Below are 64,336 nucleotides of genomic sequence, written 5' to 3' on the forward strand. Positions count from 1 at the left end.
GTCTCAAAATTGATAAGAAGGCTATACAATTTATAATATGCCGAAAATGCCCTTTGTTGGGTAATGTAAAAAAAAAAAACAAAATCCACGTTGGATTTGCAATTCGTTTTCCCCAAAATTGAGAGGCGTTTTCACATTCCTGAGTGTTTCCCTCGTTTCCGCCCAAAGAATGCCCTAATCCTCTCTTCATTTGGAGTTTTCCGACCATCCGATTAAAAACAAAATCGACGTTGGATTTCCATTTCGTTTTCCCCAAAATTGAGAGGCGTTTTCACATTCCTGAGTGCTCCCTCGTTTCCGCCCAAAGAATGCCCTAATCCTATCTTCATCTAGAGTTTCCCAACCATCCGATTTTAGGTGTAGACGGTGGAGTTTTTCATCTCTGTCAATCCATTGGTGTCGACGATCACCACCGGATTTGGGTTCCGTGGCGAAGTAGTTGATAGTTGAGGTTAGTAGGTTCAGCAATTTCAGTTTATGCTTCATTTCGGCTATCCCGACCATTTCATTTCAGCCCAAATACATTGCCCTAATTTATCTGGCGATTTCAGTGTGCCATTAATCCCCACCGTGGGTGTCGTCTCGTGCTGAGCATTGAGGAGGGAGCTTTTCTGACCATCAGGTAAAGTAGTATTTTTTTTTAAGCTTAAAGCTTAAACCCCGTAACTGGCTCTAAGACATGGCGTGGGTTATGGTGTTTTTAAGACATGGCTCACAGTTTGAAATAGTGAGGATCCTCATGGGCTAATTGCATCTGCATGTCGTGGTATCAAAAAAGTTTTTGTTTAGATAATTATGTTTGTGTTCGATTTACATGATTGATAGCCTTGACATGGAAAAATCACTTCTTTTTATTAAACTGTGATATCACCATGATTCACTTGTTTCTCCATCAATATGAGAACCCTCGATTGCCATTCATGATAATTGTGATGATGAAGACGACATAAAAATATATTTTGATTTTCCTTGCATTTTACTTGGTTCACTTATGTTTGTTTGGTTTAGCATTGCATATTGAATTGAAAAGTTAGTTTTATAGGTGCAATTTTATTCTAATATATGATAAGTAAATGTAAATAGATTTTCTTGTTGCAAACATATTTTTCGTCTTTTCGTTCAAATTATATCATTGAGCATTATATTTACTTCCTCGTGTGGCAGTCTAGTTTAGTACGCTAGTTCGCCTGTTACCTATTTTCGAAAAAAAAACCCAAGTTCTTTGAACCCTATAGTATGAGATATTGTAGGATACCTAGTATGTGTAGATAGATTATCATTTCGAACTTCATGAAATCTGTAGCTAACATGAATATAAATGCAAAATAAAGAAACAGATCAGTTCAAAGGCAGTTTAACGAGCCTTAATTCTATTTTTGAAATCCAAAATTAAGGGAGTCAATACATAAGAAACCAATTAAGGGATTTCTCGTTGAAATCCAGAATGGTTTCCAACAATCATTGTAGTGGCCAAATACCTATTTCCATGTTTACTATTCACAATTGCTAAATATCAAACGCATGCAACTTAATATTATTTTCAGCATACAATTGAACCAAATTGAAATTAAGTTAAATTTGAAGTTGTCTATTGAGTATGAGCCAAAACACTAATGACATTGGCATGATCTATCCATTTATAAGTCTGAAAAGTAATTGTGATGTTCCTATTGGGATCTAGAGGGTCATAGCAATCTGCAAAAATAGAGAAAGAGTCGACCAATCAGTTAAAAATAGAATAAGTGAAGTAACAGAAGGAAAATTTCCTCATTTTATATCATTCCATACATTTTGTTGTATGGTATATGGTATGAGGTTGTTGATTCTCGTTTTTATGTATTGCCCTATTTATAGGCACGATGCACTATTTTGGAATTTTTCTTATTTAGAGTTGCTTTCAGTAACCAACTTAATTGAAAATGCACTTTGAATGTGGTTTCTTTTTAGTTGTTATTTAATTCCATCTCTGTGTCTACATTATCGAGCATTTCTTATTTGGAGCCTCATTAAGGATGACAATTTCTGTTACATTATTTTACGTATTGGGGTGACAAATTTTTTTTTTCAATAAAGCGAGACTTCCCCTATATTTATTTCCAAGTTGTGAATTAGTCCTCTTATCACATTATCTTCTGGTTGCACCTATTTCAATGTGCCATCAATTTCTAAGACGTTATAAAAATTGTCTTTCAATTTGTCCTCAATTAGATATACTTGTTACACACGTTGTCCATATGGTTATTATCTAGTAATTTATCTGGTTGCCGGTTGGATAATCGATCATACACGTGTTTGCTTCCAAACTATAAGCGTTTTCCTAAAATGCCATATTGTTATGTATTTCATTTATTTTTTACTTACAACTATGATTATGGAACACCATTACCAAATTAATCAAACAGATTAATTGTCGAAATAGTCAATTGACCTTTCCCTTTATTATTAGTTTCTCCAGGTCATCAATAACTGTTATAACACCCATTTCTAGGTGCCCGTTCTTCCAAGGTTGAAGCTTACAACAATCATTTCATTCTATGGCCACTACGGAGGTGATGCATTCTTTCTTGTTTTTAAATATTGATAACTTATTTCGGATACTTCATATTTTTACCAACTTACGACCTATAGTTGTTTTTTATGTTAAAGATTGAATTACATAAACATCCAATTGTAAATTATGAATCCACATGAATATGTTTGTTTGTTCATTCAATTTTATTGCTTTATTCACAACGTTTACGTATTCCTATTGATGTTAATTTTTTCATATATAAAATTCATGTGTAAACTACTACTGACCTCCAACCATTTCAATGCAGTCCACCAGATTGTACACACATTGTTCATCTTCAAGGTTTCTAAAACTATGCAACAGGCTCCCAGCTGAGAAATTGGACGTGGTTCGAGACCTTCAGTTTGGAGGTCTTCTTCACTTAAATTGCAAGGAGATACGACATAATATCTGCATATGGCTGATTGCCCATTTTAACGTTGGCTTCAGACGCATTGACATTACATCCCACAAAAGGTATGATCTGACAACTGCTGATGTCGGCCTTGTCTTTAGCCTCCCGACGACTGGACGGATTTTACATATTGCTACTACCCCATCTGATCATCCGTTCGATACCCTCAACACATGTGAGGAGAGACTCCTCAACTTACCTATTGGGGAGGAGTTTCGTAGATGCTTCATTTACTACACTTGTGCGACGCTATTAGCTCCCACCTCAAGGATTGATGGATGCCGAAACTTGTGGCATACCATCCATGAAGATGGTTTCAGAAATGATGTTAATTGGGGCCAATTTGTTGTTGACCAGCTTGTGGAGGGTATAAGACGATTTAAGCAAGGGAACAACGTCTGGGTTCATGGTTGCATTCTTTTCCTCCAGGTATTGGCCTTCTTTAACACTCATTAATTGGTAAATTTGAATTTGTTAACATTAATACCAACAAGTAAGAATTATACATATGTTTATTTCCATTGTGCAGCTCCATTACGTAATTAAATTCAAAATTCCTTCCGTTCATGTTCCTATGACAGCGCCCCTACTCTTAGCATGGTCAGATGAGTTGATAAAGGAGCGCTTATCTGCTGAGATAAGTGAGTTTGGGAGTTTTGGACATGGCGAGGTAGTCATTTATTCGGCATGAAGTTTGTTATATATTGATTTACATGCATTTTGAATACCTCCAATGTTTCTATGTTCTTAACATGCGTGATGTTCTCATAATGTAGGCGTTTGATGAATCGTCACCACCCCATACACATGTCGAGGATGACAGTGGACGGACAAGTAGTCATGTACGCTAAAACTACTTGTTACTTTACGCATTCAATCCATCTGAATCACATTACAATTTGGTTATCATTGCTATATTGTTAATAACTTCTAATCAATTTTCTTTTAACTAGTTTGAAATTAAATTTGCCTATGCCAATTTGTTAACATGTGACAGGAAATCTTGGAGAAGTACTATGCAGCAGAACGCGCAATAAATTCATATCAAAAGGGCATTCAGCAGCAACTTGGCATCATGCGTGGTCTGATCCATGCGTGGATCATTATTAGACAGGCTTCACATATTAGTTCGAGGGTCTGCAGCAGAGATTTCAGAGTATTGAGGAGCGCATGGATCAGCAGCAGGCTACGCATGAGCATATCCTATAGAAGCTTGATCGCCAGGAGCGTCAGCATGAGGAGATGATGGAGTACCTCCGCGCCGTGTTCCCACCGCCACCCCATGCACCTTGATTGCATTGAGACCACGTTGTTATTTTGTTTGTGTTGCAAAACTGGGACATATATATTTTGTATTAGCACACGTATATTCAGAGTAGTGTCATATTGCTTGCAAATGTTTTTGATTTCGTTTTAATTTGGGCTCAACATATATAAATATATATATATATATATATATATATATATATATATATATATATATATATATATATATATATATATATTATGCTATTTAGTTTATTATATGTTGTTTAGTAATATTTACAAGATGGCCAAGTCATCTCATCCATATTAAGAGGTACTGAACTTTAACCTTAGGCAAATTACCTAAGTCCATGATTTAGCAATGAACAACTCATCAACTTGGAAGGACTTAGACCTTTTATGCAATTTATCATGCACCCAAATGTGCAATGTAAGTGAAGTAGACTTGAATGTTCAAAATAATTAAGACACATAAGTATAATAGTAAAGGGTTACCAAAATCATAAATATAAATGAAATAATATATTGTTTCATAATGTCATGTTTTTCAAGGCTCCATTGTAATGATGTATTAGATTATGACAGAAAATGTTTTTTTGGTCATTTACAATGCCACCCTCATTCTTCTATACAAGATTGGTTCACGATTTTTATCAAACTATAATAAGCAAGGACTCTTGTTTACTATCATGCATTCATCTTGAGATTGAAGGATAGGCAAGGATGTTAAATGTTGGTATAGTTACTAGAGCCCTTTAGATATCAATAGTACAAGAATGAAAGAAAAATGGTAAGAAAAATGATTTTCCCATGTTTAATTATATGATAGAAAATAGAAAAAAAAAATTATATTTCTCACTAGTAAAAAATTTATGCATTTCAATTTATTTAATCTTAATGTAGAAAAGTTAAAATAAGTTAAATAAGTTTGAAGTAATATATAAAAATAATTTAGTGACTTTAAATCCATTTTTTATTTTTCTTCACTTTTTTATTATCTTCTACTTTTCCTCTCTTTTTATTTTCTTTCCTCAACTTTTTTACTCAAATTTTTTAGAACAAAACATAGCCTAAGAAAATGGAATGAATTGATCACTTGGTTAGAACTAGGATGATGACTCATAACCAAAAATTCTAATCCCACATTACCAATATTAGTCATTTCATTGCATTGTTTAACAAGTTGATTTTCTTAGAACATCCAATATAAGAAAAAATGTTTCATTCTCTCATGAAATGTGAGTTCTCAAAATAGTTTTAGAACTGATAAAATTTTTGAATTAATAACTATTAAAAAAATTAACAAATTTGCATATTTTGGAACTCTTTTATTAGTGAGTTGGCATACTTGGATTAAATTCATAAATGTGTACCATTGGTTGAAGTAGTTGCTGACTTCCTAAAAACAAGTTTTGATATATTTCCTAATAAAAGGAAAAATCAAATGAAAGCTTAAAGAGGAAAAATATAATCAAATTAATTAAATTGACAAGGGAATTAAATTAATTATGAGCTACCCGTAGATGGTCAACCGGGGATGGATCCGGTCAACCGGTTACCATCGACTGGTCGACATCCGGTCAACGATATTCACAGCAAGCAGAAAGGGCAACAACCGGTTGACCGGTTATCATAGACCGGTCTATGACTGGTCAATGGCCGGACGATGATCGGTCGACTACTAGTCAAGGCTAAGTATGTGCTGCCAGGTCTCTGTCCATGAAATAAATACCGGGCGACTGGATATCGGTTTGCAGTCGTGAACTGCTCGCCGATTCTGGCAGAAACCAATATAACGCATCCATAAGCATCCTCTTCCCGGTTGAAGTGAATTGTTGGACTCTCAGAAGCCGAACGTGCTCCGATCGGGTACGGGTGAACTAAAATAGTTAGTTAACAAATAATGTTGGTAAAACAGGTATGAAACCGGTCGACCTTTCTATGATACCAGCTGAGTTTGACATTTATCTTTATTACTCTTTAATTAATAACTGCTTTATTACATATTCATAATTAAAGTTTTGCAAACATATAGTACTACACAATATTGACTATAAAAATTATGTAATAAATATGAAGGTGTACATATAAAATGATCTAGAGATATAAATAGTAAATAATTAATGAAATGAATTTAATATTAAAAATATGGGCTATAAAATTATCTTAACAAACATGATTAATGTATTTAATGACTTAATAAAATTATCAAGTAAAGAAATTCTTCAGCAAACTTGGAGAACGACATGAAATGAGAATGAGCCATTCTTTGTCCAACAACCAATATAAACGGAGAAAAAACAAAATTTAAAAACAAGAAACATGTGCTGATAAACTGCAAAATAGCCAAAATTTAAGTTCAATACATTGGAATTTTAATTGGAATGAAATGCATAATTACATGTCCCAAAACGTATATGATACTATTTGATGAAAATAGTTACAATGTAAAAACTTAAAAGAAAGTTGGTATCTTATTATCCAACTCTTAACATAGATTGGCTTCCTATAAAATAAACTATCTTGATCATCTAGACTTCTCTGTTTTTCTCTTCTCATCTTTCATCTGATGTTAAGCCTCTTATTTTGAAGTATTTGTATTAATCGTGACAAAGCTCCCACTTCAAGAATCAACCCACCTGCACACATAAAGGGAAAAACAATTAGTTCAAGGATAAAAGATCATTTATTTGCTTCATCTAAAAACGAAAAGGAAAATGTGCAATTCGACACCCTCATGTACTCGTTTAAGTTCTCCTATTATCCGTCACTCCATACTGTGCACATAATTTTCCATTGATGCAAAGTCATAAATCAGTCTTACAAACAAAAGAAGTGAACATACTCATAATTTAAGAATATTGGAAGGATGAAAATTAAGAGAAAATAAACCTCTAAAGCCATAGAATGTGAATTAACTATCTGATTTTGCATGAAGCTGTTGAATTAGATACCTCAAAGATATTTGTCCTCACATCAACATCAAATGAGAGTTTTTCATAAAGGCAACAAATTGGCCTATTGAAATTATGTATTGTTACCCAAGATAACAAGGCGAATAGAGGGAGACAGAAATTGTTTGTCATAACACTTACCAACAATAAGTAAACACCACCATCAACGAATTTTTTTCAAAAAAAGTTGAAATCCTTCAATGTAGGTAAGGTTGTACACACTTGTACAGTTAGCACTTTTGGATTGTACAGTTAATGTAAATGGCTTGTACAGTTATGCAATCCACCAAAGGGACGACCGAACAAGTGCATATGGGTGGGGCAACAATGTTTCCATTATCGTAGATAAGGGAAAATGAGGAAAAACTTAACCCTCATTTTGGTTCCTACGCCTAAGTAATGTGGGGGAGCTAAAACAATGAACTAACATTGTACAAATAAAATAATATACGTGGAAGGAGTGTGTTGTCAACCGATATGTGTGAGGAATGTTCACGACGAGTGGAAAATGTTGATGACTAAGTTCTTCAAAATCACTTGAAATACCTTAAGATACACACCCTTGTACACCCTTGTACATTTAGTACATTGCCATTGTACACTTGGTGTAAAGGCCTTGTACAGTTGGAGCAATTCCACTTAAATACAACTGAAGGAGTGCATATAGGCGGGTTAACCACATTCCAAAGAAATGGTTGAGTGAAAAAGGGAAAAATGAAACCCAATTTAGGTTCTTATGCAACATAAGTGTGCTACCACAAGGCATTTGAATGTGTACGAAGGGAAATGAGAAATGACTGTGAGGGATGCCCCCCTAGCAAAAAATAAGGAAATGAGCAGCGAATTTTTTTCAAAAAAAGTTGAAATCCTTCAATATAGGTAGGATTGTACACACTTGTACAGTTAGCACTTTTGGATTGTACAGTTAGTGTAAATGGCTTGTACAGTTATGAAATCCACCAAAGGGATGACCGAACAAGTGCATATGGGTGGGGCAACAATGTTTCCATTCTCGTGGATAAGGGAAAATGAGGAAAAACTTAACCCTCATTTCGGTTCTTACGCATAAGTAATGTAGGGGAGCTAAAACAATGAACTAACATTATACAAATAAAATAATATACGTAGGAGTGTGTTGTCAACCGATATGTGTGAGGAATGTTCACGACGAGTGGAAAATGTTGATGACTAAGTTCTTCAAAATCACTTGAAATACCTTAAGATACACACCCTTGTACACCCTTGTACATTTAGTACATTGGTCTTGTACACTTGGTGTAAAGGCCTTGTACACTTGGAACAATTCCACATAAATACAACTAAAGGAGTGCATATGGGCGGGTTAACCACATTCCAAAGATATGGCTAAGTGAAAAGGGGGAAAATGAAACCCAATTTAGGTTCCTATGCAACATAAGTGGGCTACCACAAGGCATTTGAATGTGTACGAAGGGAAATGAGGAATGACTGTGAGGGATGTCCCCCTAGTAAAAAAAAGAAGGAAACGAGCAACGATTGTTTTCAAAAAAAGTTGAAATCCTTCAATATAGGTAGGATTGTACACACTTGTACAGTTAGCACATTTGGATTGTACAGTTAGTGTAAATGGCTTGTACAGTTATGCAATCCATCAAAGGGACAATCGAACAAGTGCATATGGGTGGGGCAACAATGTTTCCATTCTCGTGGATAAGGGAAAAGGAGGAAAAAATGAACCCTCATTTCCGTTCATACGCATAAGTAATGTAGGGGAGATAAAACAATGAATTAACATGGTAGATATCAAATAAAATGCATGCAATGAGTATGTTGTCAACCAATAAGTGTGAGAAATGTCCCCCACGATTGGAAAAAGTAAATGAGCAAGTTCTTAAAAATCACTCGAAATCCCTTAAGATACACACCCTTGTACACCCTTATACAGTTGGTGTACATGCCTTGTACAGTTGGTGTAAATGTCTTGTACAGTTGCAAAAATTCGACCTACCTACAACTTAAAGAGTGCATATGGCCGGGTTAACCACATCCCAATGTTATGGCTGACTGAAAAGGGGGAAAATGAAACCCAATTTACTTTCCTATTCATCATAAGTGCGCTAACTAATCCCCACAGCTCATCGTCTCCACCATACCCATTTATTGCCTACACTATAAAGCCAACAACCAGATTATAAAGTGAAGAATTTTCAAACAGGTGAAATGCCATTTAATAGGAGATCTTTTCGAAAATATTCACTATAAGTTTCTTCAATTTACTTACCTCATGCTTCATTCCTATGACCCAAGATGGATATGATCAAATCAAAATGTGAGAGAAAATAATTTACACCCACCGTCATTTGGATTTTGAAATGATGATGATGATAAAATAGATGCAAGGCTTTTCTAATTTCTGACTTGCTTACAACCCGCTCCCGCCGAAGAAATCGGTTGGGGGACATTCATAGTGGCCATCCTCTTTGATCATGGTGTTTACGGAGAGAGATAAAAGGGTAGGAGGATGGTGACCCTTTTTGCAGTCAGGTGACATGGCATTTCACATTTAACACAATTCTCCCTTTTAATTTACAGCAATCTGACTTGGAAATTTGAAGGGTATATAGGTCACTCAATATCTCATAGTCTTTCTATTAATTCTGTAACATATATGGACCATTTGTTAATTTTTAGGTCTAGCTGGGCCCAAAACACAATTCTCCCTATAAATAATTGTTGAATTGGTTTGATTTATTTTAAATTTTTGGAATATTGAACATATATTTATATATATATAACTCAATCTCTAATTTAAGAAGTTCTTTGAGGATAGTGAGTTTTTTATATATCTATTACTTGTTTGTTGACATTACACAAATTCTATGATGTTTGTCTAATTTAAATTTAATTTAGTTATATTGATTAATATTAATAAATTACTTTGAATTGAATAAAATAAAATGAAATATTTTAACGTTTTCTATTCAACAAAAAAAAAACGCAAATTTAAGGTTTGAAGAGGTTGAGAGAAAGAGCAGAATAGTGTGGATGGCAAGGAGAAGTTCAGAGTTTTAAGGGGAAAGTGGAAGAGAGTGAAAAGTGAGAGAGAGGCACCTCCTTGATACCCATCAAAAGATGTTCTGGCAGATAAATAGCATCCAGAGTCCAAATGTAGCACTGTGATAGAAGTAGAATGGGCATGTGAAAGGGTCTAAACTTACTTATGCATTATACCCTGGAGTTTGAGACGATGTATCGGTATCATATTAGTCTATAAATATCTTGAACATGTGACAGCCGGACACTAAACGGAGATGTAGCACTCAATAATTGGTTTGTATCAATTGAGCTCACACATTCAACCTATGACATGCAATGACTGATGCACGTGGACTCTTGTAAATAAGACAGCTACTAATGCTCTGGACATATTCGAATTATTTCCACCATTTACAATGTGGGTCATACAAACACATCCAGAAGTCTCATACAGAATCTCAAATAAGAAAACATCTGTGGCTACTACAATCACATCAAAGTCATTCAACTCCTGTCATGATGCCAATCTCTATCTTTAGGAAGAATTTTCATAACTGCCTGAGCCATAGTTATGTGGTTTAGACTGGCTGTGTGGGCATGAGTACGGTAAAGAACTATATGAACCGTGACCTAATGAAACTTCTTGCACTAAAGGACTCCACCTATCCCTACCATATAAATCTTCTACTACAGACAGACTTTCCATGGCTGGGGATCCTCTGTCTCAGGGTATATTCTGTCAGAAGAGTAACTAGAATAACGACCACGACATCTTGGAAGGTAACAGCACATCAAGGGGCCAACTTCCAGGTCACTCATGGAAATGCCTTTGGTTGCAGGGTTCAGATGAATGGTTCAATCTGGCTCAGCTGCCTAGATTCTTTATCTGCAAATTTTGGGATCCTGGGCTCAGCATAGTCTGTTTCATGAATTTCTTCATCTTCTTGTTCCTTCTTAGCATCTTTATTGGCATACATCATAATCCCTGATGTAGGTCTCTTTCTGATCTGAGAAAATATCCAACAAAGTGATTAGAATATAAATAAAATTTGCACTGAACCAAGCAGAGCTGCTGATACAACAACAATCAAATCCCCTGCCTGTCAGAATTTGAGAAAAGGTTCAGGGTCCCCTCTCTCTGACCACTATTAGACAACCCCGGACATTCATGAACATCAGCACTTAACTGCCAATATCATGAAAATTTATGCATTGCCCCAAACTTTATGTGAAAATTAGCTGCAGATTATGTCACAAAAATTCAAACCCACAGCCCATATGCTATGACCCTCATCTTTGCCAAAGAAATAGGTGTTATTTTCCAATGGTGTTAATCCCCATAATTGAAATGCAAATTAGATTCTACTTGTTTGTTCCGAAGGTATAAACTAACACACCTCAGGCAAACTGACCTTGTAGCTAAGCAACTTTTTCTGTGGGTATCCAGAAAATGCAACTTGAACAATGATGCAGGTGTGATCAATTTACATTTACATATTTGAATCGTCAAAAAATGAAGCTAAGCAGCACATTGGAAGTAATTCATATACAACCAAGTCTCTAGCTCATAGCATTAGCTGTCTGCTTCACAAGAAAGAAACATGAAGTTAGTTTCTTTCCAAAATAAAATATAACATATAGTTCTAATGTAGAGCATTTCTTAAAAAAAAGGCTCAAAGTATAGAGTTGAACTTAATCTATAAAATCACTTTTGTTTGTGACTTAGAGTGTGTTTGACAGTGATTCTAAAAAGTGTTTCTAGTCTTTCTAATACTTAAAAAATAAAAATTTTCAAGCGTCAAAAAGATTAGAAACACTTTTCAGAATTACTACCAAATGCAGTCTTAGAGTGCATTTGGTAGTGATTTTAGGAAGTGTTTTTAGTTTTTATAACAATTGGAAATTTTCATCATTCTAGTATTAAAAATACTAGAAACACTTTCTACAATTACTGCCATACGCACTCTTAAGATTTAACATACTTTGCAGTAACTAGCAATCAAGGAATAATAGAGCAGTACCTCAATTTTACTAGTTGAACATTGCAGCTCATCCATAGAATCATGCAAAAACTCTTCCTTCGCACTTTCTAGGGGAAGCTTTTCAGTAACTGTGTGAAGCCTAAGCTTCTTCTCCCTGCATCAGAGCAAAAATTGTTCTGAAAGTGTCAAGCATATCAACAACCAAGTAAACATGAAAGTTGAAACCATAGGTCATAAATAAAACAAGAATCAGTTCAGGAACTTCCTTCCTGTAAAAAAGTAAAATGATTCTCATGTAATAGTAAAATATAAGACGCTTTTCATTTCTCATTAGCACATGAGTTTGTATATTAAGCTAGACTGTAAGTTTAGAAATGAGAATCAACACAATAGAATATTTATGATTTGAAAGTGTACTCCTCGATTTGCTCTCTTGAGGAATGGAACTGCATCAGCACAAAGCGCTTTCTTTGCTTTAGTTGTTTCATACTTTTACTTATCTCAAATAATTGGTACAACGACAAAGAGATCAAATTACAGCTAGACAGGTGGTGGTGTTAAATTCCACATTGACATGCTGATCTATGAGCATCAACCATCTGTTCTTGAGATGGAAAGTTCAATGGCACATCATACATAAACTCAATTCCAGGTGCCAACTCACCAGCAGCTGCACTCCACATAAAACCATTGACAAAAAATCATGCCTAACCCTATTTCCATGCGGATTGTGTAACCATGACCTCCCCCATCTTCCTGCCAGTGCTAAATCAATCCAAAGGCATGGTGGCATCTCAGTGCAGATGCCCATTAGATGAGGCTAGCTACATGTGATGAATATTGAAGAAGGTTCTCCTATGGATCATAAAATCAAAGAAACAACATTGCAAGCACACTCTGTACTAACGTCCCAAACAAGAATCGACTCCAACACTACTTAAGGTAAAATGCCACACCTCCCACATCCAGAAAGAGTTTCCAGAAAAATGTCACATGCACTTCAAACCACTAAAACTGTCAGATTATTAGAAATTTCACTTTTATTGAACTTCCCCTGCATCCTGGTCCAGACTGAAGATGGGCTACAACTGATTGTCATGATGGAATTCCAAGTAGGAAATTCTAAAGTTTTTAGCCGCCTGCCATTTTCCAAGAGTATTAAAATCATGCAATTCCAATCATATTCAATGCTAACCTTGTAAATTTTGAGACAGGTATACATTATTAGACCATCTAGACTGAATGCAATATACTTCTCTTAATGGCTCAGAATATACAGTTAAAATCATAAGACTCACTTTTCATGTATTTCACTTTCACTTCCATTGCTTCAACCTTGGATGCAGGACAGTTAAATTCAGTGAACAAGATAGATGCTTATATTTTGAGTAACAAAATACCAGAAAAGTTATATGATGAAATAATTATGACATCTATTTTTGTAATCTAAAATATTACCTGAGAAATGAAAATGCAAGAATATACCAAAAAGAGGGTGGCACGTGCTACATACGTCATTGATTCTCAAATATGAGAGACAGGAGAGTGGTTTCCATGTCTAATGGTGGTAACAATTGCTAAAGTGAACATTGTACATGTTAGAGTAGGTTTCCTAATTTCATAAATGAAGGCCTATTCAGGACCTTGGTTGGTTAACATAATGCTGAAGATCAAGGAATTCCGAAACAAATCAAAAAGAAAATGTGAAGTCTGAAGTCTGAAGTCCTTAATTAATAAAATTAGATGCAAAGCATGAAAAGCCTCAAATGAAACTAAAATGTAGTAAGAATCATTCATGATACTCTGTAGAAATTGCAACATAAAATAGAGAGGAAACCAATCATTAATCTTACCTAAAAGAAATATACTCTTCAACCGATTTTTTCTGTCCAAGCTCATAGGAAAACCATTTTTCATCATGGATGCCTTCATCCGTTGTTCCCATATCTGAACAATGGAAAAGGAAAATTAATGGCATCCAAACTCATAAAAATTGGACTTCGTTAACAATCAAAATAATGCATGCAAAACTAACCTTGAAGCAAAATATCTGGTTCACCAGAATAGCCATTTAATCTCCAAAATGAATGACCATTAACATCCAAAAGCAGAGGTTCTGTTCTAACAGCATCAGACCTTTGTTTTCCTATGGACATTGTTTGCAGAGGTCAGAATATATCACTGAAAATATGTAACTCTAACCAGACCCATGAAGATACAAAACCTGAATGATAAAAGCAGAAAAACCAAATGGATATTAACTTAAATATTCTAATTGTCACACGTATTCTTCATGGATTCAACTAAATCAAATGGTGCAATCAGTAAAACCTTTTCCTAAAATATGTTGTAAGAGTCAATGAAGAAAAAGATCAGTGCACATGCAACTAAAAAAAATTATTTTGTTAAATTGGTGTAAGATTGAGATAACCTGTACAATGATTATGAGCATATGATTCATTTAGAAGATACAATGTAGTAAATGTTTAACCTACCCATATTTGCCACTTACACATGTATACAATAAATAGCATATTCAATGTTTCTAATAAGGTAAACTGTTTGGGTTGTCCATCTTCAGCATGAAAAGAAATAGAATTTGAGCTTGTGCATCTTCAGAAGATGTTTGAGTCTGTTAATTGAATAAAATATACAATGCTAGGACTTCTTCTAAATTGACTAGCCTTAACATCATTCTCTTTTGAACAATAATTTAAGTGCAGATATCAAACTTTTCCTCTTTCTCAGTTACTGTGGTATTAAATTGGTTGATGCACTTCAGGACTACAATAAGCTTAGTTTCAGGAACATGGTTCAGGACACAACATGGAACTAATCAATCAAAGACAACAATTTGAAAAGGTTTTCAGAGAATGGAATAATAATTTAACTTTAATTTGTGAGTAATAGAAAGTTTTCTGAATGAAAAAGAAAGTAATAAAAAAAAAAATCGATAGATAGACAAAATAAATATAGTTTGGAGAATCCTGATTTTAATTCCATAAAGAGATTCCTGTTATAATTATAATCTATTGGAATATGGAGCACATCTCAACAATGATACAACCATGCAAACCATAAGGCACAAGGAGTCTCCATAAGCAAGCTGCAGAAGAATGTTGTAGCTTCCACACATTTTACCTTTAGAGCAATAGAGACATGAAAACAAAAATCCTTTAATGGTTCAGAAGTCTTCTTCAATGGGTCAATCCATTCATTTAGTTAATATATGCTAAAAGCAGCAAAAGTGCTACATCAATTAAATATATACTTTCTTTTTCTTTCAGAGCAAAAAGCAGTATTTGCATTGCAACATCATTAAGTCAAATATCAAGCTTGGAAGCAGTTTCCAATAATGAAAAAATACCAAGAAAGCAAAAATATGTGTGTGCATGTGCGTGAGAGAGAGAGAGAGAGAGAAAGAAAGTGAGAGCCCTATACATTAGTTCTAAACCATCAGTATAAACATGAAATAACACAGCACAATATAAAGATAAAGCAATATTCTTTTATTCAAGAGGATAACAACTCATTCAACTGAAAATATATAAGCATGCTCTTTCTTGAACCACATGAACTACAGGTAGGAATCTAGAACATACTCTTGGGTACCATGCTTATTGCCTCCAGCATCTCCGCATGGGCTTGTGCAACTTCAGTTTTTATTTTGGAAACAGTAGGTTCATGCTCTGAAATCAAGATAGGAGCACTATTTTGTGCAATGATGGCTTTGGCTGTCTCATCTTGCAACTTCTGCTTCATGAGCTTCTTCTGTGCAAGATATCTACTTTTAAAACAGAAATAATAATAATAATAATAATAATAATAATAATAATAATAATAATTATGATCAATCTAAAAAGGCCATTTCTTCTTGGTTGCATTACCTTGTCCTTTGCAGCAAGAACCTTTTCTTTTGCTTCCTTTACTCTTTCAACAAATTTTGAATTTTGACGGTCAGTCCAACTCCTCAATTTTCTAGAAAAAAGAGTATTGAACTTGTTCATCATTATGTAAAATGTAAGGAAAAAAAAAGGATAAAGTTCAAGAAAATGATGCATTAAACCATAATGACAAAGAAAAGTACCATATTCAACCATAATCACTCACTCAGTGCAAAGAACTTCATCACATAGAAAATTGAGGAGTCTGATCTTTTTTGAAAAGTCCAACTCGTCATATCCATCACTACCCCTATCAAAACAGTCTGAGGGCAGTTCTTTCGAAGCACACTGGGATTTGGAGACACATTGCCCTAGAGCTACCAACCATGAATTTTTCCCATTTGCAGAACTTAAGGGTCGAGAGCTAAATAGAAAATGCATGGAGATAATTAAATGTCCCATTAGAAGGAATAAAATTTAATTTTATATACATAATTGCTAGGGTGAAGATGCATACTCTTGTCCTAAATCTTTTAGTATCAGAGACAGCAATTTGATATGAAATCGAACACCTAACGATTGTTGTCCACGGTGCTTGCTACAGCCACTTATCAATTCTTGCATTATAGATTCTGACTGCCCTTTTCTGAGATCAAAAGCCTAGCAGCAGCAACAAGAAATAAGGGGACGAAAAGAAGAACATGCAATATGATAGGGAACATTTTAGCTATGTAGCATTTGCATAGCATTGGAATATTAAGTAATATACATATTACCAAAATAATCAATTGGAAGAGGGAGGGCAGGGGCAGGGGCAGGAAAGTCGACCCTTACATTCATTATTTATCCTGGATTATCCATGGTAAATAGAATTAAATGTCCACAAAAGTAGTATAGACATTAAACGCCATAAGTCACACTATCCTACCATTTTCAGTTATACATCATTTGTTTCAATTGAACATTTCGGTTTGAGTATACCCATTCTCCTATTAAGAAGAAAAATGTTTCTAACAAGACCATAGTTGCCCAAAACTTAAAATCGCCTATGTGATACATGTAATGTGACACATTTTTCATGTAAAATGCTGTATATCATTGACAGGCATTGCACTACAATTTACTTTACAATATGCAAATATGGGAATTGGAACTCAATTATAATTATTGATGATGAATGCTAATATTTGCATTCCTTTTTTTACTCTTAATACCTTCTCATGAAATTAAACATATTAACATATTGGCATATTGGCTTATAGCAGTTCATATATGTATTGTCACGTTTTGCAGCTATTCCCAATATGTTTAAAACAAACATACACCACACAACTCCGAAAAGACAACAGGCAAAACATAACGTAATTTATATGTTCACACCTATTAACAAGACACCAAATCCACCTATTTTGGTTGTTGCATAAAATCAAGCAGCCTTCTAATGCCCTAAGTTTATTCCTATGTAGCTTTAATATCCATCTCGGTGGTGCTATTACCACTCAACAAAGCAGAAACTATGAAAAAAAATAAAGATTGCATACTATGTTACCTTTCTGTGGACCAATTATATTGGGAAGTTTAAAGTCTTCACTAAATTCAGGGCCTTCACATGACTCATGGCCAATAAAGAGGTTAAAGTAAATGACTTGGAAAATATTAGGATATCCCACAAGTTATCAGTCCTGAGTACATAGTTTTAAAAGGTGTGCTTAAAGCACGCCTAGGCCCAAGGTGCAACTAATCCCTAGCTATAGCGTCTTGTTGAAGAGGCGCGCCTTGTCTACTTTTCTTTTCATTTTTAAACACTTTTATTCTTGAAATTTGTAATTGTATATTAAAATTTATATAATTTTATTACTTTTTTTGTTGAATGCTTCTTTTAAATGTTTGAAATCTTAAATTTTTTAAGGATTTGATTGGATTTTGGATCATATTTTATAAAATTGATATGCACATTAGGTCAGGTTTCACTTCACTCAGATGTGCGCTTTGTGTTGCACCTTGCGCCTAAGCTATAGGATACTTTTGTGCCTTAGGTGCACCTTACGCCTTTTAAAACTATGCCTAAGTAATGTGTTTTTATGTTAGTGAAGAAAATGTGCACCACTTTTTTTTTCTTAGTTGTAATGTTGCCTTGGATTCATGGAAAAGAATACTTGAGTAGGACAATGTCTCTTCAGAAACCAACCCCACTTCCTTCCCCACACACGCACAAGGGTTGTAGACATGATGACTATTACCTTTAAGGCTCTTAGGAGAAATCAAATGAGGAGAATACTTTAGCAAGGGCTTTTTTTAGTCATTCTCTAGGTTATTTAGCTTGAAAAGAATGTTAAGATTTTCTTTTCTAGAAATTGAGGCTTGTTGAGAACTTGTAGGATATCATTCACTATTGTTGCTAAGAATTTTTGGAGGCATTCCATCTAGCATGATTGTGTTGAAAAGTAGAGAATTGTGAGACAAATGCAGTGTTAATAGAAAAGAAGTTGGTTGGAAGGTATACCCTCATCTTAGGCTGTTTTAAACTTTATTTGAATGGTCACTCAATGGACAACAGAGATCAGTTAAGATTGGTGGTCATTAAATAAAGGAAAAAAAAATGATGCCAACGTGGTTAGAGCATTCTCCAATCCAGATGGTTATGCTTAGCTATTAATGTTAAAGTCCTAGCTTTAATAGAAGGCTTGACCAAGGTGACTGATTTGTACTTTAGAGAACTGTAAGTGGAGGGGACTTCAATTGTTATCTCTTGGGTGGCTCAGAGGAAAAGAAAACCTCAGAAATCGGAAGCTTGAATTCATAAGATTTAGCTACCGAAACAAGTTCCCCCTTGGTGATAGTTTCTTGTTGGGGATTTTCCTCCCTCCCAACTTTTGTGTTTCTTAGTGTAAATTATTGGATGCTTCATGTACCTATTTTCTGTTCTTCTCTTTAGATTTAGTGCTCATCCCTTCCTCTTTTGCTCATGGCATGAAAGATAGCTCAACCTTATCTTGTATCTTTTTCAATTTAACAAAATATTGTTTCCCTCCAAAAAATATTTTTTAAAATTAAATTTTAACAAACTAATGCTTTATTTTAAGCGTTCCCTTCTATTTTAAGTGAGGTTACTTATTTCTATATATTTTACCTAATATTTTCTTAGGGTTTGACTGTTTTGATGTTTACTATTGTAATATGATACTATTTATGTCAATTTTCTATTTTATAAAACCTAGCAAACCCCAAATCCTAAACACATTATTAATCCAATTTAAAATTTCAATTGCTTTTATCATGAAGAATTGTTTCAGTGTAATGTAATAGTAAGTATAAAGAAGGATGAAATCCTTCCAACAGTACACAAATACTATAGAAAACCTAATAAAAGAAAAGGAAAGTAGATGCACACTAGTCCAGCAAAGTAATTCTAACTTAATAGCTTAAGATAGTTACTTATTGTCAATACAAGTTAAGAGGAAAAGAATCTCCTAAAATAGAAACCAAATATTTGGCTTATCAAGGGGTCTACACAAGGGACAAACCAAATATGAGGTAATACCAATTGTTTAGTGCAGCCACCTATCAAATTTCCAAGGGCCTCTCTTTCTTAGCCTTCCAAGAAATGCAAACAGCATAATTTCCTTTCAAAGCTTCAGCCTGCAACAGACTGTCCAAAAGAGCTAGAATCTCAGTCTCAACAGCAAAATCCTTCGCCACAAGTTTAGAGAAGGCCCTTACCACTGTACCAATTTGGCCACTGAGAAATCCCTCATTCCCTTGCTGCCCTAGGTTACCCAAAGAACACCAAAAAGGTTTCAAAATACCCATTAGAGGTCATACATGAAGTGTCTCCTTAATCAAGCTAATAGTTTTACAGAATAGGTCTCAATGTAATAGTATGAGACTCAAAAGGGGTGCACACAAAGGCTTTACTAATGGAAGCCCAAATAGAAGAAGATAAGTAAAACAAATCTAAACTGCCTCCATAGTCGTCCACCTATGATTAAAAAATCTCACATTCCTTTCCCACCAAATAGTCCAAATCAAAGTGATCCATAACTTGATTCTAAGTATTTTGGTATGTAGTAAGATTGCAACATAAAAAGGAAAGAAGATGATAAAGTATCAATAATAATCAAAACTCTTGGTGCAAAAGATGATGAAACCTAAATTTCCCTAAAAGACATATTTTAAGCCATATGAACAACGGTCAAGATGTGAGACTCCTATCTAACATTAATATAAAGCGACCTTACTTGGAAGCTCTATGCTAATAAATATCAAACCAATTACCCAAACAAAACCTTATCCACAAATTCAACTAAAATAACTCCAGACAGATTTGATTGAATAATCATTTTCTCCTGGCATGAGCAGTTGTAATTAAAATAAGATATCATATAACACAATAACAAATCACAAATATTTGCTCTGAAATTGTTTAGCTTTCTAATGCAAACCATGAACAGTTTCTGCAAGATGCAGTGAATGATCAATTTCTGTAAGATGCAATCACATTATTGGTCTAATAGTAAATGCATGGAATCAGAATTTAAATTTAACCTTTCCAAAAGCTGCACAGAATTCTAAGAATTGCAGTGCATCCCCAACATCTTCAGGAGGCAACTCAATGCCAGTTACAGTAGTTAACTTGGTGCCCTGAGGCAATGGAACATCAACAACAAATGCTCTGTTCTGAAATTTCAAAGTGTTCTTAACTGTATGCGATTTGACAACTTTATAGCGCTTGGCTCCTGCATTATCTAAACCTCCCATATTTTGGCAAATTGTGCCATCTCCTTCTCTGTTTTCTCCTATTTCAATGGAATCAGAAGACACTTTCTGAGATGATCCTGTCTCAGAACTCTTCTCTTGCAGGATATCACCATCCTCTTGTTCTGGTTTTGCTTCATTATTAGATAATTCGTTGGTGATACACAGCCCTTTTAGGTTACTCTTCTTTAAACAACTACCATTATCGACATTGTGATCATGCTCCTTTAATTCTTCGCTAGTTGTTTTTTTCGGTTTCTTCTCATCAGGGCTTAGTGTTAAATCCTCCAGATGCAAGTTTGGATCATCCTTTCCATCAAATGAGTTTTCCTTCCCTAGCTTTCTAGGGGAAACAACCACAGACTCCTGTCAAAAGTATGAATTAGTGTATATATATAACAGAAAACAAAATTCCACCAACCTAACATTCTAAAACTCAAAATTCTCACATCTCGTCATACATAAGATAAATAAATCAAGAAATAAAACGCCCCTATTACACCTTGCTTGGGGTAGCAGGCTTTCTTGGATAAGCAACCATTTCCTTTACATTCTTAACACTATTGTCAGGATCCATAACTTGCAGCATTTCTGAAACAGAAGAAAATCCGGTTGCCTTGGCTTTGTGCACCAGAATACCAGTAGGTGCACAACCTATTTTCTTCCTGGAAAAAAAGAAAAAAAAAAAAAGAAAAAACAATTTTGTTAGATACACTGAAAAAATTAGCAACATCAAATAGCATGGTTCAATTAGTTGGAAATAAAATTTAGAAAAATAAAGAAGCCCCATTCATGTCTTATATTTTTCATTATTTGGATTTTGGAATCCAAGAAACTCAAACTAATACAAGTACTTCACTTAAATTGGGAAGAGTTTTCATTTCACCGGAACCAAAATAATATTAAACATAAAATTCAAAATTTTTTGTCTGGTCCCCTGTTTTCTGAGGAATTGAACAGACCATACCAAAGTTGTAGACGATAGGGGGAAAAAAAGAAAAAAAGAAAAATCCACTACCTGCAAAAACTGCAATTGCAAATGCCTCTGCACTTAGGGCACTTCCAATCCTCCAACTGTGCCACCTCTTCGGCTTTCTCTCCATATCTAATTCAAGATCAACCAAGTCAATTGGGAAAATATGTAAGTTCCCATCAGACAACAATATATTCAATATATATAAGAAGTATATAACATATACCAGACCTGTTTAAGAGACATCTCTGGCAGTACTTAATAGGACAAGGCTTGTTTTTCTTCAGGTTCCTGCATAGTGTCCCAGAGTCTCTCGTTTTTTGCCGACACTTCAACATTAAATTCAATCCAAAAGATATCACAACAGAATGCCCAAAGAACAACGAAGAGAACAAAAATTAGAATTTTCATTTACTCTGTTTGGTTTCTGATAAAAGATGGAAGGAATTAATAAGGAAAAAAACGCCCAAAATCTTCCGATCTTTTTTACACAATTGTAGATTTGAAACAAATAAAATAGTTAACGATCAAAGACTGATTTAGCCGATATTCCCACATTTTCCCGGAAACCAAACAGAAAAAAAAAAAAGGATATACAATAAATAACAAAAAAAAAAAAGAGAAGAAAAGAACCTGATGACACGTCTTCCGATAAACAGAATCACTTGGATTCTCGACAATTTGAATCCCCGAGGTTTTGTCGGGCTCGGGAGGCGACGAACTAGAAACTGGCACAAATTGTACTTTCCCAGCATCATCAGAGAGCGCCATGGAATCCTCCATCAAGACGTGATTCTTTTGAGCAGAGAGGTTGGCTTCGGGAGCAGGGCCGCAAGGAAGCGACATGTGCTTAGAGATTTTCAGACGCGTCGCCTTTTGTCAGCGTTGAGAGTTGAGAGACTCAGAAGATACCAAAACTGAAAGATTCGTATTTTGTTTCCGTACTTTTCTGCACTATTTCCCCAAAAGTAGTTTTGAATCTCCCTGCCTCGGCGGGACACGACAGGAGTGCAAATTTTCTATCAGAACTGGTTTTCCCCGATTTGGGAAATGGCCCGCCAATAGGAAAATAGACTCTCAAGCTCTGTGCTCAATGCCCTTTCTAGGTTAATGAAAAGAAATTTGTTTTGTCCAGAGATTATAAATTTTCCGGCTGCTCCCAATCAATTTTTTTAATATTTAGTTGGTTGAATCTAGGGCTGCCACTTCCAAGTGGGCAATTGGGCATGGCGATGGTCAACCGGAGCACAACCCAAGTGTATGCTATTAATTTATCAAAGTCCAATCTCATGGGTTGGGCTCCGATTAATGAAAATATGTTGGAATTGATCATGTGATATTAGTACTTAACCCGAGCCTAACCCAAATATGAAATTAATTTATTAAAATTACATCCAACGAATTAAACTTTGATTAATAAATATAACTTTAGATTGATTAGGTTTAGATGCACTAAACCGACCTAAAATCAAGTAATTTGATTTTACGACTATCTAATAAGAAAACAATTATTAATTAAATTTATACAAAATTTATTCACCATTTTCGATTGAATGTAAAAATGGGTAATTAAAATGTATTTTAATAATATAATAATTAATAAATGTGATAATATATTTTTTATTAGTCACGCTTTCTTACTAGTCATGTCATAAAATAATTTGATCAATTGAATGATTGATGTGGTCACAATATGTTCAAATCGTGACAATAAAGATAGGATTTTGCTTGGCAAAAATAGAATATTATATATTATTTTGTATCCATTAAATATATTTTTATATGTTGTTTTATCATTTATATTATATATTACTTAGTATATACTATGTTTCATATTACTATTATATGACATATATAATGTATAGATTTATTATATGTGAGATATTTGATATATTTATATATAGATATAATAATGTAGTCATAATATCTTGATCAAAAGTTTCATTGTTCTAACGGTGAGAAAGATTTTTCAAAATTCGATCAAATCGATCAATAATTTCATCATCTGTTAGGTGGTCAATCGATCAACCAAGTTGGCTTGGGTGTTTATGTCATAGAATCTTTCTCTAGTCAAAAATTTCATTATCAATCGAATCAAGGCAGATCCAATTCATTGGCAAATAAAAAATATATTTTAACTTTATTTTATTTTATTTTTTATTTTACCATTATCAATATAAACTTTCATGTTGATTATTTTATATGTTAAAATGAAAATAATGTATTTTAATAATATAGTGGAATTGCTATCTTAAAAAAAATGTTAAATTATTATTAAACACTTAAGAATGAGAAATGATTCTTTTATTTGAGGTGATTCATGTCCTTTTTATATTATATTGAATTTTATTAACAAAATAGCTATTATTCTATTTTTGTATATTAACATATATAATTTTATTTTCTTATAATATGTATTATATTTTATACTATATAATATTTTATATGGTATTTATATTCTATTTATATATTAAGTAATAAATTTCATATTAAATTAATTATTAAATATTATATGTTATATGATACATGATATTATATGCTACATTATGATATATCATAATGTATTATTATATATTTTATTAAATATTAGTAGTAAAATAATATATTTAGCAATCTATTAATTCTTACAATATATTTCTATATGTTACCATATGTAACTTTATTATCATATGACTTGTATTATAATATAATGGTCACATATTATAAAGAGATATTATAATAATTCATATCATAAACAATAAATTTCATATTATACATAACTATTGTATCAATATAAAAATGGGTAACTCAATTGTATTAAAATAATATTATAACTAACCATTATTATGTGAATCTCATATGCATTTTACTAAAAAATTTATTAATCAATTTGCATTTAATAAAGACAAAAAAAAAATATAAATAACATATCTTTGACTAGAAGTTTACAACCTTGGTTTATATGATAACATGTCAATGTACAATATTCATTTTCTACACCAATCCAATGACTTTAGCCCTATGCCATATTTAATATAACGAAACAAAAATTCTAAAATAAAATGAAAACAAAGCGTTATGTATATTAATTTAAATTTTATATAAATAAATAATCAAGTTCAAGTTGCTTTAAGTTGAACCCAAGTTTAGTTTAGGTTTATATTTTACGCAGGTCTAACCTAAGTTATGAATTATATTGTCATTAGGTTAGACAAAATTCAATTGCTCATGTTGTAATCTTAATTGAATCTTCCATCTATTTTTAATATAAAAATAATAATGATATTACCCATATGATTGGATCTTTTAAATAGTGTATCATTTTATATATGTATATTTGTTAATTATTTTGGTAAATATTAATATTTATATACAAAGTTGCAAAATTTTCATCAAGTTGGAGAGAGATATCATTTTGAACATATTTTGTTTGAATTTATTTATTTTTATGTAAAGTGCATAAAACACATTTTTAGTTTTCATCAAATTGGAGGGAGAACGTCAATTTGAACAAATTTTATTTGAAATTTTTTTCCTTTCTTATGCAAAGTTCATAAAATACATTTTTTTTATTGGTTATACCAACTACTTAATGTTTCTATTGACAAATTAGGAAATGTGTGTCTATTTACATTTATATTGTCGATTATGGTTCATATTAATCCAAATCTAGAAGAAGCTAAAAAATAAAAATAAAAATAAAAAAATAAGGAATAGCATACCAGAAAATAAAGCCACCTTCACTTGCCAATATTAATATTGACTACAAACCTTATATATAGGTTATGAGAAAATAAAGGCTTATCTTAATTAGGAAAATACCCAAGAGGAGGCAGGGCGGAGGGGGGTTGTGAATTGGGTTTTAAGCAAAAGAAGTACAAATATAAACAAATAAAATTAGAGAATTCAAATTCAAATTTTCTAGTGGTTCGACACCCCTTGCATATGTTCACTCTCCTCAAACTCCTAACTGAGTGAGGGTTTCATCACACTTGAAGTTTCAACCAAGCTTCCAACACCTTTACATTTGGATTCCGACTCCAATGGGGTCTTATACAATCCCTTCAAGTCTCTATTCACTTGAAGCTTTTAACACTCACAAAAACACTCAAGTACAAATTTAAACTTTTCAACCTAACTCAATAAAGGATTAAATACAACTCAAATGCTAGGAAGAATCATAAGAGTGCACTAAGGAATATGCACGTGGAGATTTAATGCACCAAGGAAAGAATGAGAACTTTTGAGTCAAGAATAGGTAGGTAAACAAATAAATGCATGTGTACTTATGGTCATAAATGAAGTGGACCTCTCAATTTATAAGTTTCTAGCCTCGAGAGCCAAAATGCCAAAAAGTAGTATCAACCAATTGACTAGTCGATAGACAACAAATATATGACAAGTGACCGTTAGGCTTCGACTGGACCTTGATTGAACCTTGACCAGGGAGGCATATCCATTGACCAGGTATGAAAGGCTACTAGAAGATAGAGAATATTTTTTGCATATCTTGACCGGTCCTCAATCGAGAAAGCGTAATCGGTCATCTGATACCCTAATCGATTAAACCAATTGACTAATACCTCAATCGATTCACCATTTTTGGCCCAAAAACGTATTTTTTCTATTCTTTTCACTTCTAACAGTTATACAAGGTCTTTAGGTCAATGAGTATGTCAAATTTGAAACGATTTGCCTAAGATTCATTTGATAAAACTCGAGTTTTAATGGAAATATAACTTTAATGCATAAGTTGAATTTTTAAAGATGCATGAAAAGATATGAAAATCCTAAGTACATCCATGCATTCAACTTACATATGTTTCCTAAGATTAAAAGGTCTTCCATTTGTCTTGATTTTGTATCCATTGAGTTCTTTGATGAATTTCTCGAATATCATTCTGAATTTCCAAACTAAAACTTAAAATTCTTTATAATTCAAACTAATTAGCAACTTAACCATGATTTGTTATCATCAAAATGTGATTAGGAGAACCCTTAGGCTAACAGATAAGTTCTATTATAAAGGCAAGTCTACCAAAAACTACCAGCCTAACAAAATTATGTACTTAGAAAAAATGACACTTGCTAATTTAATAGAAAAACCATTTATCTATCTATATTTCATTGATTGTAACACTTAATTCAAAAATATTGTTTATTTAAACATGCAAAAAATGCAAGATTCACTATAGACAAACTTTGATAGAATGCATGTGCAAAATGAAATGAGAAAATGTTGTTAAAAGATTAAGGAACAGAGTATACAAAATGTTGTAATTCCAATATGAATTATTGTCTAAGGTAATATTATAAGTATGTTGATTATGGAATAGTATATAATTATACTTGTTAGAATTCTCAACCTCTTTATTAACTTTAATATTAATAATATAAGTATATGCTGAAATTTATAACTATTTGTGGAACTTACGAAGCTACCTTAACTTTGTTTGATCCTAGGGGTGCAACTTGGCAAGTAGGCAAGTTAACTTGTCCCAACTTGACTTTCTAGGCATGTTTAAACAATTATTTTTAAAACTCAAGTAAGGCTTTGATTAAGTCTTTTCAATCTGAACTCAATTTGAATTAAGCTTGGATCAAGGTTTGAAGAATTTGAGCTTAGCCCAAACCTAATTTAATATTTTTGTAGTATTTATAACTTGTGTAATGACAATCATTTTCTTTATCTTCTTTTTAGATTTTTAAGGAAAATATCAAATTTTAATTTTATCATATACTTTTTATTTTTTGAAAGATGTATACATTTATTTTGATTTTTTTGTTATTATTTGAAAATTTTATCTTAGTCACTATTTAAATTTTAATATATATAATGATTAATTGATTAAAAATGATGAAAATATCCCAAATTTGTAAAACTAACCTTCCCTATTTTTGAACTTGAAGAGTAACCCATTTTTGACATAAATACCCTTCAACATTTTCATTATTTATATGTGTATTTTAAAAGAAAGGGTTACTTTTGCAAGACAAAGATGAGGGCATTTTTGTCAAAAATGGGTATTTTTTAGGTTAAAAAAAGGTGAAGGGTTAGTTTTCCAAAGTGGGGAAGATTTCATTCCTTTTAATCAGTTATCTATAAAAAAAAATTGTGAATAGATTTTGAATTATATAACTTGATAAACCTTTCTTACTTGAGTCTAATCCAACTAACTCAAACTCAATTAGAACTTAAAAAACCAAGGTTGAGTTGGGCTTGGATTGAATGCCTTAGTTGAAACTCAAGTTGGATTAGGCTCAAATTTGCCATTAACCTAACCCAAATCACCCAAGTTGCAATCTTACTTAATATTGTTGAAAAAGTCATTGGGTGTCCAATAACCGAGTTTATAGAAATAAGTACAATATTTTAAACTTCTAACAAATTAAGAAGAAAAAAAATGTTCTTATCTAACTTGATCAACTTGGTTGTCTATGAAGGCATGAATAGTATGTTTTGCAAAGGGTTTAATTCGATTCTATAAGAACTTTAAGAAGTCTCATGTTTTCATTATGAAAATTAAAAAAATAAATGACACAACTTAAATGTCAGCAATGTTCATTGCAAAAGAAGTTTAGGCATTTATATCTTTGTGGTTCATACTATGTCCCAGTGGTGTTTTGTTTTGAAGCATAAGGGTTGGAAATCTATTTGCAATAAAGACTGAAGCTTGAGAAGCTTCATCCCATAACTTGGTTGGTATAGAGGCTTGAACAAGCAAAGTTTGGCCATTTTCTACTATATGCATGTGCATTCTTTTAGAAGAAGTGAAAGAAAAAGGTTTAGAGTCCTTTGAATAAGTTGCAGATCTGAAGAAGAACCATGAGAAAAGGTAGACCTGTTGAAAAAATTTGGATACAATGGAGAAAGGAAACACTTCACACACTCACTTTGATACAATAAAACTCTCTTGGATACAAAATAAGAACAAGAAGAAGAAGAACACAAGAAAGGCTCAAATAAGTTCTTGGAACTTTGTCCAAAGACTCTATTTCCTCCCACCTCTAGAAATCTTTTGGGAACTAAATGGAAATAGTCTTGGGATTGATCAAGCCTTTTCACTTTTATGCATGAGATTTCAAAAAGAAGAAAAGTCATATATATAGCACTCTTAGGGTTGAAAAAAGGTTAGAAGGATGAGAAAAAACTCATTGTCTTCCTCAATCTCTTCATCTTTGTAACATTCAAAATTAAATCATATGTTTAATTCACACATTAAACATGATTTAATCTCAAATGTGTAACTCCCTTACACTTAACCTCTTAAGTTTATAAAGTTACAAAGATGAGAAGACTCATTGTCTTCCTCAACCTTTCAAGTTTTGTAACATTTCAAAACTTAGTCATGTGTTTAATTCACACATTAAAAGTGTAACCCTTCTTACACTTTATTTTCCAAAAGTTATTTTCAAAAGTGTAACTCTTCTTACACTTTATTTTTTAACCAACAATATATATATATATATATATATATATATATATATATATATAAATATAACAATCTCCCACTTGGTTAAAAATAAACATAAACCCTTATAACCTTAACAGTGAAAATGCATAAAATAAAATATCTTTCGATTTGAATTTTACCTTAGTGTAATTGTCACAAAGCTCCGTTGAAATCCCAGGTTGCTTGTAGCATTGAACCAGTTATTCCTTGTAACGAAACTGGTAACAACACACACACTTCCACTAACCACACGAGTGCCCATTATTTTCTTGCTTAGCACTTTTATGGTCATGTGCTCAATCCATTCATGAACTTTCTTGAAAGAAACTCCAACTCTCATGAGAGGCGACACCACCCCTAAGTTCACATAGGTGAAATTCTTCCAACATCCTTGTTACCTTTAAGATGTTTGTCACACATAGACTGAATTTCATTAAAAGCTTTAAGCTTAACCCTCCAACGGTAACAACCAACATTAATCATCACAGATGGAACTCACATGTTCTAATGCTGCCACAACCCACTTATCAATGACTTGTTTTTACCCATTGAACTTAAGACTAGTCATTTCGTAGTATTAAGTTGGGTTACCATCATTGGTGAGTTTTATTTAAGGAGTTTTAGTCCCATCCCTCTAGATGTTATCCTTACTAAATCTCTTGTAAGAGGTTTAGTAAAAGGATCCGCCAAGTTTCCACTTAACCTCACAAATGAGATTGAGATGATTCCATTTTGAATCAATTGTCTTACATACTCATGTCTAATGCTTATATGTCTAGACTTCCCATTGTACACTCCACTGTACGCACGAGCTAGAGTGGCTTGACTGTCACAATGTATCGACACTGTTGACACATTATTTGCAGTAAAAGGGATGTCCATCATGAGATCCCTAAGCCACTCAGCTTCTTTTCCAGTTGCAGCTAGAGCTATAAACTCTACCTCCATGGTTGAGTGTGATATACAAGTCTGTTTCTTGGATCCCCAAGAGACAGCCCCACCACCAAGTGTAAACACCCAACCTGTGGTAGATAAATTATCTCCCACACTCGATATCCGGCTTGCATCTGAATACCCTTTAATTATAGCAGGAAACTTTGAATATTGGAGCTTAGTTCTTTGGTATTCTTTAGGTAACCAAGAACTCTACCAATAGCTTTCCAATGTTCCACGCTTGGATTGCTAGTAAACCTACTTAGTTTACTAACTGCAAATGAAATGTCAGCCCTAATACACTGAGCAGCATACATAAGACTTCCAATTGCACTTGCATACTCAAGTTGAGCCACCGATCTACCATCATTCTTTTCAAGTTTTATACTTGAATCAAATGGAGTATTAGCATCTTTAATCTTGAGATGACTAAATTTGCTAACTACTTTCTCAATATAGTGGGTTTGGTTCAAAGCATAACCCCCACTATTTCTTTTCACTTTGATACCTAATATAGTATCAACTTCTCCAAGATCTTTCATCTTGAAGGTTGAGGATAGAAACCTTTTCGTTTCTATTATTCCTCTCATGTCATCACTCAAGATTAACATGTCATCCACATTTAGACACACTATGACCATATAGTCATCACAAGTCTTAGAATATAAGCACTTGTCCACATTGTTGTGTCTAAATCCATCCGAAAGAATAGCATGATCAAATTTTTCGTGCCATTGTTTGGGAGCTTGTTTTAAACCATATAATGATTTGACAAGCTTACACACTTTGTTTTCATTCCCCAGTAGAACAAAACCTTTCGGTTGTTCCATGTAGACCTCCTCATTGAGATCCCCATTCAAGAATGCCATTTTGACATCCATTTGATGAACAAATAGATTATGAATTGATGCCAAAGCAAACAATATCCTAATCGATGTTGTTCTAGCCACCGGCGCATAGGTATCAAAATAATCAATACCTTCTCTTTGTTTAAACCCCTTAACTACTAATCTAGCCTTAAAGGTTTGAATCATGCCATCGGTGTGATATTTCCTTCGAAATACCCACTTGCACCCTATTGGTTTAGATCCTGGTGGAAGGTCTACCAATTCCCATGTTTGGTTGGACATAATTGAATCCATTTCATCATTGATAGCCTCTTTCCAAAAAGCAACATCTCTAGAAGCCATAGCTTCTTTGTATGTTTTGGGATCCTCCTCTATTTGAAGTACTATAGGAATTTTTCTTATAATATCTTCTCTATTTCCTTCTACTAAGTAAAAGGAAATTCTTTGAGAGTCAATCTCATCCGATCCCAACACTTTCTCTTTTCTAGCTCTTTGGCTTTTCCGAGGCACAATGGGTTGCTCAACAACCTTTGAAGGTGTCTCCTCTTGAGACTCTCCAACACTAGTAGGTACTTGAGAATTGCTATCACTCAACAAATTCTCAAAGAACTCTACCTCTCTTGATTCAATTATCACATTAGACTCCAAGTCTAATAGCCTATAAGTTTTGCTATTTGAGGCATATCCTACAAATGCACACTTAATGGCTCTTGGACCCAATTTTGTTTTATTTGGATCCGTTTTCTTGCAATAAGCAAGACACCCCCACACTTTGAAGTAACCTATATTAGGCTTACTTCCTTTCCATAACTCATATGGAGATATCTCATTTTTCTTCATAGGAATTCTATTCAAAATATAGCAAGTAGTCAACAAAGCTTCACCCCACAAATTGAAATTCAATTTAGCATGCAATAACATAGCATTCACCATTTCCAAAAATGTTCTATTCTTTCTCTCCGCTATGCCATTGTGTTGAGGTGTATAGGGTGCGGTGCACTCATGTATTATGCCATATTCTTCACAAAAAGAATTGAATTCACTAGAGAAATATTCACCACCTCTATCACTTCTAAGCACCTTAATATTTTTTCCTAGTTGATTTTCAACTTCGGCTTTGTAAACTTTAAAGGCATTGAAAGTTTCACTTTTGTTTTTCAACAAAAACACATAGGTAAATCTAGAACAATCATCTATGAATGTAAGAAAATACCTATTTCCACCTCTTGTTAACATGCCATTAAGTTCACAAAGATCACTATGTATTAAATCAAGCAAATTAGATGATCTCTCAACACTATGAGAAGGCTTTTTAATCATCTTTGATTTAACACATATTTCACACTTTTCAAATTTCTTGGTATCACAAGCAATCAAACCACATTTCACAATCCTTTTAATAGTGCTTAAACCAACATGTGCAAGCCTATTATGCCACAAAATTAAAGAATTTGAATCACACATATAAGCGGAAGTAGACGTCATTTTATTGATATTGTCATTGGTACTAAGTTTGATCATCCCATCACAAGAATACCCTTTTCCCACAAAGTTCCCCGATTTGGTTAAAATTAGCTTACCGGATTCAAACACCGCTTTGATACCCGGTTTGCCAAGCAAATCCCCACTAACCAAATTTTTATTCATATCGGGGACATACAATACATTTTTAAGGATAACCTTTTTGCCAGAGGTAAAAACAACTTCAATAGTGCCCTTGCCAAGCACCTTGGATTTTCCTTCATTGCCCATTTGAACCTCTTGATCTCCCTTTGCATCTTCAAAGGTCTTGAAAAGAGATTTGTCATAGGTAACATGAACTGTGGCACAAGTATCATACCACCATCCTTGCACCTTTCCTTGGACAACGCACACATCGCTTAGTGTTGCAATGATCTCCTCATCAATTGCATTCACCACAACCCTTTTTTGGTCCTTTCGGAACCTACACTCCCTAGCATAATGCCCGGGTTTTCCACACACAAAACAAGGACCTTTCTTGCCCTTAAATTGCTCTTGATTTTTCTTGGGGCTCATATAATTTCCGGAATTCTTTTTGTTGTTGTTATTTTTACCTCTAGGATGATTGGCCTTTGAAATCGCATTGGCTTTGTTAGTCCCACCATTGGACTCTTCCACCATTTTGTCTCTTGATCTCGATTCTTCCTCAATGCGAAGATGTTTTTGAATCTCTTCCAAGGAGTAATCTTCACTCTTGTGGAGAATCATCTTCCGGTAACCTTTCCAACTTGATGGTAATTTAGCCACAATAGCACCAACTTGGAAGGCCTCCGGAAGTTCAATTTTGAGAACTTTCAACTTATTCACAATTACTTGCAACACATGAATTTGTGGTAAGAGAGGCTTTTCATCAAAAAATTTGAAATCTATGTATTGAGAAATAAGAAACTTTTTGGTACCTTCTTCCTCGGCTTTGTACTTGTTTTGAAGAGCCTCCCAAATCTCTCTCGCGGAATTGGTGTTGGTGTAGAGATCATATAGCCTATCGGATAAGGCGTTCAAAATATGACCCCTACATATGAGCTCATCCTCCTCCCTCTTCTTCCTTGCCGCCACCACTTGAGGTGTGTCATTTTCCTTTGGTTCCGGTAATGGTGCCAAGGTAAGATCAAGGATGTAGAAAATCTTGAGTGCTGTGAGAAGGAATCTCACCTTGTCTTGCCACCTAGTAAAGTTGGAACCATCAAAACGATCCAACCTCACAAGGTCTTGGTTCATAATCTTGATAGTCTCTCCCTCCATTGAAAATAGAGTCTTTGATTGTTGAAAAAATTTGGATACAATGGAGAAAGGAAACACTCTCACACACTCACTTTGATACAATAAAACTCTTTTAGATACAAAACAAAAACAAGAAGAAGAAGAATACAAGAAAGGCTCAAACAAGTTCTTGGAACTTTGTCCAAAGACTCTATTTCCTCCCACCTCTAGAAATTTTTTGGGAACTAAATGGAAATAGTCTTGGGATTGATCAAGCCTTTTCACTTTTATGCATGAGATTTCAAAAAGAAGAAAAGTCATATATATAGCACTCTTAGGGTTGAAAAAAGGTTACAAGGATGAGAAAAAACTCATTGTCTTCCTCAATCTCTTCATCTTTGTAACATTCAAAATTAAATCATATGTTTAATTCACACATTAAACATGATTTAATCTCAAATGTGTAACTCTCTTACACTTAACCTCTTAAGTTTATAAAGTTACAAAAATGAGAAGACTCATTGTCTTCCTCAACCTTTCAAGTTTTGTAACATTTCAAAACTTAATCATGTGTTTAATTCACACATTAAAAGTGTAACCTTTCTTACACTTTATTTTCCAAAAGTTATTTTCAAAAGTGTAACTCTTCTTACACTTTATTTTTTAACCAACAATATATATATATATATATATTTATATAAATATAACAAGACCTTGGAGCTTTAAGCTTTAAGCCTCCCTTCCAGAAGAGTCATTTTTGTAACCTGGTCTTTGACAAAACAAAAACATAGATGAAACTCAAAGTAGACACTGTTATCATTGGCAAACTTAGACACAGATAAGATTTCTGATAAGTTAGGAACATGAAGAAGAAGAAGGTTTAAAGAAAATGATTTTGATGCAAGGAAAGGTGATGAAAGACTTGAGTGACCAACATGTTTGATAAGTGAACCCTCACCATTACTCATAAACTAATTCTTGGCTATCAAATTGTTTGCATCTGCAGTAAGATGATTTGTAGTCCCAGAATTTGGATACCAGTTGGTGCCATAAACTGACTCAGGAGTGGCAAGTATTGCTAACTTCTGAGATCTACCATTGTTGAGTCACTCATATTGAGAGTAATCTTCATGAGAAAAATCTCCTTAAAATTGAGTAAGATTTCCTTGAAACTGTCCTTGGAGCTGTGAAGGATTGGCGAATAATTGATCAAATCAATAATAACACTGCATGACCAAATGACCAAATCAATAATAACACTCTGTAAATTAAGATAGTTTATTAACATTGGGGACATCAGATACAAAGTGTTAAACTACTAAGAATAGGTGATACATCACTGAATTCCTCCCATTTTCCACTTGAAACCTGCCCTACTCTGGCTCTAATTAAATTATAAAGAGCTGCATCCAAGAGGGCTGCCTCACAACCACAGTTATCAAAATTTAATTTTTGAAAACTAAATTCTAATAACATGAACAATTGGAGGGGAAATGATGATAAAGCTAAAGTTTAGATTTAGGGTAATACAAAGGCATTTTTCATTGTTTTCTTAGTTCTTAGAATAATTTATAACGAATTCCAATTACAGAGTCAGCACAAAAACAAAAGAAAAAAGAGAGAAGAAATCCCAACATTTACCTTATCTGTTTTACAAAACATATCCAGAAAAGTGTTTTAAGGTGTTACTACCTCAAATTCAAATGACAGGTGAGACTTGTTCAACAATCAGGGAACTATTGAACTAAAAGGGTACATCTTTCACCAACCAATCTAATCTCATCAATGTACATGTCTAATTTCTGTACATAAACACCCTCTACTTGCTGGTCTTACCAAGAGTATATCCACAGCTTCTTTTACATTCACCTCCTACTATGATATCGATGTTCATCATGTCTATGCCTATCTTTATTACTCCAAGATGATGAACCATTCCACCTGTCATCAATATTATTTTCGTAACTGGCTGAACCATAATTATGCGGTGAAAGTCGACTGCTTGATGATGAATATGATAAAGAACTATATGAATTATAACCTAATGAATCTTCATGGACCAAAGAGCTCCTCCCACCTCTGTCAGATAGAGACCTCCCAAAATTAGGGCTTCTAGGTCTCGGAATGTTACCTCTTGTACTGTAGGAAGTGTAACTAGAGTCAATGCCACCATGCCTTGGTGGGTAACTAGACCTGGGGGGGCTGATTTCCATGTCACTATCACAAGGCCCATCATCTCTGTAATCCCTTGACCACCTTTGCTCATGGGAATTCCTTCTGCTGCTAGGTTCATAGGAATGGTTCAATCTGCGGTGTGGTCGGCTCCCAGCCGCCCAACGTCTTTCATCTGCATTCTTTGGAATTGGTGCATTTATTCCTGGAAATTCAACACTCATTTTCCTCTGGGGCTCAAGATACTCTGTTTCAAGAATTTCTCCATCCTCCTGCTCGTCCTTCACTTCTTCATCTGCATATATTGTGATCCCTGATGGTTGCTCCTCTTCTTCCGGATCTGAAAAAATGTCCACCAACGTTATTAATCACAAATGAAGTTTGAATTTAGATCACATAGACCTTCTGCCAAAGCAACAATCATAAATCATGCCTGTCAGAATTTGAGAACAGGGCACAAGGCCCCTCCTGTCCACTGCATCAGCATGATGACCGTCCGACATCCATGGAGATTAACACATAATTGCAAATTTCATGGAATTTATGCATAGCCCTAACATTATGTGAAATTAGCTCATAACATGTCACAAGAGTTCCAACTCCCATCCCCATATACTTTCATGGGCCCTAAATTTGCAGAGCACCAGCAATAGGAATTTATGTTAATCCCCATATATGGAGCACAAAATAAATTATCCTGGTTTTTTCAAGTCAAAGACTAAATCTCCCAAAGAATCATAGTCCAACCTTGATCAGCCACGTCTCCAAAAGATGATTTGCGGGAGAGAGTGTTGAAGTATAAAGAGAAAATTGTGGATTTGGAGTGCAGATGTAAGAGAATGCAGGAGTGGACAGTTCTTTTGCCAGTATGTGTGCAGTGTGCCTACCATCTAAATGATAAATCATAAAACTGATAATGGAAAACCAACAGCCAAAGAAATGCATCCAGAACAAGAACAAATTAGGTAACTATATTTATGGTAAAGTATCGTCACCTAGATATCCTGGTGGGTAACCCATTTCTCGCATTCGGTTAAGCCAAGGAGGTGGATCAAGCTCCTGCATAACACATGAAAGTGTTTCAACATTAATGAGCCTTGAAACACAAAAGGCCAAATTCCACTGCAAATTGGAAACTTTGGCTACCAGATTTACAGTTACCGTTACAAGCCAACTGACAAATGCAATTCATCCATTGTCACATAATTAAAAATAGAAGTCAATAGTTTCATAAATAACACTTGATAATGGCCATTACGTAACAGAATCAGAGGGAATTGGAACTATCATGATGGCTAAGACAACTCTACCAAAGATTCATTACATTAACAGCCTCTTTGTTACCATTTTTTTTTTTTTGACAGGTAAAGTAAAAGATCTATTAAAAAAGAGACATTAAAAGAGTGACTCAAGGTATACAATACCTATACGCCCACCGCCAAACTTGTCAAAAAAGGAAAAGGAAACAATCACCCAAACAGGTTTAAAACAACCTTAACTAGAGTCCAACCAATCAACAAAACTAACTAAAGTTAGAGGGTGATCAACTATAAACAACTTTGCCTTTGACTAAAGGGAAAAAACAAAAAAATATTTTAGTTTTTGGATCGAAAGCACGTCATCATCGAAAGCCATTTGATTTCTCACCTTCCAAACCGTCCAAAAGATGTGTAGAAGAGCTACTCTCCAAACCTTCTTACGCTTTCTGCCTACAAACAATCCATGACAACTGAGAAGAGTCTCTCTAACTAAAGAAGGAAACACCCATGATACCCCCACTAAAGAAAATACCAACTCCCACAAGACCCTTGTTTTAGTACAATGAAGAAGAAGGTAGTCTATAGTCTCTTCCTTCTCATGGCCAAAAAAACATCTATTTGCCAAGGCCTGCCCTCTTTTTTTAATTAAATCCAATGTTAAAGCTTTACCCCATGTAGCCTCCCAAGCAAAGAAGTTAATCTTGGGCTGCACCCACATGTTCCAAATGCAACTTGAGGGGAACGAAGAAGAGTTGCCCTACTCTAAAACATTGTAGAGAGATTTGACCAAGAATTTCCCACTCTTTATTTCAGTCCAAAGCACCGTGTCTTCCATGTTACGAGACACTCTCTTCCCATGCAACCGCACGAAAAAGCTTTCCACCTCTTTAGCTGAGGAGTCCCAAAAATCCACCAACCACACCTCCTTATCAACAACTAAAGCAAACAAGGACGGAGGACACGCACAAAGGAGAATCCCCACACCACTCATCCCTCCAAAATCTCACCCTTTGCTCATTATCCACTACGAAGGAAATCCTAGTTCTTACAAGATGCTAGTCCATCCTTATCCCTTTCCACAACCCAACACCATACACCTCTTTCATCTCTCGAAAGCACTATCCTCCACTTTCTTCCTCATACTTCCCTCAAATCACTTGATTCCACAAAGCACCTCTCTTATTTGCGAACCGCCAATTCCATTTGCCAAGAAGAGCATTATTTAGGGTGGAAAGGCACTTGACCTCTAAACCCCCTTTCTTCTTACTTAGGCACACCAACTCCCATCTTACTAAATGTGGTTTCCACTCCAAATTCCCACCTCCCCAAAGGAAGTTCATCTGAATATGCTCTAGCCTTTGTCTAACTGAGCTGAGCATGGACAACAAAGACATAAACTTATCAAAAAAATAAAAAAAAGACATAAAATAAATGGGCAAATTTGACAATGTGCTTCAAATTAGGGTCGTTCTCCCTCCTTTGGATATGTATTGTCTCTTCCACTTAACCAACCTTCTATGGAACCGCTTTTTGTTACCATAAAATCACAATGGCCATTACAATCAGTAAATCTATTTGAGGATGCTGCCATCCGAAGGAAGAATAAAATGGTTTTTCAACCTCATTTTCTTCTTTCTATTTTGATGTCAAATTTTTATGCTCCAAAACCTCTCAACCCTTTTTTTATTAGCGTGCATTAAATTAAGGACAAAATAAGCAAAGCCTTCAGTTTTAATCAAGTATCTAACCCTTCAAAGGTCAAAATATTTGAGGTAAGAAACCTAAGTGTTGTATAATCTTTGTTGTCTTTGCTTGATTAGGAGTAATATTTCATGTATAATGTTAGGGCTAGAGCCCAAATTGCTCAATGGTTGTTATTTGGCCCCTGCCACCTCACAGCTTAAACTTATAGATTATTTGGTAGCTTAATATGGTATCGGAACCTTGGTTTACATGAAGTCATGAGTTTGAACCTCACCATTGATGTTTATTTCCCTCATTTATTAAGCCCACATACAAATCTAAAGACAACTGCCATGAGGTAAGGTGTTAAAGCCATAGCCAAAATTAGTTTGATATGCATAGCTGGCCCCTGTTACCTAATAATTTATGTTTTTGGGTTAATTGATAACTTGTAACCAAATTCTAGCTTCCTAGAAGTTTGAAAAATAAGATTTCCAAGGAAAAGCAAAGCTTGTGTCTCTTGGCATTTGGCAAATCAACCTACCAATGCTTCACCTACAGAAAAATACCCAATTAGATTCATGTTTCTTTAAGGATTTTTCTTGTTTTGAGTTTTATAATACTAAGATCAATGATTTGAATGCCTATCAAGAAATATTAAGTTATTAGAACAAAATCTAAGTTTGATTCTTGTACTATGGGATATTATAACATTATTGGTTGACATTATAATAGTCTTGACTAAATTTAATGTTTTTTTGTTGCTTAAATTTTGCAATTTTTTATTTGATGGGTTGTGAATGTTAATGCAAACCCGGTTTGATGATTAGAAAAAAGCTTCAGTCAAATTGATTGCTGTTAATACTTTTCTACGATTTTGGACAGTCATTACCAAACGAAGGATGAAGAAAGGGAAAAAAGAGAACATATCTTTCGGTTAGAAAAAAGTTAAGAGAAAAAACTAATTCATCCAGGAAAACCTCTAACCCACAGAGATGATGGGTATCATTGCATATCAGTTTATCTGCTGAAAAATGTTATGCCCATGTTTTCAGATATAAAAAGATAAAAGTAAAAAGTTCTTTTGGGACAGTTTCTGGGGAAATTTTCCTAAATAAAAGTTGTATTTAAATGTATGTTTGACATAAAGAATGATTCAGCTGTTTGAATAACTTCATAAGTAATGCAATTTAGGGAATACATATCCAGGATTCAAAATTGTAGACATAAGAGTCCATGCACATGCAAAGAGTAAAATCTTGTACTCCACTGTAATTAATGCCCGCATAGAAACATAACTAAAGAAAACAAAGACAGCCTTCTTCTGTAGAAAAGAGTGAGTTACATTACCCCAAGGCCCAAAAGCTCACGTGTTTCAACCCCAAGAGCACCTGGCCTTAAACCATCATACCTTCCACCAGGGGAATTTTGATAATATCGAGTTGGGTTACGAGATCCAGGATTCTGATTACGTCTGGACTTATGTTGTTTGCGAGCATTATTAACAGCAACATTGTCACGGGGCTTTGGGCATTCCTTCATAGAATGATTGTAGGAACCACAATTGAAACAACGGGAAGCATCTATTATTTCCAAGGCTCTACAAATAAGCAAAATATAAATGTAAGGAAACATATCATATGTATGAGACTTCAGCAAGACTAGTATATCATACATACAGAGGAGATTCTCCAGAACAAACATGAAACTGCATGCTCGATAAGATAAATATCCAATCAATGGAATGAAGTACTCCAGTCTGCAAAATAGAGCTTCACAGGTCTGGAATGTGTCTCACTATGATAAGGATCCAAACCATGTTCTGGGAGGTTGGATCAAGGATTTCAATGCAGAATAGGCCCTTGTCTATCAAACAGTAAATTTCCAAAACACTTTTGCCCTCTATTAACCGAAAAATTAGACAATACCTGAGCTCAGTCTTTGTACATTGCATTTCTCCTAAAGCACTTGACAATGTTATCAATCATATTTATGGCATCATTATCACAGACAAGTTTGTCATGCCCCCTAAAGGGTTAAAAGGGCTATGTAGTTTCTGTTTACTAAGCAAACCTGTGGACAAAGTTTTTGAGATAGATGAAGTTCCCAGAATCCTATTTTTTGTTACTTTATCTTCTGGCAAAGTTTAGTTTATTTATTACTTTTTTATTGACTCTATTGATGGTCTGTGGGAGGCTTAAAGCCCATTGCTCCGACTGTTGTTGCTTGGAGATTGCTTGTATAACTCCCATGCAATGTGGGGGTAATGCCTCTTATTGATGTTATCTTACAAGGTATTACTTTATTTAAAAAAAGAAAAATACTTTTCCTTTTGTACTTACATCCACAAAAAGATAATGTGCTGAACATGATGACAGATATCAACAAAGGCAGTAAAATTATCAAACAACAGAGATCATCTCTTAGCACCACACATAAGTGACCAAAGTGTTCAACAGTATCAATGTGCTCCAAAACCAATACCAAAAGACCTAACTGATAATATATATATATACACATACAAATAACAGAGATGGAAATGCATTATATCTAGAGTAAATCACAAGAAAACCTGCAGTTGTGGAATGCAAGATCTGGTCAAAACAATAAAAATTTGAAAATTTGTGAATAAGTCAACAAAAGCGGGTGAATATTTGCACTCATTGCATTAATGAACACAAGAATAACAGCCAGAACAGAAGAAAATCATTAATGTTGTGCTTTTTTATGAGTTTTATCTGCTCATAAAAACAAGGAAGCTGACAATCAACAAACAAAATTTGTTGTAAGCCACATTATGGAACTCCAGGGATGACGATATAACACCAACTTTGATCTCAATCATCACTGAGATGTTTTATCGATTTAACAAATTTATATGTTCTGAATAGAATTTACAGTTTACCCAAAAAAAGTACATAATACATGTTTTGAGGGAAAAAAAAAAGGTAAATAGATCTAGCTCAGAAAGCCATAGGATGATCTCATTTATTTTCCAAATCAATCAATGACTAAGTATGCATATTAATAAACAAAACAAATAGCATTTACCCCTCTGGTTTACTCTGACCATCCTCTGAAACCAAACCCAATGCAAATCCACGATCATAAAGGGGAACCGAATCACCATCCAATGAAATAAACTCCTTGTCTTGTTGTTTCCTTGTTTGGTTGTCTACCCAAAAAGACTGCAGGTCAAAGAGTACTAAAGGATAAAAAAAATCTAAAACCATAAAAGAACAACAAATTGTGAAGAAAGACAAAACAAAGTTCCTGCATTCGGATATCATCAAATTCCTAACAAATGAGAAAGTACAAACTGATAAAACATATCAGTTTTTATATGGGATTCATAACACCTGGGAAGTTTTGTTCCAGGAACTGGTTCTCCTGGATTGATGTAGCATTTTATTTTTACTTTGCGTACATATGTAACAAGAACATGTTTTCACCATGAGATGCCCTCAAAAAGAAATGAAAGCTTTCCAGAACAGGAGGTTTTCCAGAGAAGAAAGGTAGGAGAGCTTAGCAGCAGGTTCCATGATTCTATAACTAGAAAGCATGAAACAAAGATTTAATGTGTCTGACACCCTTAAATTGTGTCTGATATAAAATGTTGCAATCAAACCCTGGTTAGCATTTGTAATTTCAATATAATTACAATTTACAAGAGTGTTTTACTCCTCTTATACATGTACAAAATAAGATACTTCTTTTAATCAAGTAAAATTGTAATTTTGTGTTTAGAATAAATGCCAACAACCTTAAACATAAACCTAGTACTTATGCATTGAAAAATCAGTTCCAAAAACTGTGGTATGTGTTCATGCATGTGTAATCATTTCTCTAACGTTCATCATAACATGCATGCATTTCATTTTCTATTTAAGGTTTGAATTTTGGATACAAACACCGGTATCAACTCCTTATCACATATTAAAAAAAAATTAATCCATTCCTCATACATTGGCACATTTTGCTTGATAATTCAATAGCTTCTTTCCAAACTATTTTCCTGGTGGATTTTTTGTCCACTCATATAACTAAAATTAGTTGGAGAAAACTTTAAGCACACATAAAATGCGGCTAGCAACACTAAATCTCAAGAATTTATAACCTCTAAGAAATCCACTTCACCAGACACAACAATATGCGTTTTAACCCAATAACTATGTCTCTTCAGAACAATACTTCAAAGAAGCTGATAAATGATTCACAGAATTTCATTTATGTCAAGTCATGCTTTATGAAGTTCTTACTCAGAAATACACAAATAAAAGGGAAATTAACATTAAAGAATAAAGCACAAAAACATTTAAAACTAACACAAATAAAATGATTCCTTAGATGAAACATACAAAGAACGCCCATAGTGACCATATGTGCAGGAGCAGAAATACATGAAAAGGAAACATACCACTGCAGAAGATTTATTCAGACCAACATGTAGCGCGGGAAAGTATGTCTTTTCACCAGAATCTAACTGTCCTTTAGGATCCTGAGAAAGTATATCAGATGGTTCCTTGAACAACTTGTAGGAAAAATGCGATCAACAAAAGAAAAAAATATATTGATTGCATAATATACTTAATATCCACATAAGAATTTCCAAAAATTAAACAGCAAAGGGTTCAGAACACACCAAATTACTTCCATAAATACAAAGATAGCAGAAGGCTGATCATAGATAAAACAACAATCTTGTTAAGGAGTATCTACTGGCCACAAGGCTTGATTTTGGGACGAGGTGCTGTAACCTAGCTTGTTGGACAGGGCACAGTAGATACCATTGGTTTTATGAAACTGATATACTGAATTTGTTATTTTTCCCCATCACTGATGTCAAGAAATTTGTTAGGCTGTTAAAATGGAAGCCAATTTTATGTTTTCATTATTGTAATTGTTTATGGCACTATTGAGGATGAGAGCATAAAAAACATATCAATGTGAGGTTACTACTGATCTAGGCCCACACCCACCAACTCTACCATTGACTAAAAATCAATTTTCATTGCTTAGGAGAAAAAAAAAAAAAAAAAGGAAGATTTATGCCTCAAACCTACAGGTTGGAGACCAATGGCCGAACTCTCTAAATTGATCAACCAAATTGGCTAAAAAGACTATGCAACTGCAGGTCTACACCATAAACCTCAGTTACATTAGATATTCTTTCTCAAAGGGTTTAGAGATATAAAGTTATTAATCAATAAAAATTCTTCATGAAAAGATTCTGGTGGAGGAAAAAAAAAATTCATTATTAACTTGCAGCAGTCACACTAATTCAGTCTGAGCATATAAACACATTCATATTCTAACAGCTTTGTTCTAATTAAAACAGACAAAAAGTATTTCTAATTAACAATAAGTGGAACATTATTCAGATACTAAACAAAACCAATTAAAAGCCACAGTTTTCACCTGTCAAGAGAAATGAGCCTTACATGGGATGAAGAAACATATTTAGCATGCCACTCTGACCACTGTTGTAATAGTTCCTCAAGCTTCCGTTTACTATCTCTGGAAAGAAAGTTGATTCAATTACACGTCAGCCATGAGACTAATTTCTTTAGTATATACTGCCTCTCAGAAAGTCCTTCCTTAAGGTGTACAACTGAACACCTTAAAAAGTAACCAAACCAAACCACTTATTTCATTTTATTTTGTCTTTTACACCTTTGTGAAATAATGTTTATTCCCATCGTACCTCGTTAAGGAATTATAAATTACATGCACCGACGGCTGCTGCTCATCAATTGTCAGTCGTGCTCTCTTTACACCTGATATAGCTGCCAAGTTGAATTATGGAAAACGTAATACAACATAAACTAGAGGGCAGACATTGATTTCCATAGACATATAACAGTATCATAATCATTCCTATCCAAGGGATGTCACAATCTTCATGTTGAAAAGCAAACCCCATTTGTAATACATTCCCAAATTGTAAGGAATTAAGCCAAGAATGTCAAAGGAGGAAACAGGATACAAGTGCCATCTATCATATGGTTGCCAATGGGACCTTCATCTGGAGCAGTCAAACAACCATTCTCAGTAGGCACTCCAGAGCTGGAGCTATTAATTAATTTAGTTACTACAATAGTTTCAGTCACTTCAACACTCCCTTGAGAGGTCAATTGCTTGTCAACCAAATCTTTGTCAAGGACAACTCCTGGTGTAAGTCGGCTATCCACCTTTTCAAAATCGACCTTGTTTTGCATCAGGCTCTCAATGTTCAGTTTGTCTTCTTTAACCTCAGAATTACTAGAACTGGAATCAGCTTCACCAGGCTCAGGATTAGAATTATGAAGTTCATTGTCCTCACTTCCACAAACAGAACCACTGGGTGCAGGGGGATTAATTAATTCCTCAGTTCCCATATCTGAATCAAGAAGTAGCTTTTGTGGTAACAAGACCACAAAAATCACACTGCATGAAATAAATCTTTGTTAGTGAAATAAACCTAAGTGTAATACCAATCTCATAGGGTATTATGAAGAAATTACAGCAACAACAGAGTTTAGTTATATATATATATATATATATGTATGTATGTATGTATGTATGCATGTATGTATGTATGTCCATCCTTTCAGATTAAGTTTTATCTTTATTTTTGGTAAATATCCAGGACAGTACTAACATAAGTAAAATGTAGAACTCACTAGCTATCATGGACCAATATAAATAACTGCTTTAAATAATGTGATAGGTAATACACATGCAATTGTGGAAAAGCATTAGCTGGCAAGATATGTTTTTGCTTCTTTTTAAAACATAAAAAGGAAAAAAAAAAAAAAAGATCATTGATAAATGCTTCTAGCAAAGCAGCACATATGAACCGACAAAGAGCAAAGTCTACATTTTTCAATATCATTTGAAAAGATCAACGACAACAATTGTTTTATCCTGCACCAGGAAAAAGCTTTGTGCCTTTATTATGCCAATACCAGTGAGCAAGATGAACACATATATTTAAGTACTCCTTTAAATTATAGGAATAAAAAGGGGCGGCAATGTGTAAGGTTCCATTTTCAAGTCCCAGAAGGAACAAAAAAGGAAAAAAAGAAAAATTATAGCAGTAAAAATGGGAAAACAAGACTTCACAAACCAAAATCATAATAAATAGCAAGTAAAATAAAAATCCAGTTTACTTATTTTAATTTCGACACATGGACATAAGGGCATCCTAATGAATGACATCCCCATAGATTTGATACTGAAAAGGATAATCTTGTATATCCCTTGGAACATATGCCATCATGAATAAGTAACAAAACCCATTGGGTTGTGGACTGTAAATCATGGCCTTACCAAGCCTAACTACAAAGGGTTTCTTGAGTTGACATCTCTTATCCTTTGAATTGGTAGAAAAATTCATTTACAAGGAAGTCATGAAAATAGAGAGAAACCCATTAAGATGTGGACTGCAATTTTCAGCGTGTCTGACTAAAAATGGTTTTATGAGTTCACAACTTGGCACCACTTGCATTCTTGGTTAGCAGGAAATAAGATTTTGGATACTCACCAACACAAAAATAGCCATAAGTTCATTACTAGGGAGAAGTTTTTGGAGTTTATAAGAATTCTAGTTTCAGAACAACTGCATATTCTATTGCATTGCCAAGGAAGTCAAAAAAGGAACTGGCCCTTGTGATGCCCTTGAAAAATTATAATGTTGCTTCCTGGATTTGAAGGGATCAATTTAGATTTGTCTCCCGAATTCAATCTACACTAACGAATGACTACTAATAACGCAAATTTGAACTCAGAAGAACTCACAATGAATAATTGATAAACCCACAACTTAAACAAGAAAATATATCTCATCTGAATTGCTAAAATTTGTCCCATTCTTACGCCATAACCCATACAATGGCCCCATAGCTAAAACCCAAAATCCCAGTTTATCAACTCATAATTTATCCGAAAGAATAAACCCAAAATCATAGAATACAGCGCAATTGAAGCAAAAGAGCACCTTCTTTGTCTACACACTATGTTTTCTATTGTAAGACCAATTATACAACTTGGGTCTTTTGGTGGGAAAAAAGTGTTTCAATTTAAATTCACTGAATTTTCAAATAGTAACGCTATCTAGGTACCATAAAAACCAATAAAACTTCTGTGGCCTTGCTCTTGCTTCCTAAAATAAAAAATATTAGGAAAAATCTAAGAAAGAACAAATCTCCTGAACCAAGCCAAACAGTTCAAAAGGGTCCTTATTTCTTGTTTCCCGAGCAATGAAAATTCTAATTCAACGGAAAAGCAACAAGAATAAAAGAAAAAGAGAATTCAGCTGTAAAATTCTTTCATTCTTCTTACCTTATCTCAGCAACAAACCGTGAGGCAAGGCCAAAGGCGGATTGAATCTGGGAGAAAATTTGCAGGAATTTGGTGGGTAAGAGATTAGGGTTTTGAAGAAAAAATCTCAGGAAAAGCTGAAACAATGATAGATCTCAGGGATTTCATTTGTCTATGGGCGGAGGGGAAAAGGATCAGATGCATCGCCGACAGGGTGTTCCATCATCCGGGGCAATCCTGACTTTCTATGTTACAATTGGCGGTACAGATTTATACGTGGCGCTTTTTGGGTCGTCGGATCAGTGGCCCACCGTTCTTTTGACCTTTTGACTATTCAATTTTAGAACAAACATACCAAAATGCCCTTGCCCATCTTTTGCCTCTAAGGAAGATGCGTCTCTGAATTTAACGGATCATAGACTACTTTATTTTTCTCTCCTTTTCTTTTCCCTTCTCTTTTCTGCTGAGTTTCAGGAACTAAGAACACAATTTGACTTTATGGACTTGATTTTGGCCTTTATTCTGTGGAAATTTTCTCACTTGAACCGTCAAGGTATATTTACATTCTTCACAAAAATATATATATATATATATATATATATATATATATATATATATATATATATATCTATATATATTATATAATTATTTTCTTATTTATATAATAATTTTTTAAAATATTTTTTAAAAAATAAATAAAAACAACAAAAAATAATTAAAATATATTCTCATAGTCACAGGTGAATATAACACACTCTCTAACATTTCTAGAGACCAAAGAATTTAACCATGGCATATCAAACAGATTATCCAAAACACCAACTCAACATTGTAGTCATGAAAATAATTACTGGTCAGACATCAGAATGAAACTAAAAATCAGGATGCCTTCTAGTTGATTAAAGATTAAGATTACAAGGTTCCGCTTTCTAGTTTGTTGAAGACAGGGATCTCCTCTTCAGCCATATGCTCATATCACTCTTCTGCATCGACTCCATTGCATCTCCTTTATCATGCTGGTTTGACCTCCCTCAGCTCTTCAAATGGTTTCTCCATGAATAATGGGCTCATTGAACTTGTCGAGCTTGATGCCGGCTCAGATGAACTTCCCAGATAATCTTCTTTGCAAATCCTATCATCACTAGAGCTACCATCTGCTATAGGTGCCTTTGCCTTTGCCTTTGCTTTTGCCTTGGCTGCAGACTCCTTGTCTTCGAAGGAATGCCAGCTAATCTCTCGGTCACTGTAGCTTTCTCCTGATGAGGCATCACTTACCGTGTGGAAAATTGTAACACTCTCTTTCTTAGCACCTTGAAAAGAATAGCTTCTTGTTTTCCCATCATATAATGGGAGGAGAGTTTTTCTGTGTAAGCCAGTCACATCCCTGCCCAAACTGTACGTTGTTGAGAGCTTCCTCTGTATGCCTTCCCTCTCCTGGACCAAATCCCCTAATTTTTCAAGCACTGCACTGGTGGAGGCTTCCTCTGCAGCCTTTTTCTCTAGCTCGGTGATTGTCCTGTCAAATTCCTTTTTTTGGAGTCGAAGAGAATGCTGAAGAGTAAAGAAGGTCAGAAGCATATCCATAGCATTCAACAGTTTTACTGTAGAAAAATCATTCTTCTCCAAGAAACCATGTTTCAGACTAGTAGTGGCTACCTCATGGAACAAGCTGACCCTAAGCCTGCAGAATGTTATGCTTTTTATATCACTACAGAAACCCTCTTTTTATTACAAAATCCTACAGAAGTTATCTTAATCCCACCTCTTTGTTGTGCAACATTTTTTAACCTTGTATAGCATTCAGCCCCTCACACTTTAGTGAAGCATAATAAATGGAAGCAAACAGAAGAGCTCATAAGCTTACCCGCTTTTCTAAGAATTTTCCGAGATCTTGACCCTGAAGCTTCTTTTTCCTCCAAAATATACAACAGAACCGTACAAGACCAGCTAGTAGGACTAGGACAGCAGATTCGAATAACAAGAACAACAGTATCGCCCTTTCATTACCTGGGAAAAGCAGCAATGGCAATTCAAAGCAGTTCATGCACTATGTTTCACATGTAGCTGCAACTTACCCGTGTAGATGCTGAGATACTTGGGCCTTGCCTCGGAACAACTAGCTGCAAGCTTTTGATCTGGTAGGAACAGATGGATTAAAGTATAAAACACATAATGAAGTTCATGGAAATGTGAAGGCAGTTATGGGATTCCTTACATGTGGTTCGACATGGCAGCGGATTGCCAATCTCTGCATCAAATAGGAAAAAGTGAAATTTTCAGTTTTGAGATTAGTAGAGGTTAAAATGCATTAGCAACATAAAACATGAGAAATTTCCTCTCTTGGAGTTATACTTAAGAGCTCACTAAAATTTTAAAGAAGATGACAAATAAAATCTTTAACCTTGAAGAAGAAATTCAATTTCATCAGGTCTCTAGAATGACTCAGAAAAAAAGGACCTGTATTAAGTGTTCATTTCCGGAATTTTAGTAAGTTTACTTGACAGGGGAGTATCGACTTATGCATAAATACCAAGCATCATATCAGGTGAGCAAGAAGACAGCATCTACAGTCCGATTCAAGCTGAAAAGTACATAAATAAGTTTTCAGACTACCATTTGATGGTAGTCAACTTGGGAACATCTTTAGTGGTGCAGGGGACCTCTACATGAACTCCACTTTAGTCTACAATTCCACATACCTAGCGAAAAAAAGATTGGGACCCAAAAATAAAGGGCTCATATCTAAGATGTCTATAATTTAAAAAAGGATGACCAGACCGGTTTCAATTGGACGGTGGAAGATTTTTTACAAAATGTAACAAAAATCATTCAATTAGAGAGTCTAGAGTTATCATTTCTGGTGGTTCCTTGACAAATAAATGTGATATTGTGAGAAAACCCAATGTTCACATATAGGAGATTGTGTGTAATTGTAAATATTGTTAACCTAGATTAGGTCATTTCGATGGTGAAGTAATCCTTTTAGGGATTCAAGTTAGGATAGAATCAAGCCCTAAATTATAGGGAATTAATATTCTAGATAGGGAAGAATCTGCTCCCATTTTCTAGCCTAAATCGTGCACCTGTAAAATACCAAATGTGCTATATATTGCCTAGGGTTGGAAAAAGTCAGATGAATGAAAAATTTTGATTTCTTCACATGGTATTAGAGCACTAGGCTCACTGGGAACTCCCTTTTTTTTATTTTTTTGGCCTTGTGTCTTTGTCCTTCAAGCTTCTTTCTCAGCCTTCTCTGTCAATGTTGCTGAACTTTTTATTTGCCTTCTTACTGTTGTCCTTTCATTTTAGCAGTTCTATTTAAAGCCCAGTTTATACTTTTGGTTTGGTTACCTGATATCTATCCAAAACCAAGCCCAGTTTATACCTTTGGTTTGGTTACCTGATATATATCCAAAACCAAGAGTTATAATGTCAGAAATCGTTGAAAAATCCAATCCCAAACTAACAGTGGCAGAAAACACAAACTCATCATCAACAGGAGAGTTGCAGAAATGTTCAGGTAGCATATGGGCTAAATAAGAAAAACTACTTGAAGTGGTCTCAAGCTGTTCAAACCTTTCTAAAAGGGAAGGATAACCTGAGTCATCTTCTGGGAACTAGACCGAAGTATGATCCAAGGATTCCATGGTAATGTCTTGGGTATGGAATTCTATGTTACCTAGAATAAGTGACACCTGAAGGAGATTTGGGAGGCAGTTCAACAAACCTACTCAAAGGTTTGTGATGCTGCACATATCTATGAGATCAAAACTAAGATCTCAACCACCAATCAAGGGAGTTGATCAATCACAGAGTATGCCAATCTCCTGAAGATCTTGTAGCAAGGGATGGACCATTATCCGTATATTCAACTGAAGGGCAATGAGGATGCGACTATGGTTAAAAGACTCGTAGAAAAAGACTGAATTTATGACTCTCACTGGATTAAACATAAAGTTTGATCTAGGTTGAGTTCAAGTATTGGGAAAGGAAGATCTACCTTCACTAAAAGAGACTATTGCTATAATCCGAGTAGAGGGAGGAAGGAGAGGAGTTACGGTTTTGTCCTTGTCAACAGAAAGCTCGACCATGGTCTCAAAAGGCATGAAGAATTCTAATCCTGATCAACAACAGTTTGGTGGAAGCAATGAGCAATCGGATTTCTCTAAAAGCATAAAAGCAAAAATAAAGATACCTTGTGGTACACCTACTGCAAAAGGCCTCACCACATCAGAGATTGCTGCTACAAACTTCATGGAAGGCCACAAACTGTATCAATGCCCAACAGAAACCAGAATGTGAGAAACAACCATCAAAGTGGGCAAGGATAGGCCCATATGACGGATACACGATCCATTGGTGAAGGAATCCCTCAAGACAAAGAGGAAGATCATAAAGAAGGTGTGTTCAATCGAGATGAGAATGGGAAGCTAAAAACATTGTTGGGAACTCTAGAGAAACCTATGGGTGCAGATACTTGTTCACTAGCACTCTTAGGTGTGTATCCTTTTTCTCTTGCATTTAGTGTCTTAAATACCCCCTTTTCTTTCTCATGGGTAATTGACTCAAGGGCCACTGACCATATGACCCATTCCTCACACAAGTTTGTCACATACAACCTGTGCCCTAGTAGTAAGAAAATTGCTACTGTTGACTACATTGACAACAATTATTGGCCAAGGAGATGTCATAAACCAGTCCTTTATCCTAAAAAATGTCCTCCATGTTCCAAAATTGTTCACTAATCTTGTATTAATCCATAAACTTTCTAAAGATTTGAATTGTATTGTAACATTTTATCCCTTTTTTTTTTTCAGGACAAGGGTATGGGAAAGATGATTGGACATGCTAGGGAGCAAAAAGGACTTTACTATCTTGAAGAACTAAGTGGGCAAACTAATACGGAGAATCACTTACCTTTGTCTCTAATTTTTTAGTATGCCATTTCCAATAAGAATAAAGTTTGGTTTCATCATCATCATCTTGGTCATTTTTTCTTTAGCGTTCTTAAGTTTATGTTCCATTGTTATTTGAAGCAATTGATGTTGAAAATTTTCACTCTGATGTTTAAACTTGTAAAGCATAAACATGTTTCTTTTCTAATCAGTAATAAAAGAATATCTATTCCTTTTTCACTCATTTATAGTGATATTTAGGAACCTTCATTAGTTCCTAATATTTCCAGGCTCACTAGTTTATTTCATTGATAGATGATTGTACCCATGTAATATGAATCTTTCCTAGGGAAAAATAAATCAGATATATGTTCAGTTCTCCCAACCTTTCACAAAATGATAAAAAAAATAAAATAAAATCAATTCGGTGTTGAAATTAAGAGATTTAGATCAGATAATGCTAGAGATAATTTCAATCAAATTCTGTCATCATACTTTCAAAAGGAAGATATAATCCATGAGTCCTCATCCATCAGCACATCTCAACAAAGTGGGGTGGCTGAAAGGAAAAATGACCATCATCTAGCCGTGACTAGGGCCTTTCTTTTTCACAATAATGTTCCAAAAACTATTTGGGAGAAGTAGTGCTAACTGCTACTCATCTCATAAATCGATTGTCTTCCTGAGTTCTTGATTTCAAAAATCTTATGCAAATCTTTTCAAAATTCTTTCCTGACTTCAACACCACCAACCATCTCATTCCTAAAGTCTTAGGGTGTGTTTCTTTTGTCCACATTCACTTTCATAATCGGGAAAACTAGATCCAAGAGCTCTTAAATGTATCTTTGTGGGATATTCTTCCACACAAAATGGTTACTAGTGTTATCCCCCCACAAGAAAATTTTATGTCCCTGCTAATGTTACCTTTGTTACAAATGAAACCTACTTTTCTCATCTTTATCTTTAGTGGGAGACATCTGTTATAGAAGATAAGGAAAAAGATCTCTTCTTGCTTGATCTTCCAAGTCATTCTCATTCATTCGGCTATGCACCCAAACATAGACAACCTTCTTCTCCCTTCGACACCAACCATCCCCTTTCTGATTCTTCCAAATCCAAGCCTGGTACACCTAGCTCAAGAAATCCAGCAAAGGAAAACAAGTTCAAGGTACAACTCGTCCATTATAGGTTTATTCCATAAGGACAAGATCCATTGATCAACCTATGCAAATCCAGGAGTTAGAACCAGCTCCTAGTATCGAGATCACTAGTAGTTTTGAATCTCATCTGGAAATGAATTCTAGTTCTAATGATGGTAATCTGCCCATTGCTATTCAAAAAGGCGCCAGAAAAGGCACTCAATTTCCTTTATATCCTTTGTCCTATTTTGTGCCCTATGATAAATTGTCACACACCCAAGACCTTTCTTACTTTCCTAAATAGTATAACCATTCTAAGAAATTTATTCAAGGGATTAGATCATTAGGAGTGGAAAAATGATGTGAGAGTGGAGATGGAGGCCCTTGAAAAGAACAAGACATGGAAGTTAGTACAAATGCTAAAAGGAAGAGTCTAACTGGGTGTAAATGGATTTTTATGGTAAAGTACAAAGCTGATGAACCCTAGAAAGATACAAAGTTAGGTCGGTGGCAAAGGGATATACTTAGACCTATGGGATTGACTATATTGAGACTTTTACTCCAGTTGCGAAGATGAATATAATAAGAAGACTTCTGTCATTGGATGCACATCATGAGTGGAATTTACACCAGTTTGATGTTAAAAACACCTTTCTACATGGTGATCTTGATGAAGAAATTTACATGGAAGTCCCTCCCGATTTTGAATCACACTCAAAAGGAAAAATGACAAGTAAGCTCAAAAAGGCATTGTATGGGTTGAAACAATCTCCTAGAACTTGGTTTGGGAGATGTGTGAAAGCTATGATAGGGTACATACAAAGCCAAGGAGATCACATATTGTTTGTTAAACATTCTACCTTGGGGAGCCAAGATCCTATTAGTGTATGTTGATGATATTGTAGTAACAGGAGATGATTTAGAAGGAAGAGAAGCCCTAAGAAAATGTTTAGTAAAGGAATTTAAGATAAAAGAGCTTGGAAAATTGAAGTACTTTCAGGGTATTGAAGTTGCTCACTTTCATTAAGGAATTTTTATATCACAACAAAAGTATGTGTTAGATCTGTTGAAAGAGAAATAAAACAAGGTGTAGACCAACAGAACCACCCATTGAACAGAATAATAGACTCAGAGAGGCTCATAGAGACACTGTCATGGACAGGGGCATGTATGAAAGGCTCATTGGGAGACTAATTTTTCTCCTGCATACCAGGTCGGACATAATATATGTAGTCAACATTGTCAGCCAATTTATGCACAATCCCAAAGAAATCTTCAAGCAATGTATCAAATTTTACTACACTTGAAGGGAGCACCAGGAAAAGGGATATTGTTCAAAAAGGGAGAGAGGTTAATGCTTGAAGCATACACTAATGACGACTATGTAGGGTCTCTACTTAATAGGAGATCCACATTTGGTTATTAGATAATCTTTAGAGGGAATCTTGTAACATGGAGAAGATGCAGAATGTAATCACTCGATCAACTGTAGAGGATGAATTTAGAGCAATGGAACTAGGGGTTTGTGAGCTTTTATGGCTCCAAATAATTTTGGAAGATCCGAAAATTAAGTGGGAAGGACCTATGAGACTCTATTGTGACAACAAATCAACAATTAATATTGCCCATAATCCAGTGCAACACAATTGTACCAAGCACATACACTTCATAAAAGAAAAACTGGATGGTGGATTGATTTGCACTCTTTTTATATCCACTAGAGGACAACTTGCATATATGCTAACCAAAGGTTTAAACAGTGCTATTTTTCAAACTATCATTGGCAAGATGGGAATCACCATATTGAGGGGGAATGTGAGAGAACCTAATTTCACATAATACGAGATTGCGGGTAATTGTAAATATTGTTAACCTAAATTAGACCATTTTGGTGGTTAAGTAATCCCTAATTTTTAGGGATTTAAATTAGGATAGAATCAATCCCTGAATTATAGAGATTTAATATTCTAGATAGGTTAGAATTTGCTCCTATTTTTCTAGCCCGGAATAGTGCACCTGCAAACTACTAAATGTACTACTATATATCACCTAGGGTTGGAACACTTCGGATGAATGAAAATTTCTGATTTCTTCACAAATACAATAGGAATACGGTGCATAAGAATTTGTGCTCCAGCTTTGAGGCCAGATGCAATTGTTCCTTCAACTTATCCACATTAAACTGATGTCTAAAGACACTAAATCTCAAGACAGGCTGGAAAAGGAGAAAAAAAAGATTAGTGAGTACTTGAAAATGACAATTCCCTACAATTTTCTAAACAGTTTTATACAGGTATAGAGTTTCAAGCCAAAATGGAGGGAAAAATAAAAAATAAAAAAGAATTTTTTGTGAGGAGTGTAAATTATTTACTGAGAGAATCTCACTTGAAGCAGCAACGAAAGCAAGAAGGACACTCTCATCCAGTACAAAATTTTGCAGATCAGTCTCGACGAGTAAGGATGAGAACTTTCCTGTTAATTAAACCACTGAAAGCAATTAGGGTATGAAAGTGAATTTCAGCTGGTGAAAATTAAAATCCGCAGGAAAGTTCCAACAAATAGGAATCACCAGGATAGCTTTCAGACCAATAGGTGGAGCCAGTTGATGGAGCCAACATTGTGAATACTACATTTCTGGGTTTCAATGCTGAGATACAAGTGTATTCACCAGTGACATGGCTAATCTTTTCCTCCATCTCTGTCTGAGAGATATAAACTGCATAGCCAGAGCAATCAAGAAGTGGACTAACTTGAACCACAGAATCTAGTACAGCTGCTCTTGGGAATTTTTTTAAACTCCCAGTTGGTGAAAATGAATATAGAAACCCATCCAAAGAACCAATAGATATCCAGCCTGTCATAGCAAAAAGAAAAAGAAATAATTGAGCATGTTCATTATGTTCCACAACAGTACCAAATTAATCACCAGAGTCTCATTCACCACACAACTCAAATATAGCAAGTATAGTTCAACAAACCTTTATTTAGTCTTAATTGTTAAATATAGTTACAAATAGTTTCATATACTAACATGTTGCTTGAACCCCTCCATCTACCCCAAACAAGCACTCTTCTAATCCCATTTTCCCAACTTAGTTCAAAAATTCCTATCGAGCTTTGTCATGTACACACACACACACACACATGTATAGTTCCCAAGTTCTCATTCATCACAAGTTATCAATTCAAAATTTCCATGAGAAGCCATCAAATTAATCTATAGTTCAAGACATGCATGGAACATTTATTTACCATTTGAATCAACAACTGGTGCACATTCTGTTGTACTTAATGGTCCAGTATTCCTCTGCCACAGAATGTTTCCGGTAGTAACATCTAGTGCCAACACAAGCACTCTAACTGGTACAGTAACATACAGACAGCCATTGTTTCCAGGGGTGATGGTGAAAACTTTGTCAAATGAACTAAAATCCTGGATCCATTTAAATTGAGGGCTACGAACTGACAATGAATATATTTCTCCTTCTGTATTTGACATCTGCAGAGGTAAAGCATAGATACAAGTTCATGTATATAAAAAGAGAAAATAGTCCTAGAAGCATGATCAGTTGTACACAACCAAACGGACTACAAAACAGCTTGTAGTCAACCACTTTTAAAACTTTAACATTCAACTATGTAAATGAACTCATGAAAAAGGAACGGACTTTACCAAGGAAATCTATACTGAGGTGATGTGAAATTATGCTGATTTTAAGGTAGTGATTTTTCCAGAGAACCTCCAAACCAACACCTTTTTGTCATCAAAAGACCTTAGAAAATTATTTCCCTTGCCCACATCATCATCAAAACTTTTGCCATGCAGAAGAATTTGACAGCGTAGAATGACTCTAAACAGTTATAGACCCAAAATTGGAAAAATGGAAGAAACAGAACAGAGATGTGTGGACCTTACATATATACTAGCCTCACATCGATCAATCACTGGGATTGAAGAAAAATAACAGTCTTTAACATTCTGCTTACAACCTTGACGGTAGCCAAATCGATAAAGCACAGGTCCAGCACTCCAGCGCAGATGTCCATCTAAACTGTATGCAAAGAGTCCTCGGTTTTTAACATTAATAAATACAGACGAACTTGACGTGCTCACTGAGAGCCCTATAATTTCACCTGATACCTCTTGACCTGGTTCTGGACCAAAGAACACTTCTGCAGCAGATTCAGTTGTTCCAATATTTGAAGGATTGATTTTCATTACTCTGTTTTCTGCAACCAAATATATCTGCCAATAATAGGGTTGCAAGAATCAATAACCAAAGAGAGTTGCAGAAGAGATTATGGAAAGCATATGATGGGTTCATATTGGGATGAAAGATATTAATAAGGAGACAAACTTTTCGCTCCATATGAGCTGGGCTTTCATAGAGCTATTCACCAGATATTGAACCTTAAGGCAAAATTACAGAGAACAAGCATGTGAGAAAAAAATGGCATATTGATGTATCTCTATCATGTATCAAGTTCAGGCTGCTCTTAACTCTTTAAGCCAAAATTTTCTCTCATTACATGATATTATTACTATTATAGGACAAAGGAAAATCTATAATTATTCTTAACCTGACATGGCTAGGGAAAGAAAGGTTCAGTTGTTTCCATGACTCTACCATCCACTCAATTCTGTTCCACGTAATCCTTATTTCACGACCAAATATCTTTCCTTCTAAGGAATAGGAGATCCTTCTGCTCTTAGGTGAGTCCAATTTTCATCCGCTTATGCGTGAAATTCTCAAACAGCTATACAGGCCCAGGCATAAGCACAAAATAGAATGATGAATCTAATTTTCATCTGCTTCTGAGTGAAATTCTTGGACACCAATTAAGGCTCAGGCATAAGAAGGGAATAGAAAAATAGCAATAAAAATCCCAGTCTAGAGAGAAGAAAAGTTGACTGTTATTGCCTTGGCTGCAGTGTTAGCCAGGTTTGACAGCATTATGTCTTTATAAGGCTCAGGACTAATAAGCGAATAGAAAATCTGATTTTCATCTGCTTCTGGGAAAATTCTTGAACAGGCATAAGAAGGGAAAAAATCTGATTTACATCTGCTTCTGGAAAATTCTTCAACAGGCATAAGAAGGGAATAGAAAATATGAATTGAATTTTCAACTGCTTCTGGTGAAATTCTTTAACACCAATAATGGCTCAGGCATAGGAAGAGAATAGAAATATAGCAGCAGATGTCTCATTCTAGAGAATAGAGGAGTTGGCTGTCATTGACTTGTCAGCACTCAGCAGCAGTAACCAGGTTTAACAGTGTTAGATCCTTCCACCAAGAGATTAATAAAACATTTTATAGTTGAGCATATTGGGTTATCCTCATCATCCTCATCCATCTTTATTCCAATTATTTGGAGTCAGCTGCATAAATCCTTATCCACCATGGTCTGCTAGCCTTCTATTAGACCATGTAATGCCACTTTTTTCAGTCATCACTATCTGATCTTGTTGTTTTCAATCTGTGCCAGAACACCTCTAGTTATGCATCTTTGGAGCACAAGATGTGACCTTCTTAATTACTTAGCCTCTATCATATCATCTTGAGGGTTCTCTTAGGCTTCCTATTGTGGATCATCCTGATATTATCCATCTTACTCATTTCACTTTACATCTTAACATCCTTGGTCTCAATAAGCAAGTTGTTTTTTGATTTTTCAGTGCTCTACTCCATAACAATTGCCCCCCACCCCCAGATTAAAAAAAAATAAAACAGGCTGATTAACAATCTCTACCATCAATAGAGTCCTTCCCTTGAAATTCTCCTCGAAAATCTTGGCAGTCACGATGTAATATATCTAATCCAAGTGCTTAATGAGGTTAGTGCCTCAACCTATTACCTACTTCCTCAACACACAAATTCCATGTGTCTATAAAGCATTGAAGATCCTAAGCTTTTTTTCTTCAAATGATGGTTTTGCATGAATGTTACTTCATATTAGTATTTCAATTGATGTACAATCCGGTCAGGAACTTGACGAATCTTAAGTATCTGCTAATCTGAGTTTACTTTTTCCAGGTTAATGCATCATATCTGGGCATTGCATTTGTTGGATATGTGCTGAATATGTAACAGCAATTAGTGAGAGAGATTTGAATGAAGCAAATCAAGCCAGATCTCTTACCTTCCCTCTATCTCCATGAACTGGAGCTATACCAACATTGCATGTATAGTTTAGAGGGACAGTCCAAGAAATAGAACCATTCCGTTCAAAAGCAAATAGGTTCCTTTCAGAACAAGTATATACCCTCCCATCATATCCAATTAGAGGATTGGAAAGCCTGCAAGCAGTTTTTTGGGAAGGCCCCTGTGCTGAAACAGAAGAAACTGTATTACAAACCATCTTTATCCGCAGTGATGAATTCATACAAAAGACTCATATCAATATGTTATATGTACCCCCACAGATTTGAGAACTTTTTATAGGTTGCATAACTACCCCTCATAATTGAAACAATTTATCAGTTTTTAAATAGAATTTCAAAGTAGCCCATTCAGCTTCTGATACCATCAAAAGGAATTGGGATTTTTTTCCATTACAATTTTTGCATTTTCATTTTCCAATATGTGACCTCACTTCTGTTTCATTCATTGAAAGTTGAAACCATGCCAGATTTATTCAAATACAATTTCTAGTACAATTGTGTAATCAAGTGCTATGTTAATAATGGGCTAGTCTATTTCCTGGCAAATATCGGAATCCAATTTTAGATAAATGTCAATAATCTGAGGTTGAAACAGTTTGTTTCAAATTGCTACAGAGCTATTTCCCCAGCAACTTATCTTCCAGTCGTCCCTTCAAATAATCCATTTTAAGGCTGACTATAGCAGCTAAAACTATCTCAGTACTTTTTCCTTACTGAATATATTGTGTCTTGTCTTAATTTAACTTCTGATTGGTTGCTGAGGACAAGTAGTCAGTGCTTGGATCTGCCAGAACAGAAACCTCAACACAATTGGCTTAGTTCTAGTGACAACATGAAGACAGATTTTCCTTTCTTTCCTTTTTCCTTTGGTTTTCTCAGCAACCAAACAGAGCGTCATAGAGAAACAATTTCTAGAAAAATAAAGAGGAATTGCTATCATTATTGAATTGCACCTCAGTTTTCCAATAAACTGATTTCTACTTAAACAAACAGTACTACAAGGAAAGAAAATTTCAAAAAGGGCAAATTAAGAGAGAGTGTGCGTGAGACCTGAAAATGATGGTGCATTTGCAGAGTTATTCTGGAATTGCACGGACAGAGAAACAATCGAAGCTGATTGGAGAAGGAAGAGCGAAAAGATTTGGAACCGCATTGAAGAGACTGCAGAGAATCGATTTTGCAAGCGAAGTGGTTTCTAGGGTTCTGTTGTCTGTGTAGTTTGAAAAATAACGGTTGCTAACCGCTCTGTACGTGGCCGCAACAGAACCTCTGTACGTGGCCGCAACAGAACCGGAGTTGCCGGTCCTGGCATCTCATGCTTTGAGCAGCATGGATTCTCGTAATTTCAAAAAAAAAAAAAATATTTAATTAGCCTCCGTTCACTTGGTGTGTGTTTAAATAGATTTTTTTTTTTTATGTTTTTTAAAAATAAAAAATAATAATAACCTTTACATAAAATACAAAAAATATTTATGGTATGTTTGGAAAAAAAATTAAGAATTTCTCTAATTTCATTGTGAAAAAAGAATAAAATATAATTAATATTAGTTAAAAATGATGTATTTTCTATTATTATTATAAAAATTTTCAAATAAGTAAAATGAATTTAGAGTAATATATAAAAATAATTTAGTGATTTTAAATTTATTTTATGTTTTTTTTGTTACTTTTTTTTCCTTCTAATTTTTATGTATGGTTCTTGAAAAATAATAAAGAGAAAATAAATATTAAAGAAAATTATTTTCTCATGTTTGGTTTTATTATGAAAAATATAATAGAACGTGATGTTTCATATTGGATAGGGGATAAAATTTTTAACATTATATGAATATGAGTCTCTTATAACCATGTAAATGTGTTTTAAAGTCATGAGGGACATTTGGACTAAAAGTGGATAATATTTATACGATTGAGTATAAGTCGTTATAAATGGTATTAGAATTAGGTTTTAGACCTTGTGTGAGGGTTTATTTGGCCATGTGAAAGATTTTTGTTTGTTTAGCCCTATAATCTTATGGGACACAACAAGAACATTGTGTCTACATGAGAGGTGTTTGTGATATTCCACATTGGATAAAGAATAAATTTTTTTGCATTATATAAGTATGAGTTCCTCTTAAATATGTAGACACATTTTAAGGCTATGAAGACCTTTTTGGGTCTAGAGCAAATAATATCTACATGATTTGATTAGGATTGTTACAAAAAATAAAAAAAAATAAAAATTCATACAACCAAGCACTATCCAAACTTAAACCCATGCCCTCTTGTTTGCTATGGATGCCATGGGGGCCATTGAATTATATATAGTTTCATTATTTTGTGATCTCTCATATTAGATATGAGAGAAAGTTTTTAATACTATAGAAGTATGAGCCCCCCTTAACCATGTAAATGCGTTTTAAAGTCATAAGAGTTCATTTGGGCTCAAAGCGGACAATATCTACACGGTTGGGTGCAAGTCACTACAAATGGTATTAGAGTCAATATCTGATCTGTGTGTGGGGTTTGTTTGGGCCCATGAGGAGTGTTTGTTTGTTTGACCCTATAATTCCATGGGACACAACGGAGATGTTGTGTTTGCATGAGAGGTATATATGATGTTCCACATTAAATAAGGGAGAAAGTTCTCAATGTTATATAAATATAAGTTCCTTTTAACCCCTATGTCTACCTTTTAAAGCAGTGAGGTCCCTTTGAGTCTTAAAGCGTATAATATCTATACGGTTAGGTGCAAGTTATTACATAGAAAGTTGAATATGATTAAAATTGGAAAATAACTAAAATTAGTTTGGAGTAGGATATGAAAATAAGTTTTTGACTTTAAAATCTATTTTTTCTTTTCTTTTACTTTTCCTCTTTAATTTTCCCATCACATTTTCTCTCAAACCTTCTAAAAGCCAAACATTACTGAACTCCTTATTTACTTTCTCATATTTTTAACTCAAGTTTTTTAGGAATCAAGCATAACCTTAGAGACTTATGTTAAAATTGACTAAAAAAATTGAGACATTAATTTTATTTTTTATTATCTCAAATTTTATTTTTAATTAAAGTAGTTTCTAAGAGAACACACACACATTTAAAACAAAATATGTATGGAAACGAAGCCTTCATTGTTATTTTATTAATTAAAAATTTTTAAATGATAATTCACTTAATGGAACCCACCATATACATCTATTTTTAAAATTTACAAATTTATTTTTATTGGCTTTTATTAAGTTGATTGATAATAAAAATTAACTAATAATTTATAGTGATAGGGTGAAAAAATTAGGTACTCTTGTAATTTTAATCACTTCCAATTCTCCTTTAATTTTTATATAAAAAAAATTTGTGAGAATATAAAATTCATTTATTTAAAAAAATTTACAATGCAAGACGCTACAAAAATTAAAAAAAGTAAATCATTGACTTCCGTTCCATATTTAAAAGGAAAATCCCAATTATTAATATTATTATTATTATTATTATTATTGGTACGATGAGAATCATTGTCTTTAGTTTAAAATCTTTAAAAGATAATTGGAGCTGTGATTATCAAGATAGTATTAATTTTGAAGTCCCAAATCCTAATGGAGGTGTAAATTGGAATTTCAAGTGCCCATGCTATAATAATTCTAAATCTTAGTAAGTGTTTGGTAAAATAACTTAAAATTAACTTAATAACTTAATTGAAGTTATTAAGTAAATTAAATATATTTGATAAAGTAACTTAATTGTATGATTTAAAGTAAAAAACAACTTTAAGTAATAAGTAAAAATAATTAACTTGTTCTTAAGTCCATATATTCATTTTATATTTTTATCCTTATTTATCTTAATTACCTCTATAATCCCCTTTACTACTCAACGACCTTCATTATTATTCGACATTTTCTACCTTAATTATAATTTATGAGGATCAAAATATCAATATAATGATTTAGAATAAATTATAAGTTAATTTTATTAAACAACCTTAATACTTAAAATAAAAATTAAAAATAAGTTTTAAGTCAATAATTTAAATATAATTTAACTTAAAGTCAATTTAAGTAATTAAATAATAAGTATTTAGTTTTATTAAATACCCCCTTATTTCTTAGCATACTTTTAATTTTTATTGCTTTGAGTTATTATTTATTTATTTATTTTTATGTATGTGGTGAAATTAATGATGATGATTTTTTTTTCCATTATTTGTTTTATACTTTTATAAAATGATTTTTCCACTTATAAAATAAGTTTGTATTTTGTTGATTTTTGATCAAGGCTTTGGTTTGTTCTTCCATATTATTACTTAATAATAAGTGTAATATATTAAACTTCGTAAATCTAAAATTCATTAGGTTTCATAATTTTATCATTGAACTAAGTCAAACTAAAGGTTTAGTATAAACAAGTGGGGTGGGGATGTTTAGTTGTATGATTTAAAAAACAGTTTTTTATTTTAAAAAATAGAAAACCATTTTTAAGATTTTATAATATTGTTTGACCATTGTTTTTTCTTTCCAATTTTTAAAAATAAAGTAAAATAAAAGATAGTTTTTAGAGAACAAGTAGAAATTGTTGTCATTGGTTTTTAAAAATAAAAGGAAAATATAGAAAAATTATAAGAAAAAAATATAAAAATAAAATGGAACATGATATCATTCTTCTTTTTTCCATAATTCAATATCGATATTGAAAATATTCAAATATGATATTCTTTTAAATTACACGTACTTTTTTTTAATTTTTTTTAATTTGTCTAAAATTTTTTATTAAACAAATAAATTCCAAATTAAACTATACTTGATACATAAAATTTATTAAATTTTAAAAATAATTTGAAACTCAAAAACCAATTTAATTGGTACTAGAAAGTCATTCAACTCAACAACATTATAAAGTTATATACCAAAATTTATTTTAAATGACTTGGTTAGTTTGTTTTTTTACGTATATATTATATTTTTTTTTTCACTATGCAAATGAACTTTGAAATCAAGCAATACTTAATGTGTTAG

The 64,336-nt window shown here is 34.0% G+C and overlaps 3 protein-coding genes across 10 annotated transcripts; all 3 read right to left on the minus strand.

The window, feature by feature from the left end:
- Window positions 1–10,479: 10,479 nt before the first annotated feature.
- Window positions 10,480–23,032, minus strand: LOC100265150 (uncharacterized). 4 transcript variants are annotated; one of them, XR_787569.3, is made up of 14 exons: window positions 22,429–23,032; window positions 22,027–22,124; window positions 21,841–21,927; window positions 21,325–21,487; window positions 20,613–21,188; window positions 16,585–16,727; window positions 16,294–16,491; window positions 16,071–16,161; window positions 15,786–15,954; window positions 14,219–14,329; window positions 14,037–14,130; window positions 12,223–12,337; window positions 11,614–11,782; window positions 11,159–11,208 (listed from the first exon to the last, which is right to left on the minus strand). XR_787569.3 is itself a non-coding variant. In XM_002279547.5 (13 exons), the coding sequence occupies exons 1-13, from the start codon at window positions 22,639–22,641 to the stop codon at window positions 11,044–11,046; spliced, it is 2,223 nt and encodes a 740-aa protein (XP_002279583.2). In that variant the 5' UTR covers window positions 22,642–22,995; the 3' UTR covers window positions 10,480–11,043. The 4 variants fall into 4 exon arrangements, 2 of the variants coding, with proteins under 2 accessions (XP_002279583.2, XP_019080907.1); XR_787567.3 differs by having other exon boundaries at window positions 11,614–11,785; window positions 22,429–22,996; XM_002279547.5 differs by lacking the exon at window positions 11,614–11,782 and having other exon boundaries at window positions 10,480–11,208; window positions 22,429–22,995.
- A 12,308-nt stretch (window positions 23,033–35,340) lies between these two features.
- On the minus strand, window positions 35,341–47,632 carry LOC100247996 (uncharacterized). 2 transcript variants are annotated; one of them, XM_002279521.5, is made up of 9 exons: window positions 47,167–47,632; window positions 44,831–45,270; window positions 44,549–44,630; window positions 44,286–44,361; window positions 43,262–43,342; window positions 41,896–42,032; window positions 40,195–40,444; window positions 36,898–36,961; window positions 35,341–36,242 (listed from the first exon to the last, which is right to left on the minus strand). In XM_002279521.5, exons 2-9 carry the CDS (start codon window positions 45,219–45,221, stop codon window positions 35,596–35,598), a joined length of 1,728 nt encoding a protein of 575 aa, XP_002279557.2. In that variant the 5' UTR covers window positions 45,222–45,270; window positions 47,167–47,632; the 3' UTR covers window positions 35,341–35,595. The 2 variants fall into 2 exon arrangements, with proteins under 2 accessions (XP_002279557.2, XP_019080721.1); XM_019225176.2 differs by having other exon boundaries at window positions 44,549–44,621; window positions 47,167–47,625.
- A 277-nt stretch (window positions 47,633–47,909) lies between these two features.
- On the minus strand, window positions 47,910–60,693 carry LOC100253124 (protein GAMETE EXPRESSED 3). 4 transcript variants are annotated; one of them, XM_010662207.3, is made up of 11 exons: window positions 60,393–60,693; window positions 59,321–59,508; window positions 57,314–57,425; window positions 57,096–57,226; window positions 56,432–56,678; window positions 55,749–56,033; window positions 55,565–55,651; window positions 49,361–49,393; window positions 49,221–49,280; window positions 49,010–49,152; window positions 47,910–48,696 (listed from the first exon to the last, which is right to left on the minus strand). In XM_010662207.3, exons 1-11 carry the CDS (start codon window positions 60,493–60,495, stop codon window positions 48,157–48,159), a joined length of 1,929 nt encoding a protein of 642 aa, XP_010660509.2. In that variant the 5' UTR covers window positions 60,496–60,693; the 3' UTR covers window positions 47,910–48,156. The 4 variants fall into 4 exon arrangements, with proteins under 4 accessions (XP_010660509.2, XP_019080240.1, XP_019080239.1 ...); XM_019224695.2 differs by having other exon boundaries at window positions 57,096–57,425; window positions 59,321–59,503; XM_019224694.2 differs by having other exon boundaries at window positions 57,096–57,425.
- Between the last annotated feature and the right edge of the window lie 3,643 nt (window positions 60,694–64,336).

Source organism: Vitis vinifera, chromosome 14 (genome assembly GCF_030704535.1).
Source record: "Vitis vinifera cultivar Pinot Noir 40024 chromosome 14, ASM3070453v1".
Lineage (NCBI taxonomy): Eukaryota > Viridiplantae > Streptophyta > Magnoliopsida > Vitales > Vitaceae > Vitis > Vitis vinifera.

What these genes read in the sequence shown, in the direction of transcription:
- LOC100265150 (XM_002279547.5), bottom strand. Translation starts at nt 22,641, where the DNA reads ATGTCGCTTCCTTGCGGCCCTGCTCCCGAAGCCAACCTCTCTGCTCAA. An exon ending in GAAGAGTATATTTCTTTTAG is followed by an intron (nt 12,338 to 14,036) that starts GTAAGATTAATG and finishes GCTCTGATGCAG; the next exon opens with GGAGAAGAAGCTTAGGCTTC. An exon ending in GTTCAACTAGTAAAATTGAG is followed by an intron (nt 11,209 to 12,222) that starts GTACTGCTCTAT and finishes ATATTTTCTCAG; the next exon opens with ATCAGAAAGAGACCTACATC.
- LOC100253124 (XM_019224694.2), bottom strand. Translation starts at nt 60,495, where the DNA reads ATGCGGTTCCAAATCTTTTCGCTCTTCCTTCTCCAATCAGCTTCGATT. An exon ending in ACCAGTTGTTGATTCAAATG is followed by an intron (nt 56,034 to 56,431) that starts GTAAATAAATGT and finishes TTGCTATGACAG; the next exon opens with GCTGGATATCTATTGGTTCT. An exon ending in TGCTTTCGTTGCTGCTTCAA is followed by an intron (nt 49,394 to 55,564) that starts GTGAGATTCTCT and finishes TATTTGATGCAG; the next exon opens with AGATTGGCAATCCGCTGCCA.
- LOC100247996 (XM_002279521.5), bottom strand. Translation starts at nt 45,221, where the DNA reads ATGGGAACTGAGGAATTAATTAATCCCCCTGCACCCAGTGGTTCTGTT. An exon ending in AATATGTTTCTTCATCCCAT is followed by an intron (nt 43,343 to 44,285) that starts GTAAGGCTCATT and finishes ATACTTTCTCAG; the next exon opens with GATCCTAAAGGACAGTTAGA. An exon ending in GGTCAGAGTAAACCAGAGGG is followed by an intron (nt 40,445 to 41,895) that starts GTAAATGCTATT and finishes GCTTATTTGTAG; the next exon opens with AGCCTTGGAAATAATAGATG.